Consider the following 71,515-nt stretch of genomic DNA (forward strand, 5'->3'; position numbering starts at 1 on the left):
AAGGACTACTGTATTAAATACTTTTACTAACCTCAGGCAGATGGACAGGCGCTCTGCAGGTGGGATTGAGCGCCTGTAATTGGTGTCTAGGCGGGCGATTCTGGGACCAACGCGGGCAAGCAGGTCATCAAACTGGCCGAGTGAAAGACGGTGATATCGCTGGAATTGGCCGTCATCCAGGCGCAGCTCCTGGAGCAAATGGTGAAACTCACCAAACTGCTCACGCCTCTGGAGGACCTGATGGACCCAGGTATGGCGAGGACGTCTTTTACGTCACTGCTCTGCTCTCCACAGTACATAGAGAAGGGAGACTCTCTCTTCAAGCGCTAGCTCGACAGCTGCCATCTTGCAAAGATACCGTCTGGCAAAACTTCCTCCCACATTCCCCGTTCACGCACGTCAAAATGGATTTTTCTTGGACACGCGTTGAGGCGCGAATGTGCACATGTCAAATTAGGGGCGTTTGGGGCGTTTTTGTTCGCGTCTATCGCGTTCTAGTGATGGGATTTCTGGCTCTTTTTAGAGATCCGGCTCTTTCGGTTCGGCTCACTAAAAAGAGCCGGCTCTTTCGGCTCCGAACCGGCTCTTCAGGTTGTTTTCTTTCTCTAGTTAATTTATTATTAACAATAATATAAAATTATGCACGAAAGGAATTACTAACGTAAAAAAAAAAAGTTTTTATTTATATATGTTAATATATAAATATATGCGGTGGCCCCTAGAGACAAAATGTACAAACGCCAAAACACATTTCTAGCATGAACTGAACTTCCAAAGCAGAGCTACTAGATCACTTAAATTACACAATTGAAAGCATGTGTGTATTGTTTGTGTATTTATACACAGGCACTCATATATATTCAAATAATTTAAAAAAGGTTCATTTACCTGTTACTACCACACACCAAATCGGTCGTTGGTACTTGCTGGCTTGTGTAGCCACTAGGTAACAGCTCAACACTGCGCCCAGCATCCTGGAGCACTTCTGATGTCTTTTGTACGTGTTTTGAGTTTTTATGTGCTTCTGAGTTTTCACGTGCTTCGTTTGTACATGTTTTGGAGTTTGTACGTGTTTTTACTTGTTTTGGAGTTTGTACGTGCTTTAGGGTTTGTACGTGATTCAGAGTTCGTACGTGTTTTGGAGTTTTTACATGCTTTGTCTCTAGGGGCCACCATAAATATACTTTTATTTATTCACTCCACATAAAATGTAATAAATAAATCATATAATACAAAGATCAACTATTCACATTTCAACTTTTAACTATTTAAATTTTCAGCTTTTTCCTTTTACAAATTTAAAGTGAAACAACACAAAACACTGCAAACCACAACACAATTAAATATAAATTATAATATGAAAACAAAAAGAACAAGCATATTCTCTGTCATATGGACCTGCATGAATAAACTTTCAGAATCCTTTATCATCTGCAACTGAATATAGTTGTGGATGATTACTATACCTTTCTAATGTGACGTTGTTGCCCCTGGCTCTCTTTATCTCTCTCTCCCTCTGGCTCTTAACACCCACTCACATCCTGGGCTATCTGACCAGTGTTGCCAACTCCTCAGTAAGGAAAATCGCCATTGGTTGTCCTAAAAGTCGCTAGAAGTCGCTAAATGACGTCATTGCCTAATTTGCATAATTGGTCATGCTAATCTAATTGTAACCTATGTTGTTGGAGAGAGAAATAACATCGTGGAAGAGACATAAAGTGAGTAAAAAATGTCCTAAATGCATTTAGAGTTTATTTAGAACTACAAATTAAATTTATTTTAGCAATTATTGTTTTTTTTTAATGTCACAATTCCAACCTTGCTCCTTTACCCGGGCTTGGACCGGCAAAAGTGACCCGAAATAGGCACTGTGGTGGAGCTACTTTGTGTGTGTTTGTTTATAAGTAGTTTTAAACCTCGTGATCCACAAAACAGCACAAGAGTAAAAGAGTAAAAGAAGAACTGACTGCGTTATAGCACCCGCTGCTTGTTGAGAGTAAAAGCGATACGCGCTTTCACGTCTTTTTGTAGCGCCTTTTTTTTTAGAAAAAAAGTCGCTAAGGGGTCTGAAAACTCGCTAAATATAGCGACAAAGTCGCTAAGTTGGCAACACTGCATCTGGCCTCAGGAAATTACATGATAGGGTGGGGCCAGGTTTCACAATGAGCTCACCCGAAACCCTGGCTGATTGTGACCCACACCTGTTTTCACACCTTGGCACATGTGATTAGGTAGAGGATCATCAGGGGGTCCTTTGTCCCTCTTTGGGGGGGTACTCTCACTGGGTTTAAATCTGGGACTCTCCACCATTTGACTCTTAGAACTGAAGAAGCCTCTCGGATGAGAGGTGAAACGCCTTCAAGCAACTAAAAGAAGTCCAGACGCTTTTCTTTCCAAGCTCCTTAATTTTAAGCATTATATTTTTGATCTAACTATTACAGAAACATAAAATCATATTTTGAAATCACCAGTACTGTTAATCTAGGGCAACTGTTGCATAAAGCTTAACAACAGTGGTTCTGTTCTGTTTTTAAAAAGTCACACCTGACTTGACTAATTCAGTGAACGGACATACACGCAAATTCAATCCAAGCTCAGATTGAGATATAGTTTTTGAGATTGTTTTTGTCAATCTCTGCAGTCCTCAGTGAGGATGTTGAATATTTAGGTTAAGTACAAGGAACAAATGTGGAATTCACATATATATATATATATATAGAAATATTTATAGAAATAAATAAATAAACACAGTTTGTTAAATTATTACGTTATGTCTTAACAGTAGCTTAACCAATATTGCATGAATTACATCATTTTTAAATCCGGTAAATTGCCTCTGCTTCTGCACATCTCCGATAAATTGCAGCAGTAATTTTATGGCCAACCTTTGCAGACAGGTAAGAGAGCGCAGACTGTCATTAGCATCACAGCGCATTCTTTTGTCACACATTAGGTGATCAGTCAAACCGCTCACAGTTCACACTGAGCATAGACGGATATTAAGAAATATCAAACTTTCTTGAACGGACATTAACAAATAAATTCAATCGTAACTATAGCATCAAATCACATCCGTCGCTTTACATCGTAAGGTAGAGATTCCACCATATTAGAGAAAGAATCCCACCAATCAGACAGCCCACTATGAGCAAACAATCAGCAACAGTGGGAAGGAAAAACTGCTGCAACCTCTGCTAGAATCTGTCAAGACTGGTTGGGGGTTAGGGCAACAGATGCAAGTCTTCAGAGCAGTGGCAGCGTGACTTTTTTGTATATACCTGAACCTGATTTACCTTTTAATTTGCTTACTTTTCAAAACACATCGTAGGTAAAATACAATCCTTGAAATAGTAATAACACAGTATCCTCAGCAAAGATGAATTAAACAAGTTTTATTTTAATGGAAGTTTACTTCAAGTCTTCAGATTTTTACTGTCTTTTATTTGATTACTTTAAAGTATATGATTACATTAGAGTAATTAAATAAAGACAGTTTTGATGGAGCTCCTGACCCAGCCCAAGCTCTCTATGAAGACGAGGAAAAACTCCCCTGGGGGGGCCAGATTGACGGGAAGAAACCTCGGGAAAGCCCATTCAAAGAGAGATCCCCTTTCCTGGGATGGCTGGGGGGGTTACAGGAATTCCAAAACACTGAAATTTAAAGTGGGCCAATTAAAAAAATTATTTCCTGAAAAAAAGCAAGGTAATTCATACATCACACATAAATGATAACGTCTGAATTGTGTGTGTTTGTGTGTGTGTGTGATATGCTTATCTCAGCCACGTGTGATGCTGTAGCTCCTCCAGCGTCGGCCGCGTCTCCGGGACTTTGGTTAAACACGCGTCCAAGAAATCCCGGCAGTCTGGAAAGAAAGGAAAGAGAAAAAACATGAAGATGATAGTTCCAGTGGTCCAAGCCATCAGTCAGTCTTGAAGTGTGACGTTTTCTTACTTTTGGACAGATGTCTTTTGAATTTCAGGCGCTTTTTGAGGAAGCTCGTGGTGTTAAAGTCCCCCGCATGAAGCGCTTCGTACAGAACCACTCCCATTTGCCATACCGTGGTGGGTCCACACCTGTAGCAACTGCGCCCGTACCACTCGGGAGGGGAGTAAATTTCTGTACCTAATAAACAGAGACAATTGCAATTTCTTCTAAAACAAAAGGCGAAAATTGTGACATCTGTGAAGAGCAAGAGCAGAATATGTTACCATAGAAGACGCGGTACTGCGACTGCTCCTTAACAAAGCAGCTCAGTCCAAAGTCGATGATACGAACACGCGGTACATCTGAGCCGGTCTCAATTAGAATGTTCTCACTCTTGATGTCCCGGTGAAAGATGTGTTTATCCTCCAGGTGCTTCGCAGCATCAACCAGCTGCTTCAGAATGACCTGGAAATAGAGCAGGGCGATATGACCAAAAATATTTATCAAGATATACATTTGAAAAGTTGCGATAACGATATAACTGACGATATAATTGACACTAGACAAAATACTTTACAACTCCACAACTATTAGTGCAAAAAACCCCATCAATGTATTTTCACTTAAACAAGCAGCTGTTTTTTTATGTCCATTAAAGTTATATAAAAATGTAACAGTGCAAATTCCTTGCTGACAGTTTAACCAAAAGGCATTTCCAGTGGAAATTGGCCGACATATCCTCAGCATAACCATGTATAATATCCACAAAACTTAAAAAGAGGTTATACACACACAATACGGTAATATAATGTTGAGGTGCAGTACGTATCACTCCGCGAGGCGCCTGCCTACGATAGCCGTAATGCTCCGACAATCCATCGAGCGGTGCTGCTTTGTAGCTTAGCAAAGTCGCCGTGTACATAAAATCGTTTTGAGGTCAGTAAACACAACCAGAATTCATACATAAGTCACACGGGATTATAAGGGGCACTGTCGAGTTTCAGAAAAATCAAAGGATTGATTTTAAGTGTGCCGTATTTTCCAAACAACACGGTAATAACGACGCCCCGCTAGCATTCGCTCCCAAAAATTGTGCTTTGTTGTGTATCTGACGGACGAAAGCTAAACCAGTTCCACACCACTAAAGTTGCAGCATTTTTACAAACCAGTTCTGGTTCATCCGTTTCATTCAACGATCCACTTTCGCTCTTCTCATTGTGCGTCATCGTTTTGAGGTCAGTAAACACAACCAGAATTCATGCGGCGTCACCGCCATGTGCGTATGTAAACAAAGGCACTGCGCATGCGCGTTTTACCCATATTCTATCGCGATATTTCATTTTCCTATCGTTGCCCAAAATTACCCCGGTATTACCGTGAATGGTATGATATAGCCCAGCCCTACCTGGAAACGATGAAAAAGACAATAATCAATCAATGGGTTAATGTTTCTCTAACACTCTGTGCTTTGATTGAATGATGTACAGTCTAAGACTCTTCTAAAGCAAGTCAACTTGCCTTGGCCTTGTCCTCTGGCAAAAATCCTCCATTTTCTTCTATATATTTATCCAGGTCCACAGCGGGGACAGGTCTCTCCATCACCAGGATCAGCTCTCTGCCAAAGTCAAACCACTCCAACAGAGACACTGGGGCTGATGTTTCCACTGATCCATCTGCTTCAGCTGCAAGCTTCAGCATGATGGCAACTTCCACTGACACATTCTTCCCGTTATCATCCTGAAATATTTCAACAAAGTGGATGATGAGGCACAGACGTTCCACAGGTGAACGCTGCATGCAATCCACTAATGTAAAAGCAATTCAAGTCTTGCATATTTACCTTCACTTTGCAGTACACTTTCCCCTTTGGGATGTGTTTGATGGCCACCTAAAAGACACAGGGCATTGATGAGCATTTCCTCAGTATGACATAATTAAAGGTGTAAAACAGCTTACGATATTATCCCTTATCTGCGTTACTGCCTGTCTTACTACCACCATCTGAACACTTACTGGTAAATGATCCTTTATGCGGTAGCCAGCAAACACTGCTCCACACCCTCCTTCTCCAAGCCGGTGCTCCTCCACGTATCTCGCTTGGAAGTCACCTAAACAGACAAACACAAATTGGGTTTTACTACAGCTGTCACACAAATTACTCTCTGCTGTACCCTAAATGTTCATTTTGCTCTTCACCTGAATATAAAAGCCAAGCTGCTTGCTACTTACGTTTCTGTTCAGCCACTGACTTTTTGGCAACAGTTTTGGTTTTGTCCTGGTCCACTTTCTTTTTCTTAGGTGGGTCCCTGGTGTCTCCCGCAGCTTTCCTTTTGCCAGCCTTTTTGTTTTTACTGCAGCTCTCTGAAATCTCTATGCTGCAGTCTGCAGATGTGGAAAACACCAAAAGCACGTCAGCTTATTAGATAATAGACACAAATATCTCCCAAACACTAATATCTTCAAACTAGCAACCAGATGTACACTTAATCTACCCCTCACTCAACTAATTAGCCTACCTTTACCAGTGTCCAACCAGGAAGATGCCTGCCCCTTGTCACCGCTCACATGGTCAAGAAGTTTACGCTTCTTTGCTGTGTTGGCTGTCCCCGCTTCATCTTGTTGGACCTTTCGCTTGACTCCCCTGACCACATGAGCATCTGAGCTGGTGGAAGGACCAGCCTGCTCAGTGACCCTCCTTCTTTTTATGGGGGTCGTTTTTTCAGGACTGGCCTTTCTTTTAGCCATCCTGCTCTTACAATCTATAAACAACAACAACACATTAGTGAAAAAGAGCGCTCGACATCAGGACTAGAAGGATTTTGATGTCACTGAATTTTTAATTAGTATTGCTTACAATATAATAACAAGTTTATCCTTTTGATAAAAAACACACCAACACGAGTCCATCTACTAAGTCTAGATACTGATGACACTTGTTGCTCTGTTTTCACTGCTCAGTCCAAGAATAAACTTGTCACATTATTTTACCAAAAGACAAAGTGCCCCAGTAACCTTTCTTTGATTAGACATGTTGCACTTAGGTTAGTTTCAATCAAAACCAGGATTTAAATCCTCTAAAAATGAATCGTTTTATACACAGAGCCTCAACATTGTTAGAAATGTCGATTCTGTTATTTGGGGGATTTTTTTTTTTTTACTTACTTTGATCTCCTGGATCTTTCTTATCTGCCTCAGTCGTAACTTTTCTTGTTTCCTTTTTCATCTGAATTTTTTGAGAACTTTTAAAATAGAAAATGTCACCTTAATGAGTGAATAGTCCTTCAAATGTCTGGATGCTTGACTTTTCTAACTAAGCTGTATAAGTCAGTTCTGTAAGTGAGCTTTAAAAGTAAACTCCGGAGACTATGGCAACACAACATTAGAACCTTGCCTTTTAGTGACATCACTAAAAGGCAGTGTCCCAAGTAGTTTAAAGAAAAACACTCTGGCAGACAAAGCCATAATATTTCATATAATTCAGTAATTTCACATTAAACTTTCTTTCATTATCCTTTCATTATTTGTTTAACCCTTTAAGACCTACCATAGAACCAAGTTCGCCAGAGCTTACTTTATATTTTTACATGCTGTAGTGCCATTTTTGGGAGCATTTCAAGTTGCTATACATCAATACAACTGTTATAGCCCATATTTTAATAATATGTATGCATTAAGTCCATAGTAACTACATTAATTGCAAAAAAGTGCAACAAACTACAAAAAAAATTGAAAATCGTTTTTGGTTTTTTTTAAATATATTTCTACTTGGAGAAATTTAAGAGGCTTATCCCTCAAAACTTTAAATACAAAAAAGTTGCAAAAAATAGTTTACAACAACAGGAAATTTATTTTGAGTGTCTTCATAGTTTTATTTTTGAGATACACCAATTTTTACATACTGCAGGAATAACGAAAAACAATCCTATGATGCAAATTTGCAAAGAAAACAGCATGTGCATCAAAATAAACTATTTTAAGCAGTGCAATTCGAGTTCTAAGCATCCCAGAAACTATTCAGAAAAGCATAAAGTCAAACATGACTTATAAAAACACCAGTATAGGCTCTTAAGGCCTACAAGTAAAAAACTACATTTTCCGCGAAAATGACGTCACTTCCGGTTTCGGGCAGGAAATGGTGGACATGCGATCGTTCGCGCTGACGTCTGTTTCAATGTGGGAAGTGTTACGAACAGCTGATCGGATCGGCAAAGCGTGTTTCTGGAATATTATGTTTTTGTTCCCGCAAGCGCTTTTATGCAATTTTTGCAAAGCTATATGTGTAAGGAAACCATGACCTAGGACAAGCCGATGGCATAAGATTTAAGTACAACTCTGGTTTCATATGCAAAAAAAATTATTGCGCTAGCTTACGCGGTTCCCGGTTCTACAGGGATTTAAAAATAGTTACGCAAAACAGAGCGTGCCTGCTCCGACCGGCTTTAAAGGGTTAAACATGTAACAATCGAATTGCATCTTTCCATTGCCAGCCATCTCATTTTGTACAAATCCAGCCAACTCTTCCAAGTTTGTGTATTTTTTAAACCCTTACAAGAATTGAAATGTGTCCCAAATATCTGTATCCCATCAGAGGCAAGTTTCTTAAAGGAGAGGTAGTAGCTGCTCCACCATAGGACCAGTAGGACCTCCAGCACACAATGAACACTTAATTAACATTAACACATTTATTAAAACACAATTTTAAGCAATAACCCTTTTCTTTTAGTGTGTTTCAATTTGTTCCTACCGCGCCATTGGAACGGTGTACTATCCAGTAACAGCATCCAGCTGGCAGAAGCATACACCTGCAGCAAGGAGAATCTACCAGGCAGGATAGCGCAGCGGAGTCATCAGATGAAGTGGTTCATCCAGCAGGAACAGGATACCAAAAGGGGAGAGAAAAAACACAGAAAGCATAGTCATGACTAACTCAGTGTCACTAACAGCTCATCTAGCAGTCTTAACATCATAAGGATACAGGCTGGTCCATATAAAAAATATTAACAGAAAAAAGATGTACTTACCTGGATGATTGAGCATGTATCAAGACAATGAGTCATTTACTTTAGTAAAACTGTAATGCAACAAGCACAAAAAATGGGCTGTAAAAAAAAGAAAAAATATCTGAACAATAGCACCGACTTTTAAATAGCAATCAAGCCCAATAAACAGTTTCTTTTGTTAAAAGAGGGGCCTAATGTCCTCCACAGTTATGTGAGATGATAAAGCCATACAGAAAATGATTACTTCAAGATATAGCTGCTAAAAGTCGTTCTACTACCGAATTATGTGTATGTATCCTCTCTTGATTTATTTCCAAAGTTTACTCACTTGATTTGGATTACTGAATGGAACCTAATCATTTTATTAATCTATACACACAGAAATAGCCACACAAACTAAATTAGTTGGTCAAATTTTATTCAGACACTTGTTGAAATAATCACACAATGTAGTCCTTCTAATGACAGCAACATACTGTTGTTAGGAGGTGGTGGGATTGTCACATGCAGTGAGCTAGCATGATTTACTTAAAGCTGATGTGATTCCCAGATTGGATGAACTATTTGCATTTTCCTCATCATTATTTTTATTTTTGTTTTCTGATTGCTGATTGGTAGTGGTTGCCAGAATTATGCTTTCGCTTAAAATACAGTGTTAGCTACTAGTGCCTCAATTTCTTGGTTGTCTAAGAAATTCATCCTATCAGAGCCTTCAAAAACAAAAAATAAAAACAAAAAATATACTTTACAAAACATAATTCCAATTAAAATAGTTAGCTGGGTAAAATGCCACATGTTTTATGTCATGGTACAGTTAGTGCGATTCTTGATTCTTATGATAAAATGTAATTATATTTTAATCCCACAAATCTCTTTTTTCTTTTTATGAGAGCTCACACACTTAAAGGATATGCCAAAGTCACACATTTTACAACAGCAACCTCATTTTATAAATGCAATACACTAAAAAACAAGGGGAATAAAAGCAAAACATTAACGGTGTGTTCACACTGAACGCGATAGACGCGAACGAAAACGCCCCAAACGCCCCTAATTTGACGCGTGCACATTCGCACCTCAACGCGTGACCAAGAAAAATCCATCGCGCCTCAAAATTGCATATTTTGACGTGCGTGAACCGGAAATGTGGGAGGAAGTTGTGCCAGACCGGTATCTTTGTCAGCTGTCGAGCTAGCGTTTGAAGAGAGAGTCTCCCTTCTCTATTTACTGTGCAGAGCAGAGCAGCGGCGTTAAGGACGTCCTCGCCGTACCTGGGTCCATCAGGTCCTCCAGACGCGTGAGCAGTTTGGTGAGTTTCAACACTTGCTCCAGGAGCTGCGCCTGGATGACGGCCGATTTCAGCGATATCGCCGTCTTCCCCTCGCCCAGTTTGAGGACCTGCTGTCCCGCGTTGGTCCAAGAATCGCCCGCCTAGACACCGACTACAGGCGCTCAATCCCACCTGCAGAGCGCCTGTCCGTCTGCCTGAGGTTAGTAAAAGTGTTTAATACGGTAGTCCTTTATTGATACCTGTGCTAATATGCTAAACTATCGTTTATAGACTGCTAACATGGATGTGCTATGCCATCAATGAATGCCGTTGGTGTTTACTGATAGCAAACTGTGGTACGGAGACGACTGTTTATAATATTTCTAGTGATACTCGAAATGTCTCATCAAGTCCTGATTTAATTCAATTTATGCTGTTATCAGTGTTTGCAACGATAGCATGGCTGTGGTGCCATATGTATGCTCTCGGTGTTTGCTGATATCAAACTGGTATTAGGACCAATGTAGGTTAATCTTTGTAGTGATACTCACTCCTTTTTATTTAGACCTGGTTTAATTCTGGTATAGTTGAGTATTTGTATATAATCCCTGCAGCTGTCAGACTCTATAACAGGGGTCACCAGCCTTTATAAAAACAGAGTTAGATAAAACTGTGAACAGTTTGGTTCATCTTTAGTTAGATGGTTCTATCTTGATAAGCTATGTCTTCTCACAGATTCATTTTTCAAAAATATTAATGATTTAAGCAAGGAAAGGGCTACATGTCAGCATACAACTCTTTATTTCTATTAATGTCTTACTTCATTCCTACCTGATTGACATGTTTAGGAATTATGAGTGATTGGCTCACTGTAGTTGTAAAAGTTGCTACCAATCAAATTATGATATGTTAAAGTTAAAACAAAACACAACTGTTTAGTGTCATTTTTGTTGTAATTGATGTCTGGTTTGTTCTGTTCCCTAGTGATGGGTAGGGATGGGTACCAGTATCGCACCGGTTCTGACCCTTGAAATAGTAATAACACAGTATCCTCAGCAAAGATGAATTAAACAAGTTTTATTTTAATGGAAGTTTACTTCAAGTCTTCAGATTTTTACTGTCTTTTATTTGATTACTTTAAAGTATATGATTACATTAGAGTAATTAAATAAAGACAGTTTTGATGGAGCTCCTGACCCAGCCCAAGCTCTCTATGAAGACGAGGAAAAACTCCCCTGGGGGGGCCAGATTGACGGGAAGAAACCTCGGGAAAGCCCATTCAAAGAGAGATCCCCTTTCCTGGGATGGCTGGGGGGGTTACAGGAATTCCAAAACACTGAAATTTAAAGTGGGCCAATTAAAAAAATTATTTCCTGAAAAAAAGCAAGGTAATTCATACATCACACATAAATGATAACGTCTGAATTGTGTGTGTTTGTGTGTGTGTGTGATATGCTTATCTCAGCCACGTGTGATGCTGTAGCTCCTCCAGCGTCGGCCGCGTCTCCGGGACTTTGGTTAAACACGCGTCCAAGAAATCCCGGCAGTCTGGAAAGAAAGGAAAGAGAAAAAACATGAAGATGATAGTTCCAGTGGTCCAAGCCATCAGTCAGTCTTGAAGTGTGACGTTTTCTTACTTTTGGACAGATGTCTTTTGAATTTCAGGCGCTTTTTGAGGAAGCTCGTGGTGTTAAAGTCTCCCGCATGAAGCGCTTCGTACAGAACCACTCCCATTTGCCATACCGTGGTGGGTCCACACCTGTAGCAACTGCGCCCGTACCACTCGGGAGGGGAGTAAATTTCTGTACCTAATAAACAGACACAATTGCAATTTCTTCTAAAACAAAAGGCGAAAATTGTGACATCTGTGAAGAGCAAGAGCAGAATATGTTACCATAGAAGACGCGGTACTGCGACTGCTCCTTAACAAAGCAGCTCAGTCCAAAGTCGATGATACGAACACGCGGTACATCTGAGCCGGTCTCAATTAGAATGTTCTCACTCTTGATGTCCCGGTGAAAGATGTGTTTATCCTCCAGGTGCTTCGCAGCATCAACCAGCTGCTTCAGAATGACCTGGAAATAGAGCAGGGCGATATGACCAAAAATATTTATCAAGATATACATTTGAAAAGTTGCGATAACGATATAACTGACGATATAATTGACACTAGACAAAATACTTTACAACTCCACAACTATTAGTGCAAAAAACCCCATCAATGTATTTTCACTTAAACAAGCAGCTGTTTTTTTATGTCCATTAAAGTTATATAAAAATGTAACAGTGCAAATTCCTTGCTGACAGTTTAACCAAAAGGCATTTCCAGTGGAAATTGGCCGACATATCCTCAGCATAACCATGTATAATATCCACAAAACTTAAAAAGAGGTTATACACACACAATACGGTAATATAATGTTGAGGTGCAGTACGTATCACTCCGCGAGGCGCCTGCCTACGATAGCCGTAATGCTCCGACAATCCATCGAGCGGTGCTGCTTTGTAGCTTAGCAAAGTCGCCGTGTACATAAAATCGTTTTGAGGTCAGTAAACACAACCAGAATTCATACATAAGTCACACGGGATTATAAGGGGCACTGTCGAGTTTCAGAAAAATCAAAGGATTGATTTTAAGTGTGCCGTATTTTCCAAACAACACGGTAATAACGACGCCCCGCTAGCATTCGCTCCCAAAAATTGTGCTTTGTTGTGTATCTGACGGACGAAAGCTAAACCAGTTCCACACCACTAAAGTTGCAGCATTTTTACAAACCAGTTCTGGTTCATCCGTTTCATTCAACGATCCACTTTCGCTCTTCTCATTGTGCGTCATCGTTTTGAGGTCAGTAAACACAACCAGAATTCATGCGGCGTCACCGCCATGTGCGTATGTAAACAAAGGCACTGCGCATGCGCGTTTTACCCATATTCTATCGCGATATTTCATTTTCCTATCGTTGCCCAAAATTACCCCGGTATTACCGTGAATGGTATGATATAGCCCAGCCCTACCTGGAAACGATGAAAAAGACAATAATCAATCAATGGGTTAATGTTTCTCTAACACTCTGTGCTTTGATTGAATGATGTACAGTCTAAGACTCTTCTAAAGCAAGTCAACTTGCCTTGGCCTTGTCCTCTGGCAAAAATCCTCCATTTTCTTCTATATATTTATCCAGGTCCACAGCGGGGACAGGTCTCTCCATCACCAGGATCAGCTCTCTGCCAAAGTCAAACCACTCCAACAGAGACACTGGGGCTGATGTTTCCACTGATCCATCTGCTTCAGCTGCAAGCTTCAGCATGATGGCAACTTCCACTGACACATTCTTCCCGTTATCATCCTGAAATATTTCAACAAAGTGGATGATGAGGCACAGACGTTCCACAGGTGAACGCTGCATGCAATCCACTAATGTAAAAGCAATTCAAGTCTTGCATATTTACCTTCACTTTGCAGTACACTTTCCCCTTTGGGATGTGTTTGATGGCCACCTAAAAGACACAGGGCATTGATGAGCATTTCCTCAGTATGACATAATTAAAGGTGTAAAACAGCTTACGATATTATCCCTTATCTGCGTTACTGCCTGTCTTACTACCACCATCTGAACACTTACTGGTAAATGATCCTTTATGCGGTAGCCAGCAAACACTGCTCCACACCCTCCTTCTCCAAGCCGGTGCTCCTCCACGTATCTCGCTTGGAAGTCACCTAAACAGACAAACACAAATTGGGTTTTACTACAGCTGTCACACAAATTACTCTCTGCTGTACCCTAAATGTTCATTTTGCTCTTCACCTGAATATAAAAGCCAAGCTGCTTGCTACTTACGTTTCTGTTCAGCCACTGACTTTTTGGCAACAGTTTTGGTTTTGTCCTGGTCCACTTTCTTTTTCTTAGGTGGGTCCCTGGTGTCTCCCGCAGCTTTCCTTTTGCCAGCCTTTTTGTTTTTACTGCAGCTCTCTGAAATCTCTATGCTGCAGTCTGCAGATGTGGAAAACACCAAAAGCACGTCAGCTTATTAGATAATAGACACAAATATCTCCCAAACACTAATATCTTCAAACTAGCAACCAGATGTACACTTAATCTACCCCTCACTCAACTAATTAGCCTACCTTTACCAGTGTCCAACCAGGAAGATGCCTGCCCCTTGTCACCGCTCACATGGTCAAGAAGTTTACGCTTCTTTGCTGTGTTGGCTGTCCCCGCTTCATCTTGTTGGACCTTTCGCTTGACTCCCCTGACCACATGAGCATCTGAGCTGGTGGAAGGACCAGCCTGCTCAGTGACCCTCCTTCTTTTTATGGGGGTCGTTTTTTCAGGACTGGCCTTTCTTTTAGCCATCCTGCTCTTACAATCTATAAACAACAACAACACATTAGTGAAAAAGAGCGCTCGACATCAGGACTAGAAGGATTTTGATGTCACTGAATTTTTAATTAGTATTGCTTACAATATAATAACAAGTTTATCCTTTTGATAAAAAACACACCAACACGAGTCCATCTACTAAGTCTAGATACTGATGACACTTGTTGCTCTGTTTTCACTGCTCAGTCCAAGAATAAACTTGTCACATTATTTTACCAAAAGACAAAGTGCCCCAGTAACCTTTCTTTGATTAGACATGTTGCACTTAGGTTAGTTTCAATCAAAACCAGGATTTAAATCCTCTAAAAATGAATCGTTTTATACACAGAGCCTCAACATTGTTAGAAATGTCGATTCTGTTATTTGGGGGATTTTTTTTTTTTTACTTACTTTGATCTCCTGGATCTTTCTTATCTGCCTCAGTCGTAACTTTTCTTGTTTCCTTTTTCATCTGAATTTTTTGAGAACTTTTAAAATAGAAAATGTCACCTTAATGAGTGAATAGTCCTTCAAATGTCTGGATGCTTGACTTTTCTAACTAAGCTGTATAAGTCAGTTCTGTAAGTGAGCTTTAAAAGTAAACTCCGGAGACTATGGCAACACAACATTAGAACCTTGCCTTTTAGTGACATCACTAAAAGGCAGTGTCCCAAGTAGTTTAAAGAAAAACACTCTGGCAGACAAAGCCATAATATTTCATATAATTCAGTAATTTCACATTAAACTTTCTTTCATTATCCTTTCATTATTTGTTTAACCCTTTAAGACCTACCATAGAACCAAGTTCGCCAGAGCTTACTTTATATTTTTACATGCTGTAGTGCCATTTTTGGGAGCATTTCAAGTTGCTATACATCAATACAACTGTTATAGCCCATATTTTAATAATATGTATGCATTAAGTCCATAGTAACTACATTAATTGCAAAAAAGTGCAACAAACTACAAAAAAAATTGAAAATCGTTTTTGGTTTTTTTTAAATATATTTCTACTTGGAGAAATTTAAGAGGCTTATCCCTCAAAACTTTAAATACAAAAAAGTTGCAAAAAATAGTTTACAACAACAGGAAATTTATTTTGAGTGTCTTCATAGTTTTATTTTTGAGATACACCAATTTTTACATACTGCAGGAATAACGAAAAACAATCCTATGATGCAAATTTGCAAAGAAAACAGCATGTGCATCAAAATAAACTATTTTAAGCAGTGCAATTCGAGTTCTAAGCATCCCAGAAACTATTCAGAAAAGCATAAAGTCAAACATGACTTATAAAAACACCAGTATAGGCTCTTAAGGCCTACAAGTAAAAAACTACATTTTCCGCGAAAATGACGTCACTTCCGGTTTCGGGCAGGAAATGGTGGACATGCGATCGTTCGCGCTGACGTCTGTTTCAATGTGGGAAGTGTTACGAACAGCTGATCGGATCGGCAAAGCGTGTTTCTGGAATATTATGTTTTTGTTCCCGCAAGCGCTTTTATGCAATTTTTGCAAAGCTATATGTGTAAGGAAACCATGACCTAGGACAAGCCGATGGCATAAGATTTAAGTACAACTCTGGTTTCATATGCAAAAAAAATTATTGCGCTAGCTTACGCGGTTCCCGGTTCTACAGGGATTTAAAAATAGTTACGCAAAACAGAGCGTGCCTGCTCCGACCGGCTTTAAAGGGTTAAACATGTAACAATCGAATTGCATCTTTCCATTGCCAGCCATCTCATTTTGTACAAATCCAGCCAACTCTTCCAAGTTTGTGTATTTTTTAAACCCTTACAAGAATTGAAATGTGTCCCAAATATCTGTATCCCATCAGAGGCAAGTTTCTTAAAGGAGAGGTAGTAGCTGCTCCACCATAGGACCAGTAGGACCTCCAGCACACAATGAACACTTAATTAACATTAACACATTTATTAAAACACAATTTTAAGCAATAACCCTTTTCTTTTAGTGTGTTTCAATTTGTTCCTACCGCGCCATTGGAACGGTGTACTATCCAGTAACAGCATCCAGCTGGCAGAAGCATACACCTGCAGCAAGGAGAATCTACCAGGCAGGATAGCGCAGCGGAGTCATCAGATGAAGTGGTTCATCCAGCAGGAACAGGATACCAAAAGGGGAGAGAAAAAACACAGAAAGCATAGTCATGACTAACTCAGTGTCACTAACAGCTCATCTAGCAGTCTTAACATCATAAGGATACAGGCTGGTCCATATAAAAAATATTAACAGAAAAAAGATGTACTTACCTGGATGATTGAGCATGTATCAAGACAATGAGTCATTTACTTTAGTAAAACTGTAATGCAACAAGCACAAAAAATGGGCTGTAAAAAAAAGAAAAAATATCTGAACAATAGCACCGACTTTTAAATAGCAATCAAGCCCAATAAACAGTTTCTTTTGTTAAAAGAGGGGCCTAATGTCCTCCACAGTTATGTGAGATGATAAAGCCATACAGAAAATGATTACTTCAAGATATAGCTGCTAAAAGTCGTTCTACTACCGAATTATGTGTATGTATCCTCTCTTGATTTATTTCCAAAGTTTACTCACTTGATTTGGATTACTGAATGGAACCTAATCATTTTATTAATCTATACACACAGAAATAGCCACACAAACTAAATTAGTTGGTCAAATTTTATTCAGACACTTGTTGAAATAATCACACAATGTAGTCCTTCTAATGACAGCAACATACTGTTGTTAGGAGGTGGTGGGATTGTCACATGCAGTGAGCTAGCATGATTTACTTAAAGCTGATGTGATTCCCAGATTGGATGAACTATTTGCATTTTCCTCATCATTATTTTTATTTTTGTTTTCTGATTGCTGATTGGTAGTGGTTGCCAGAATTATGCTTTCGCTTAAAATACAGTGTTAGCTACTAGTGCCTCAATTTCTTGGTTGTCTAAGAAATTCATCCTATCAGAGCCTTCAAAAACAAAAAATAAAAACAAAAAATATACTTTACAAAACATAATTCCAATTAAAATAGTTAGCTGGGTAAAATGCCACATGTTTTATGTCATGGTACAGTTAGTGCGATTCTTGATTCTTATGATAAAATGTAATTATATTTTAATCCCACAAATCTCTTTTTTCTTTTTATGAGAGCTCACACACTTAAAGGATATGCCAAAGTCACACATTTTACAACAGCAACCTCATTTTATAAATGCAATACACTAAAAAACAAGGGGAATAAAAGCAAAACATTAACGGTGTGTTCACACTGAACGCGATAGACGCGAACGAAAACGCCCCAAACGCCCCTAATTTGACGCGTGCACATTCGCACCTCAACGCGTGACCAAGAAAAATCCATCGCGCCTCAAAATTGCATATTTTGACGTGCGTGAACCGGAAATGTGGGAGGAAGTTGTGCCAGACCGGTATCTTTGTCAGCTGTCGAGCTAGCGTTTGAAGAGAGAGTCTCCCTTCTCTATTTACTGTGCAGAGCAGAGCAGCGGCGTTAAGGACGTCCTCGCCGTACCTGGGTCCATCAGGTCCTCCAGACGCGTGAGCAGTTTGGTGAGTTTCAACACTTGCTCCAGGAGCTGCGCCTGGATGACGGCCGATTTCAGCGATATCGCCGTCTTCCCCTCGCCCAGTTTGAGGACCTGCTGTCCCGCGTTGGTCCAAGAATCGCCCGCCTAGACACCGACTACAGGCGCTCAATCCCACCTGCAGAGCGCCTGTCCGTCTGCCTGAGGTTAGTAAAAGTGTTTAATACGGTAGTCCTTTATTGATACCTGTGCTAATATGCTAAACTATCGTTTATAGACTGCTAACATGGATGTGCTATGCCATCAATGAATGCCGTTGGTGTTTACTGATAGCAAACTGTGGTACGGAGACGACTGTTTATAATATTTCTAGTGATACTCGAAATGTCTCATCAAGTCCTGATTTAATTCAATTTATGCTGTTATCAGTGTTTGCAACGATAGCATGGCTGTGGTGCCATATGTATGCTCTCGGTGTTTGCTGATATCAAACTGGTATTAGGACCAATGTAGGTTAATCTTTGTAGTGATACTCACTCCTTTTTATTTAGACCTGGTTTAATTCTGGTATAGTTGAGTATTTGTATATAATCCCTGCAGCTGTCAGACTCTATAACAGGGGTCACCAGCCTTTATAAAAACAGAGTTAGATAAAACTGTGAACAGTTTGGTTCATCTTTAGTTAGATGGTTCTATCTTGATAAGCTATGTCTTCTCACAGATTCATTTTTCAAAAATATTAATGATTTAAGCAAGGAAAGGGCTACATGTCAGCATACAACTCTTTATTTCTATTAATGTCTTACTTCATTCCTACCTGATTGACATGTTTAGGAATTATGAGTGATTGGCTCACTGTAGTTGTAAAAGTTGCTACCAATCAAATTATGATATGTTAAAGTTAAAACAAAACACAACTGTTTAGTGTCATTTTTGTTGTAATTGATGTCTGGTTTGTTCTGTTCCCTAGTGATGGGTAGGGATGGGTACCAGTATCGCACCGGTTCTGACCCTTGAAATAGTAATAACACAGTATCCTCAGCAAAGATGAATTAAACAAGTTTTATTTTAATGGAAGTTTACTTCAAGTCTTCAGATTTTTACTGTCTTTTATTTGATTACTTTAAAGTATATGATTACATTAGAGTAATTAAATAAAGACAGTTTTGATGGAGCTCCTGACCCAGCCCAAGCTCTCTATGAAGACGAGGAAAAACTCCCCTGGGGGGGCCAGATTGACGGGAAGAAACCTCGGGAAAGCCCATTCAAAGAGAGATCCCCTTTCCTGGGATGGCTGGGGGGGTTACAGGAATTCCAAAACACTGAAATTTAAAGTGGGCCAATTAAAAAAATTATTTCCTGAAAAAAAGCAAGGTAATTCATACATCACACATAAATGATAACGTCTGAATTGTGTGTGTTTGTGTGTGTGTGTGATATGCTTATCTCAGCCACGTGTGATGCTGTAGCTCCTCCAGCGTCGGCCGCGTCTCCGGGACTTTGGTTAAACACGCGTCCAAGAAATCCCGGCAGTCTGGAAAGAAAGGAAAGAGAAAAAACATGAAGATGATAGTTCCAGTGGTCCAAGCCATCAGTCAGTCTTGAAGTGTGACGTTTTCTTACTTTTGGACAGATGTCTTTTGAATTTCAGGCGCTTTTTGAGGAAGCTCGTGGTGTTAAAGTCTCCCGCATGAAGCGCTTCGTACAGAACCACTCCCATTTGCCATACCGTGGTGGGTCCACACCTGTAGCAACTGCGCCCGTACCACTCGGGAGGGGAGTAAATTTCTGTACCTAATAAACAGACACAATTGCAATTTCTTCTAAAACAAAAGGCGAAAATTGTGACATCTGTGAAGAGCAAGAGCAGAATATGTTACCATAGAAGACGCGGTACTGCGACTGCTCCTTAACAAAGCAGCTCAGTCCAAAGTCGATGATACGAACACGCGGTACATCTGAGCCGGTCTCAATTAGAATGTTCTCACTCTTGATGTCCCGGTGAAAGATGTGTTTATCCTCCAGGTGCTTCGCAGCATCAACCAGCTGCTTCAGAATGACCTGGAAATAGAGCAGGGCGATATGACCAAAAATATTTATCAAGATATACATTTGAAAAGTTGCGATAACGATATAACTGACGATATAATTGACACTAGACAAAATACTTTACAACTCCACAACTATTAGTGCAAAAAACCCCATCAATGTATTTTCACTTAAACAAGCAGCTGTTTTTTTATGTCCATTAAAGTTATATAAAAATGTAACAGTGCAAATTCCTTGCTGACAGTTTAACCAAAAGGCATTTCCAGTGGAAATTGGCCGACATATCCTCAGCATAACCATGTATAATATCCACAAAACTTAAAAAGAGGTTATACACACACAATACGGTAATATAATGTTGAGGTGCAGTACGTATCACTCCGCGAGGCGCCTGCCTACGATAGCCGTAATGCTCCGACAATCCATCGAGCGGTGCTGCTTTGTAGCTTAGCAAAGTCGCCGTGTACATAAAATCGTTTTGAGGTCAGTAAACACAACCAGAATTCATACATAAGTCACACGGGATTATAAGGGGCACTGTCGAGTTTCAGAAAAATCAAAGGATTGATTTTAAGTGTGCCGTATTTTCCAAACAACACGGTAATAACGACGCCCCGCTAGCATTCGCTCCCAAAAATTGATGTGTGGATGCTACTATGAAGACTTCTAGTTGAGCAAACACTAATAAACACTGACTAGTTTATCTGAGATAAAATATAACACTTTTTTATTAAGTCAGTGTTAACTCTTTTTTTTCTGTTAGGATCATTCAATAGTACAAAGCGAGGGTAGGTCCACGCAGCAGGAAGTGATCATCAATTTCTATCACTTTGTCAAAGGCTGAGCGTAGGGTGTCACCAGTGGAAAATCTCCTGTGGGGCGAATCATCGGAATCAGCGTCGGACAACCCTGCATCACCGCAGAGCGCCACGCAGACACTACACACTACTTAATATCGTGATCAGAACCCCACATACTGCCCCAAAAGTTTATTAAATCCCTGCCAACGTGTTCCTAAAATTAGAGGACGCCACAGGTACAAACTGACTGCAGCCTTTATTCCATGTGTTTTGTCTGTGAATTCCCCCATGTACACATTTAACCTCCACCCACTCCAACACCAATAATGTCCCGGGGCAAAGCGGGGTTTGGTGAACCAGGAGCTGTGCGCAGCCCGTGTCCACCAAAGCCTGGTGTATACCCCCTTGACACCTTATTAGAATGCTGTACCTCCATGACTGCCTGGCATGCTCTGCTCCTTCTGCCCTGGCAACCAGATGATCCTCAGCCAGGGTGGCTTGCTGGTTGATGGCAGGGGACCCCTCGGGTGGGCCACTTTGTCCAGCAAACCAATGACTGTAGAAAACATGGATGATCTAACAGTTCTCCAAAAGTATATAAAGTACTTACCTAAAAAGCAGTTAATGTCATGTTGCATTTATTTATTGTTATTACATTGTTTTACAGCAGCTAATTAAAAACCATCATCTTAACTACATGTTTTGTTTTTTTATTCTTTGTTGTTATTGTTTTTTTTTTTTTTTGGAAGTTGTCCTGTAGGTGATGGTGTAGCACAGAGACTGAACTAGTGGCCAGCTAACATAAGAAGGATGTACTTGAAATGTACTGTATTTGAAACTTGCATCTCATCTTTGCAGCGTTCACTTTGAAGAGAATGTCTTTACCAAGGACTCACAGGTTAAGTAACTTTACAATTTTCCTATTACAATATATAATTTTAGAGCACGATTACAGCTCTGCCATCTTGATTGCAAATTAAATACATCTGGAATACGAACAGCTGATCGGATCGGCAAAGCGTGTTTCTGGAATATTATGTTTTTGTTACTGCAAGCGCTTTTAATGCAATTTTTGCAAAGCTATATGTGGAAGGAAACCGTGACCTAGGACAAGCTGATGGCATAAGATTTAAGTACAACTCTGGTTTCATATGCAAAAAAAATTATTGCGCTAGCTTACGCGGTTCCCGGTTCTACAGGGATTTCAAAATAGTTACGCAAAACAGAGCGTGCCTGCTCCGACCGGCTTTAAAGGGTTAAACATGTAACAATCAAATTGCATCTTTCCATTGCCAGCCTTCTCATTTTGTACAAATCCAGCCAACTCTTCCAAGTTTGTGTATTTTTTAAACCCTTACAAGAATTGAAATGTGTCCCAAATATCTGTATCCCATCAGAGGCTAGTTTCTTAAAGGAGAGGTAATAGCTGCTCCACCATAGGACCAGTAGGACCTCCAGCACACAATGAACACTTAATTAACATTAACACATTTATTAAAACACAATTTTAAACAATAACCCTTTTCTTTTAGTGTGTTTCAATTTGTTCCTACCGCTCCATTGGAACGGTGTACTATCCAATAACAGCATCCAGCTGGCAGAAGCATACACCTGCAGCAAGGAGAATCTACCAGGCAGGATAGCACAGCGGAGTCATCAGATCAGGATTATCATGAAGTGGTTCATCCAGCAGGAACAGGATACCAAAAGGGGAGAGAAAAAACACAGAAAGCATAGTCATGACTAACTCAGTGTCACTAACAGCTCATCTAGCAGTCTTAACAACTGCTAGACGGGCGACCGTGGCTCAGGGGGTTGGGAATCGCATCTGTAACCGGAAGGTCGCCGGTTCGATCCCAGGGCTCTCTGTCCTGGTCGTTGTGTCCCTGGGCAAGACACTTTACCCTACTTGCCTACTGGTCTTGGCCAGAGGGGCCGATGGCGTGATATGGCAGCCTCGCTTCTGTCAGCCTCGCTAACAAAAACATCGCAGTTGTGGATTTGAATCTCGCTGCAGCATAATAAGACCCAGAACATTCAATTTGAACATGTGCTGCAAGCTAACTCCCCAGAGGAGTTCATGCAATGGCCTGTCGGATTCGGCTCATGACTTCTACTACCGAATTATGTGTATGTATCCTCTCTTGATTTATTTCCAAAGTTTACTCACTTGATTTGGATTACTGAATGGAACCTAATCATTTTATTAATCTATACACACAGAAATAGCCACACAAACTAAATTAGTTGGTCAAATTTTATTCAGACACTTGGTGAAATAATCACACAATGTGGTCCTTCTAATGACAGCAACATACTGTTGTTAGGAGGTGGTGGGATTGTCACATGCAGTGAGCTAGCATGATTTACTTAAAGCTGATGTGATTCCCAGATTGGATGAACTATTTGCATTTTCCTCATCATTATTTTTATTTTGGTTTTCTGATTGTTGATTGGTAGTGGTTGCCAGAATTATGCTTTCGCTTAAAATACAGTGTTAGCCACTAGTGCCTCAATTTCTTGGTTGTCTAAGAAATTCATCCTATCAGAGCCTTCAAAAACAAAAAATAAAAACAAAAAATATACTTTACAAAACATAATTCCAATTAAAATAGTTAGCTGGGTAAAATGCCACATGTTTTATGTCATGGTACAGTTAGTGCGATTCTTGATTCTTATGATAAAATGTAATTATATTTTAATCCCACAAGTTTCTTTTTTCTTTTTATGAGAGCTCACACACTTAAAGGATAACCCAAAGTCACACACTTTACAACAGCAACCTCATTTTATAAATGCAATACACTAAAAAACAAGGGGAATAAAAGCACAACATTAAGAGCTTTTTACAGAATAAATTGCATGACTGTAGAGCTGGGCGATAGAACGATAACGATATGTATCGCGATATAACTTTTACTCGATAGAGAAATTAAGCTATCGCGATAGACCTCGCCGCTCTTGTCCTCTTAAAAAAAAAAAAAAAAAAAAGGTCAGCCGATCCAAATTCAGTAGCGCAGAGCTGAACCAATCACAGCCGCAGCGTCACGTCGCGTGACTTGTTACGTACAGCACAAGTGCCAAGCCTCACGTGTGTTTGTTTGGGAAGCAGCCAGCGGGTAATGGAGCCAGCGCGTAATGGAGGAAATGAGTGTGCCGACTAGAAAAATCAACCGAGCGTGACCGAAGAGAAAACAGATGATGGTTCCAATGCCGGAGAGATTGTCGAACGGAAGAGCCATAGAAGTTCCGTAGTTTGAAGGTATTTCGGTTATTTCAAGTCTGACAAAAAACAGAGTAGCGTGCACTGTAAATTGTGCCGAAAGCAAGTCTGGAAATACAATAAACTGGTGCATGCGTCACACTGTGCGCCACGTTATTGTTTCGGTGAAATGAATTTCTACAATACTGTTACTGTTAATTCTACTCTCTGCAGTGTTTAAATGCTTACATATACACACAGTTACTGTCCGTCCACACATACGACTCGGTTCTGCTTCTATGCCCCAGCTTTGTTTACTTTTTCCCACCGAGGCTTCTAGACTTCTGATTGGCCAACATTTCTGCACGGTTAGGAATCTAGCGCCACCTGCTGCTTTGGCATGTTCATAGCAGCGTTTTCCTTCATTTCTGCCTTTACGTGTGAACGGGATTATTTTTTAAAACGAAAACCGAAAATCTCCGTTTTCAAAAATACCCGTGTACGTGTGGACGTAGCCTCAGTCTCTGACTGGAAGCGCTAATTCGTCATTCGGCTTTTGTCAGACTAAAGTAACTGTTAAAACTGTTTGAAAAGCTAAGCTATACAACAAGGAGAGATTGAGAATTTCCTTTTAGTTCTCAGTTTATTTGATATTGACAAAAGTTAGTCAGTTTTGTCTGTTCTTCTGTAAAACAAACTAAGATTTATTTTTAGAATTAATATTTTGTTTCTAAGTGGAATTGACAATTTAGTCTGTTTCGTTTGTTCTATTTTGAAACTTAAACGCTTTAGCGGCTGCCTTTTGTGCAGTTTGCAATATTTGCCTTTATTTATCTGAAAAAGTCTCATGTTCCTTAAGTACATCTACCCTGTTGAACTTATTATGGGAAATAAATATTTAAATAAAAACAAGCTGCTGATTATTTCACATTTTACTTGTGAGCAACGGCACATTTGAATCTTACAAATATAGTTATTTGGCTGATATCGTGATAGATATCGTTATCGCCTGAAATGAAAAAAACATATCGTGATATGAAAAAATCTCATATCGCCCAGCTCTACATGACTGCAGTGAGAAAGCAGTAACATCACGACAATGTCAGTAGGGACTGGGGAGAGGGTTTAAGGAAGGATTCGAGTGCCGGTCTTACAACTGCAGCACAGAGCAAATTCTGCATCTTCAAGTTAGGATTTTAAGGGGGATAAGGGGCGGGGACACCAACTGATGTGCAACTTCTACTAAAGCTTTAGCATAGGAGTAATACTAATGATTCTTGACGCCAGCGAGGCTGACAAAGTGGTGTAATTGTTTTTTGTTAAAGATAGGAAATTCTATTACTAACATCATTTAGAAACTAGGGTTTGACTCGTGTGTGAGACCGTAATTTTCTTTACTTTTCTTTATTTATGTAACTTTTGTTTTCACTGGCAATTTAGTGTTAGTGGACAATCACAAGGATGATTCAAGCACCTGTTTTCACACCATAGGACTGATCGTGGATGCAAGCTGCAGCAGAAATCTGAGCAGTCTGCTGATCGAGGGCTTAAGGAATCACTGAGGTGTGTAAAATTCACATTGCATAGCATCTGCTCTCAATGTACAGGACAGAGCTCATAAAGTGGATCTTGTGTCTGCCTCCCCAATGAAAAGGGCGCTGCCATGTAAACGAGTAATGTAATTCAATCTGGACGACACAGCAGCTTTCATGTCTGGAAGCGGACAGCAACCACATCTGCAGGTTCCATCTCTGTGTAGCCTAGCCTAATTTGTTTATCATTACTGGGTTGGCTTTCATCTGTGGGTTCGGAACAAGTGTTTCTGGCAGCCTCAACCTCCACAGTAATGACCTACTCAGTCTTCCTCCAGACGCCGTGGGATCCAGTGACCTCCCTGTCCGGCATATGACTGTCCCCTCTGAAATCACTCTGAGACAACACACACAATGACGTTCTATGGTTTAAAACAAATAAGAGACGCCTTTTTGTTCAAGTCAGGGTTTTGTCAGAAAAGTAAGGTAGACTTTAGAAACACTGTAAACCCGAATAAGTTACCAGAACTCAAAAAAATTGAGGCAATCGATTGCCTCAATTTTTTTGAGTTGATCAACTCAAAAGTCAAATTTTTCCAGAACATAAAAGTTTGGATTACATGGTACTTGTATCTTTTGAGAACGGTCAACTCAAATATTTGCAGTTAATATGACTTAAAGTTTCAAGTTTACAAATTCAAAGAAATAAGTTCACAGAACTTATAAAAAATAAGTACACAACCACAACATTTTTATGTTAACAAAACTCAAATGTTTATTAGTTTGTGTTGTCATTATTTTAAGTACACGTTAGTCAAATATGTTGACTACTTGATACTTAAAAACATGTGACCCAAAACTTAAAATTTTTGAGGCAATTGATTGCCTCAATTACACTGAGTATCGGTAACTTAATATGCAAAAGTCATAAACATCTGCCATTGAACAGTATCTTGCCTGCTCCCTTTTAGCACTATGTTGAAATTAAATACATTAAAAAAAAAAAATTAAATTAATTAAAAATAATTAACAAAAACATTTATAAATTAAAATAAGTAGACCAAAAATTGTTTAGTCAGGAAAACTGTCAGAGTAATGAAAAATAATGCCAAATAATAATTAATAATATCAAAATGTGCTTTTGGCTCTCTGGCTAATATCTGAATAAGACAACAAGGCAGCAATTTGAGTGAATTACAATGCTATTTGTTTTACATTAACTAGTATCAAACAGTGAAATTTAGGTCATCTTGCGCAGCCCACAATGTTTTGGAAATAGTATTACGAAAAACATTAAAACATACAAAACATTAGTGTTGCTTTGCATTATGTTAATGAGAACAAAGGCACATTGTATAGTTTGGACCTATTGGCTGAACACCTGTAGAGTAATGCAATAATGTTTTGAGGCATTATTTAGATGAAAGGAGAGAACTTTGAACTAGCCTTTTATAATGCTTCACCCTGCATCCTTCTTTCAGATGAGTTCCTACAATAACCAAGTCATTCTTGAGGGTCTGTAACCTGGGTGACAGTTTACCACTTTCTAGACCAAATAAAATCTTTTGAGTAAATTCTAAAGTGTTGGTCAGGCCTTTGGGGTAGCTGAGGTGAAGTGCATAGATCAGTCCAAACATTACCAGGAAGGCTTCACCAAATCTGGGGAGACTGAACACGGCATCACTTACAATGACGACAGAGATTTTCACAGGTTGGTAGTGAACTGGACTTGTTGTGTCATGGTCACTGATGACAGTGAAGAGGGCCACTTCAACACCATCAAGCTCCAACTCATCAGATTCGTCCTGAATTAATGAAAAAGAGATACTAATCACAATCTAACCCAAGAAATACAACAGACGACATATAATTTCTCATTTTACCAACTCCCACTGAGATCAAATACCTCTTTTACAAGGGAGACCTGAGTCTCACTGTAAGAGGTGAAAAACAGAAGATCCATGTTCTGCACACATAAATCAGCTAATTCACCAGAGAATCAAGTGGTGTGAGATAGACTGAAACTAAGCGAAAGGAAATACACAGGAAAATGTTTTACTAAACATCTTATCACTTTCAACAAAACACCAATTCAGTTCATTCGTAGTGAGGAGACAGAAAAGACCATACATGGAAACCTTATGGGTAGACTAAACAAAGATAAGTCCAAACAGTGCATCAAAATACATGTTTGTACTTTGATGCACTGTTTATATACACAGTAGTATCTGTTAGATACTTAAGGACACTCACAGTGCAGGTTCTGAAAAATCCAGAGACATCCTCACGCAGATAGACAGGAAGGGCGTGGAGAACGGTAGTGCGCTTGGTGTGGATATCATGGATTTCCTATTTCCAGATAAAAACAGAATTGTATATACTGGTGAGTTTACTGAACAACAACAAAAACAACAGTCAAATCAGAACATATGTCCACAAATAACCTGTTCACATCTTTAATACAGTCAGACAAATAGCAAACACAAAGTGGAGTAATAGCAAAATTCAAAAAGCTCATTTAAATCATTGAACCTGTCCAATGTTCCACTGGTTCAACCTATGAAATGTGTAACAATCTATTATTACCTGTTCATTGTGAATTCTTAGAATTTCAGCCAGGGCATCTGCTGTCTTCCCAGTTTTTGATGCCCTGGCTGAATAAGGTCATCAGTCGAGGAAGATGGCGGTCAAGTTCAGCGTAGAATGTATTGGGCAGGTTCTGATTTGTAATCCGCTGAAACTCTGCATACAACTACTAGTGATGGGTCGTTCGCGAACGAAATGGCTCTTAGAGCCGGCTCTTTGACGTGAACGACGCGAGCCGGCTCCTTATCGCGAGCCGTCACGTGGGTTTTTTTTTTTTTTTTTTTCTCTCAGCCTCTCTCTCGCACTTTTTTCCGCTTCACTCTGCACGCGAGCCTTGTGCTTTACGCTGGGCAGAGGGGGGAGGGGCGGTAGTTACACTCAGTAGCACAGGAACAGAGCCAGAGAGAGAGAAAGAGAGGCAGGGACAACAACATTAGAAAGGTATAGTAATCATCCACAACTATTTTCGGTTGCAGATGATAAAGGATTGAGAAAGTTTATTCATGCAGGTCCATATGACAGAGAATATGCATGTTCTTTTAGTTTTCATATTATAATTTATATTTAATTGTGTTGTGGTTTGCAGTGTTTTGTGTTCTTTTCACTTTAAATTTGTGAAAGGAAAAAGCTGAAAATTTAAATAGTTAAAACTTGAAATGTGAATAGTTGATTTTTGTATTATATGATTTATTTATTACATTTTATGTGGAGTGAATAAATAAAAGTATATTTACGGTGGCCCCTAGAGACAAAGCACATACAAACTTCAAATCACGTACGAACTCTGAAGCATGTACAAACTCCAAAACACGTAAAAACACGTACAAACTCCAAAACACGTAAAAACTCCAAAAACACGTAAAAACACGTACAAACTCCGAAGCACGTAAAAACTCAGAAGCATATAAAAACTCAGAAGCACATAAAAACTCAAAACACGTACAAAAGACAACAGAAGTGCTCCAGGATGCTGGGCGCAGTGTTGAGCCTTTGTTATCTTGTGGCTACACAAGCCAGCAAGTACCAACGACCGGATTTGGTGTGTGGTAATAACAGGTAAATGAACTTTTTTTTAAATTATTTGAATATATATATTTGTGCCTGTGTATAAATATACAAACAATACACACATGCTTTCAATTGTGTAATTTAAGTGATCTAGTAGCTCTGCTTTGGAAGTTCAGTTCATGCTAGAAATGTGTTTTGGAGTTTGTACGTGTTTTGTCTCTAGGGGCCACCGCATATATTTATATATAAACATATATAAATAAAACCACTTGTTTTTACGTTAGTAATTCCTTTTGTGCATAATTTTATATTATTGTTAATAATAAATTAATTAAAGCAACAAAACAACCTGAAGAGCCGGTTCGGAGCCGAAAGAGCCGGCTCTTTTTAGTGAGCCGAACCGAAAGAGCCGGATCTCTAAAAAGAGCCGGAAATCCCATCACTAACAACTACAGCAGAAGAACAATACAGTTCAATTTGAAGAATCTCGCACATCTTTATAAAGCAGCAAAAAGCTGCCACATGAGTAAGAATTACAATTTTCATTTTAAAGAGAGCTGATCCATATTACCTCAGACTCCATTTTTAGAGCAGGCCAGAGGTCCAAGAGCTCCTTCACAACCCTAACCCTGAACATATAGTTTAAAATATAGCGTTTCTAACAAGAAAACTGCTTGAAAGCACTCTCACTGCAGACAGGCATCTCCGTTGTGTAACTGCAGGGACAACGGGCTTGTTTGGACCCAACTATTCTGAGTCATGAGAGGGGGTTTAAAAATTTAGAGAGATTAAAATACTTTGTTTTATACTAGGCGACCAGGCGCCACCTCTAGAACAAGTAGTATCTAATTTTTTAAACAGCCTGCGACCCTCATTACAACAACTTAATGCTAGCTCTGCAAGCGCAAAGTTTCCTTCGGGGAGAGCAGCAAAGCACATAAAAAACACGGACCGACATTTCTGCTATTCTTTTCGACACGCACCCAAAATACAACTAAATATTCGTATTTTAACAATAAACTAATATCAACATTGAAAACTTACTGTAAGTCCAGTGATGCTAGTTGCTGCCGTTAGGTCCAACTTTCTCCAGTCGTCCGTGTTGCCTCTTTGGTGCTGTTCCCGCCCATATACCTTCACTTCTTCTGTGTTTCCTATTAATGCTCATTAGCGCCGCCTTCCGCTTCGGAGGGTGAATCAGAGATTAACTCGGAATAAAAATTGATTCCTGCAGCTGCTCAACACTTACGGAAAAAATTAAAAATATATATGTAGGACACATTGATAAAACAATGAATATTAAAATAAATACATTTTGTCTTCCACTAATGCATTTAAGACAATTTGATTTTACTTATTTGGTGAAACACTTTGAGATTTTATTGTATTTTAGCATGTGCTACATAAATTAAGTTTATTATTAAATCCTACTTGAAACAACAAAAATAACAGGACTTTACCATTCTTATATGTCCTAACTTAACTGTGTTACGTTGTGCTTAAGTTATGATTTTAAGTGATGCTTACTTAATATAGAAATAGTTCAATTCAATCAAATATTATTAGTTTCATTTACTCAAAAAGAAGAACATGTTATACGAACTTGACATATTTAAGTTAACAGAACTTTTTAAAGACTTTGAGTATACACTACTTAATCTGTTTAATTACTTTGAACATTCGGGTTTACAGTGAATGCATGATTTGAGATTATTTGCGTTGAAGACATTTTTATTTCTGATCACTATGTTATTGTTTTTAACTTTGTTAAGAGAGGATACATACAGATACATCCAGCTCTAGATAAACATGGCATTTACGATAAGTTTCAGTCCGGTTTTTGTTGATTTCACTGCACAGAGACAGCTCTTCTTAGGGTCTCAAGTGATATCTTGATGAATAATGATGCAGGAAAATGCTCTGTTCTACTCATGTTGGACCTCACATCAGCTTTCAACACAGTTGACCATCACATCCTCATTGAAAGGCTGAAAAATTGGGTTGGTGTATCTGGAACTGCATTAGAGTGGTTCTCCTCTTATCTCCATCACCAATCCTTTTTCTGTGGCAGTCTCCAATTTTAGGTCATCCTCTACTTCCCTTACTTATGGTGTCCCTCAAGGGTCAGTTTTGGGGCCTTTATTGTTTTTAATATATCTTCTCCCCCTCCAGCATACAATGGGCTCTTCTTCATTTCTTATCACTGTTATGCTGATGATATTCAGTTGTACATTTCTTTTATCCCCAAGGATTTATCTAAGCTTCAGCGTCTGAATGATTGCTTAGATTTGATCAAACGTTGGATGGCTGCAAATTTCCTCCAACTCAACGAGGGGGAAACCGAAGTCCTTGTATGCGCCCCTGATAGATTTTTATTGCAGATAGTGATATCTGCAATATACACTCAACAAAAATATAAACGCAACACCTTTGTTACTGCTCCCATTCCCCATGGGATGGACGTAGAGACCTAAAATTCAGTCCAGATACACAATATAACCATCCCTCCCAAACAGTGGTCACAAATCAGTCCAAATGTGTGGTAGTGGGCACATCTGCCATATTGAGATAATCCATCCCACCTCACAGGTGTGCCACATCAGGATGCTGATCTGACATCATGAGTAGTGCACAGGTGTACCTCAGACTGCCCACAACAAAAGGCCACTCTGGAATGTGCAGTTTTTTGCGCTATTGGGGGTCTGGGGACCCAGAACCGGTCAATATCTGGTGTGACCACCATTTGCCTCATGCAGTGCAACACATCGTCGCATGGAGTCTATCAGATTGTCAATTGTGGCCTGTGGAATGTTGGTCCACTCCACTTCAATGGCTGTGCGAGGTTGTTGGATATTCGTGAGAACTGGTACACGCTGTCGTATACGACGGTCAAGCACATCCCGAACATGCTCAATGGGTGACATGTCCGGTGAGTATGCTGGCCATGCAAGAACTGGGACATTCTCAGCTGCCATCTGCCCTGAACAATGTGAACCATGATTCATCCATGAAGCGCACACCTCTCCAACGTGCCAGACGCCATCGAATGTGAGCATTTGCCCACACAAGTCTGTTACGGCGACGAGCTGGAGTCAGGTCAAGACGCCGATGAGGACGACGGGCATGCAGTTGAGCGTCCCTGAGACGGTTTCTGACAGTTTGTGCAGAAATTGTTTGGTTGTGCAAACCAATTGTTCCAGCAGCTGTCTGGGTGGCTGGTCTCAGACGATCTTGGAGGTGAACCTGCTGGATGTGGAGGTCCTGGGCTGGTGTGGTTACACGAGGTCTGCGGTTGTGAGGCCGGTTGGATGTGCTGCCATATTCTCTGAAACGCCTGTGGAGACGGCTTATGGTTGAGAAATGAACATTCAATGCACGGGCGACAGATCTGGTTGACATTCCTGCTGTCAGCATGCCAATTGCACGCTCCCTCATTGCTTGTGGCATCTGTGGCATTTTGCTGTGAGACAAAACTGCACATTCCAGGGTGGCCTTTTGTTGTGGGCAGTCTGAGGTACACCTGTGCATTACTCATGATGTCAGATCAGCATCCTGATGTGGCACACCTGTGAGGTGGGATGGATTATCTCAATATGGCAGATGTGCCCACTACCACACATTTGGACTGATTTGTGACCACTGTTTGGGAGGGATGGTTATATTGTGTATCTGGAATGAATTTTAGGTCTCTACGTCCATCCCATGGGGAATGGGAGCAGTAACAAAGGTGTTGCGTTTATATTTTTGTTGAGTGTATATATATATATAAATATAAATAATATAAATATAAATATATATATATAATATAAATATATATAAATATAAAAATATATTTATAGATATTACGAACACACTGCACCCATCTTCTGATGGCTGGTTTAGCAGGATAATGTGCCATGTGACAGATATTTTAAAAGTGGTTTCTTGGTTTGGCCTCCATAGCCACCAGATCTGAGTCCAGTAGATCACCTTTAAGATGTGGAGTCTCATCATGAATGTGCAGACAACAAATCTGCAGCAACTGTTTGATACTATCATGCCAATATGGACCAAAATCTTTGAGGAATGTTTCCAGCACCTTGTTGAATCTATGCCATGAAGAATTAAAGCAGCTCTAAAGGCAAAATGGCGTTCAACCCAGCACTAGCAAGGTGTAGCTAATGAATTGGCTGGTGAGTGTAGTTCTGTCTTGCAATTCTGAATCATTTTATATGTATTTTGACTTGCAAAATGTTGATTATACTCCTGAGCTATGGTTATTATTTCTGACCCCAGGAGATTTTTAAATTTGAAAAACCTGTACACTCTGCTACCTTAGATTGTAATTCCATTCCATAAAAACAAGGAAAGTGATATTAGTCTGCACATCTTCCCTGTTGGCAAGTAAAAAAAAAGAGGCAAAATGCTCATGGACAATGTCAACTAAATGCATCGAGAAAGGAGCAGAGAATACAGCAGACGCTCATTTGGAAGTTCTCTAAGAGTCACAAATGCTGTAAGAATGAAAAAAGAATGACTAAAACCAAATGCCATACAGACCATTTTCTCCCAGGAGGAGTCCAAAGGCCCCCTGAGACTGAATCAAAAACGGTTTTAGAAATGTGAAAGACTGGAAATATTAGATGTTCTCAAGCTGGCAGGAAACAATCCATTCTGAAAGTCAACCAACGGTCACGAGCCTGGTCATGGAGAAAGTGACAACCTGCCAGTAAGCCCAGGAGTCTGTATATTGACAGATGCAGCTACAGCAACCAGTGTTTAAGAACAGTGTTTACGTAATATAGATAAAAAAGGCAAGGGGAATTATATGATGGTGGCAGATGCTAATCTGTGAAATTACTGTTCATCCCCATGCTAAGGTGATTGATCTTGATCCTGAATAAGTATAAAGTGCGTGTATCATTTAATAAGGTCCACAATAACTGAAGGGCATCTCAGTGGTTTCACAAGGATAGTCAAATGCTTGTGTGTGGGAAATATGATGTGTGTGTGTGTGTCTATGGTTGTGTGTGGGTTTTATTCTCAGATATTCAGCTGATATCGGTTGACTCATGTCTACTAACTACTCTAGGCCGAGGCATTCCTCATTGTTCTGTCAGTGGTATGGTTTACATTACCTCCCTTTCACACAATAAGCAGATTCTACTTCCAACTTGCGTTCTGCATGTCTTAGATTTTTAGAAATATTATCTTCATTCCTTCCCCTCTTTCGTGTCTAGCCAGCCCTCATTAGTTTCGGCTGATGTGGATCGCTTCACCTGTATCACATCACTAATCACCCTTGTGTGTATAGTCCACTCTTTCTATGTTTCTTTGCCAGTTTGTCTGTTTGTGGTCTTTGAGTTTTCCTGGGGTTTGCGATTTCCTGCTTTTGGATTCCTATGCTACTTTTTTAAATTTGGTGTTGGTTGGTCTTTGCATTAATCCTTTTTTTCATTTAGACTACTTCCACATCCTGTGTTTGAAAAATCTGGAAAAGCAGACGTCTTCCATGCAGAAAGCATGGGAGCTGACATTTCTTTATTGTATTTATATATTTTTTTTGTTTTTAGTTCCTTTTGTTACTATGTACAAATGTCTTTCCATCTGGGTATCTGATGCAATTTTCCATTTTAGTTTGTACACACATAAGCTGGTCATGAATTGGCAGGCACAGCATACTGGGTGTAAATGAACCTTGGGGCTCTGCTGGGTCTCACCTCCCACTTCTTAATGATAGTTTGCTGAATTGTTCAGTATACATTACACAGAAGAATAAAAATTTATAGGCATATCAGTAACAGCCAAGAAACACACTTAGTGCAAAAATAGTGCAAACATATATATGTTAACTTAAATTTGTAATTGTGTTTTTGAAATGTGGAGTAGGAATTAAGTGTTTTAAAGTCTCTGAGCTGCATAATGGGAAATGAGTGTTCACATCTGCACAAATAAACTACACCAAGGGGGAAAGAGTTTGATTTAAACTGAGTAATCAGTGCAGGTGTGATAACACCCTTAGTTTCTATTTCTTCAATTTTGAGCTTTTTTCAATTTACCTGGTACCCAAAAGCTTTTTTACATAAGCAGTCCTGTAATATGATGTTGCTCAATTCAGTGTTTTGTATGTCAGCCGCTGAGTGAACAGTGTATTTACAGCACACTAGAGTATCAGTGTAATGCCTATTTAAGCTGACATGGACATGAGGAACCTACCAACAGCAGATGCTTGCTGTTTCGCTACGTTAATGTTAAGTTAACAAAAACCAAATGATCCCTCCATAATTTAGAAGTCCCGCATATATTGATAACAGGTTTCTGCTGATGGTAAAATTGCTGTTTAAACACGCAGACTTCATTAGATAAACCTGGCTTTGTTTTGGCTAATGTTGGCTAACATTAGCCTACATGGTTAAAAAAAAAAAGTAGTAAAATCCAAGCTAGCTGGCTAACTGTAGCTTGCAGCTTGATGTTATTCTCCTTTAAATCGTCTGTGAAGCCACATTTGTGTAATGGTTTTTAATGTGGATTTCATTTCTAAGAAAGTGTTACCTTAAACCAAGCATAAGTGTTGAGTTTATAAAAATCTCATATTTTAAGATAAATCTAGACAGTAGCAACAGAAAATGTCCTATAATCAATAAAAGATGCCCTTAGTTTAAAATCAAGTTACAAACCAGAATTTGTAGAAGGATAGCAGCGCATCTAAACACTCTGAGGCCCATGTAATAATAGTTGGCAACCCTAATCCTACATAACTATTTTTGAAAAAAGGAAAAATGAATACAACAAATTAATAAAACAAAAATCACATATTCTGAATGTTTAGGGCAGGGGTCGGCCGCATGCGGCTCTTTAGTCCTTATAGTGCGGCTCCGCGTGGTTTGGGAAAATAAATTAGAAGTATTTAGCTGAAGTGTATTTTATTTATGTTAGTTCTTTTTTAACTTGTAGTTCTAAATTGGAAGATTATTGTGATATTGAAATATAAAAATATAATTATATTCTATTATTTTTTCATCGCTCAAAATAAGCGTCACACTCGTGGAAGCCGGTATACCCGCCGACTTTCAACCCCAGGTAGGCCAATTATGGATCTTCAGATCCACATTATGTCAGCAGCTGTTCTCCACCGTGAACTATGTTAAAAACAAACACCGCTCACGCCTCACAGATGACAGCTTACAGTTCTGCGTAAATCTGAAAGTGACTTCGTACAGCTCCGATTTGCAGACGCTGTGCGCAGAGGTTCAGGAGCAGAAGTCCCATTGTAAACATATCACAGCAGACCCGACGATGTTTGCATGAACATGCTTTACAGCTTCTCTTTATTGACCACTTTTCACACATGGCTGCTGTACACACACAGCCAGCTGTAGCTTTGCAGCTCGCAGCCCGACACATACCAACACAACAGCATAGATAGCACAGACGTTAAGGCGGCGAGGCGTGATAGTGGGTGCCGCTCACGTGCGTCCGCCTCCCCTGCAGCGGCACTGCAGACCACGCCCCGCCACACACATTAACCAGGTAAAATACATATCTAGGCAGAATTTTGCAAATATCTATTTTTCATTTTTCCGCAGCATAGTGCTTTTTTTTCCAATTATTTTTTAAAAGTCAGGTCAAGGCTCCAAAAGCACAAAGGCGATATAAGGGTGGCAGCTCACAACAGTTTTTGTTTGCTACATGGATCATTTTAGTTCAGCTGGGTGTCTTTCCTTTTGTTATATTTCTTTAAGAGTTCAAAATGTGTTAATTACATAAATAAAATTTAATTTTCTCTGTAGCACTTCATGGATTTCATAAGCAGCACACCTTAGTTGTTCACACAAAGCATAAAGGTAAAAAAACAACATATACAATGTTATCTTCATTTTAGATGTCAAAAAGTATTTGCAGCTCCAAGTGTTTTCTTTTGCGTGGAAACTGGGTCCAAATGGCTCTTTGGGTGTTAAAGGTTGCTGACCCCTAGTTTAGGGTAAGAGTTTCTCAGCTCAACGTTACTTAATTTTAATGTTAATGTAATTTAATTGAATACAGAGACACAGAGAGTTTCATGATGACTGTTCTACAGACAGAAATTGCCACAGTGGAAAACAGGAAGGATAAATAGAAGCTTCATATTTCCTGGAGCTGTTGCACAGAAACATAGCGAGGCCTGACAGAGTTACTATAGTAACAGATGAAGGCCCGTGATTACATTGTCTAAAGAGAAGATTATTTGGTGATAGGGATAAATTTAGTAGCTTTTAAATTAGAAGGCAGACATTCAGGCAGATCAGGTTCATTAAAAAAAGTCTGGCCTGATATACATGCACTTCTTCTTGAATTATATTAAACATTGTTACAATCATTTTATTTCTTTGTCCAGTCTTAAAATGATGTTCCCACATCTGCTCACATCAAGGTGCATGTTTCCACTCCATCCCTGAGACCCCTTCAAACAATTTATTGCAACATCCTGTGTTTCATTACTAGTGACAGATTTATGACCCTGGGCTCTAACTTCTACCAAATTTCAAGATACTTTCTGCATAATAGAGAGTTACTCTATCAGCTCAGTTTCTTGTTTAAGTTCTCTCTTCAAAAGCCTCCCCTGCTGTCCAGCACAACTTCTAAACCTTTGCTGCACTGTGAAGTACAAAAGCAGCTCATTTTAGACGTCCATCACTCTCCCGCAGCTCTTGGAAGTGCAGCTCGGAGGCATTTGTGGCCTGTTTTCAACCGAGCAGATTACAATTAGAGGTCCTGGCACCGTGACGGCAGTTATTTCCATATCACTTTTACTGTTTTGATTGAAGTCTAATTTATTTCTTATGAGTCTAAGTTTAGCACTTCATAAGGGGGTCTCCTACAAAAATGGATTCTTTGAACTCCGCGGGACTGACTATCCAAACTAAATTGCAAATGAAGAGTGTATATTTCATGTTCTGCTGACATAAAATGGAACTTGTTGATATTATGTTATTAGCTCATGTTGAAAAGTAAAGACCTAATAAATGTTTGTTTTCCAAATAAGCCTCCTAAGAATGATGAAAGTGGCCTCTTTTTGTATTTTTTTTATGCAACGTAATGTTTACTTGATTGATAGTTAATATGTATAATTAGGCCACATGAGAAAAATGCACAAGTAAATCATATCATGAACCACAGAAGTCTTATAAGCCATGAAAAATATAACCATTCACTGTTTGAGGCAATGGGAAAGTGTCCAAGCAATGAAGTGAAAGAACTTTAAAAAACAAAGTTGGAGACTGTAGCGTTAACAAAATCTTAAGTAATAGGAAATAATGCATTTATTCAGAACTGTTACTCAGTGTGTGTGTGTGTGTGTGTGAGTGTAAGAAAAAAGTTCCTTCAAAATGTTTTTATTTGTTGTTCAATTTCTTTTTTTAATCAAAAAATGAAAGAAGTAAAGATAACATCTTAAACTTTAATGTTTCCTGGTTGTAGTCCCATCCTTTTAACTTTAATCCACTTTAATTAAAGCTCAAAAGCCAGTTTTAGTTTTGTTTATTTTTTATTTAAAGGCTTTTCAAAGTTAAACAAAAAGGGAGATGTAATGTGAACAGATAAATTTGTTTAGGTAAACCTTTAAAAGTTAAACTCCTGAAGTTTAAAGTCTCTTTTTGTTCAGATAGGTGGTATTAACCTAGCATGTTATTATGCCCACTTTGGCCATGTCCACTCTAATACGTTTTGGCCTTTCGTCCACACTGAGACGTTGTTTTTGGTCAAGGAAAACTGAGCTTTTTGAAAACGCTCTCCAAAGTGGATACATTTGAAAAAAAAAACTGTTTTCGCGCAGCAGTGTGGACTGCGAAAACGGAGGCTTTCGAAAACGATGACGCATTTTAGTCATATAATGCAGTCATGTAGGGCTGCTCGATTATGGCAAAAATGATAATCACGATTATTTTCACTGAAATTGAGATCACGATTATTTGACGATATTTATTTAACCCTTTAAGACCTACTATAGAACCAAGTCCACCAGAGCTTATATTATTTTTTTACATGCTGTAGTGCCATTTGTGGGAGCATTTCAAGTTGCTATACATCAATACAACTGCTATAGCCCATATTTTAATAATATGTATGCATTAAGTCCATAGTAATTACATAAATTGCAAAAAAGTGCAATAAACTACAAAAAAAATTGAAAATCGCTTTTGTTTTGTTTACATATATTTCTACTTGGAGAAATTTAAGAGGTTTATCCCTCAAAACTTTAAATACAATAAAGTTGCAAAAAATAGTTTCCCACCACAGGAAATTTATTTTGAGTGTCTTCATAGTTTTATTTTGGAGATACAGCAATTTTTATATACTGCAGGAAAAACAAAAAACAATCCTATGATGCAAATTTGCAAAGAAAACAGCATGTGCATCATTTCACTGTGGGAAGTGATAGGAACGGCAAAGCGTGTTTCTGGAATATTATGTTTTTGTTCCTGCAAGCGCTTTTTATGCAATTTTTGCAAAGCTATATGTGGAACGAAGCCGTGACCGAGGACAAGCTGATGGCATAAGATGTAAGTACAACTCCTCCGGTTTCATATGCAAAACAAATTATTGCGCTAGCTTACACGGTTCAGGTTCTACAGGGATTTAACAATAGTTACGCAAAACGGAGCGTGCTGCTCTGACCGGCTTTAAAGGGTTAACAATGACTTTAAAAAAATAATATAGTGTGCAACACCACTGAAGTTTTTTTTTTTTTAAACTCTCTTTTCAACCAACGGCAGTCACTCTCCAAATAACTTCTGCTTAGCTTTCCGAGCTTCCCTCGGGTCCTCTTAATCAGCGGTCTCCACCCTTTTTTGCGCCACGGACCGGTTTATGCCCGACAATATTTTCACGGACCGGCCTTTAAGGTGTCGCGGATAAATGAGGGAGGGGCTAATAATCGGCTCAGTCATTTTTAATGATCGTTGAAAGCCCAGATCGTAATCGTGATTAAAATTTGATTAATTGAGCAGCCCTACAGTCATGTGACCATATCAACTAAGATGGCGGACGGCATTGTACAGCAGTTGTTTTGTTTGCTCTCAATTAAACAGGAAGTACACAGAGACGCAGACCAGAGGGGAAGAGAATACAGACAGGCTGGGCAAAGCATGGAATAAAACACAAGGAGGAGAAACGAGGCATGGGGACACACAGATACGTGGAAGGGGACACGATGGGTAAAGACATGAGGGGAAATCTAATAAACAAAACTGAACAACCTAGGAATCATAGAATAAATAAAGAACAAAATATAAAAACACAAGAAAACTAAGAACGCTGGGTCAAAATGACCCAGGACCATGACACTACAGAGTTCTTGTTTTATCTTGTAGTCGTTTGGGTTAGTGTAGAGGTTCATCTGTCAACTGTCACATCTCTGTTGGAGAAATAATACTCACCTTCTAACAGCTTCACTCAGTCACTGGAACTGCCACAGTCGTTACTGTAACTGATATTCTGCTTGTAATGTGTTAGTTTTCATCATATTCCATAAATATCATAGCTTGTGGCTTTGTTGTAACTTGTAAAATTCCACCTTGGGCCTATCGCAGACAATAAAAGAAGCCGCTATATAAATAAAACTGAAGTGAAAAGGGAATAATTTAGAGTAACGGAACAAATCAAAACATGGGAAATTCACTCAGTATGTGGGGCAGGAGGACAAGGAGTAAAAATGCTACATAGCCCTACATAAAGAGACCAAACTTACACCAAGAAAATATCTGAATTGATCCACTGACAAGAAGATAATTCATTACATGTTGCTTTGCGGTTTGGATTAATCACTATGAAATGTCCAAAGTGAAATCCCTTGATCATGAGGTCAAATTTTTAAAAACTCAATCTAAAAACATGCCACACATGAATAGTGCTAATAAAAAGCTGGAGAAGCCAAAAATAGAGACACTCCGACATGAAACACTATCATTTCATTTATTTTGGGTATATCATTTTCGAGCAGGAGCCTGAGATAAAAGCCTAGAATAAGCATTTTGTCATGGTCCTGGGCCATGTGGGCCCAGTATTCTTAGTTCCTTGTATTTTTGTATTTCGTTCCTTATTTAGGCCATGTTTCCTGAGTTGCCCTGTTGTGTTGTTCCCTAAGTGTTTTCCCTTCATGGCTTTTACCCCCTGTGTGCCCCTCTGTGTATCTGTGAGCCCTCGTCTCTCCTTATGTTTTATTCCATGTTTCCCCTGCCCATTATGTCCAAGTTCTCCCCGTGCTCTCTCTCCCCCCCTGTGTGCCCTATGTGTATTTATGAGCCCTCGTCTCCCTTTGTGGTTGTTTCATGTTTCCCCAGCCCGTTATGTCTGTGTTTTCCCCGTGCTCTCTCTCCTCCTGTCTGAACCTCTGTGCACTTCCTGTTTACTTTGTGACTCTCACGCCTGTACATGTCATGTTCAGTTCACCCCGCCCTGTCTCGTTATGATTATCAGTGTCACCTGTGTTCCCCGTGTGTTCCCACTTTCCTCGTTAACCCTCTGTGTATTTCTGTCTGCGTCTCCCTCTGTTCGGTGTCGCGTTCTCCCTCATTGCTGTGTGGATTTCCCCGTGTCTCCCTACGAGTGTTAGTTTATTGATTCCCAGTTTAGTTGAGTTCTGTATTTCCTATGTTCTGCCTGTCAGCAATAAAGCTGCTTTTGAGTTCATCCCCGTGTTTGTGAATCTTGCGATTGGGTCCTCCTCCCGCCTGCCACGCAGCCGAACCATGACAGAAGAACGCGACCACGACATGGACCCAGCGATTCACAACCCCTCCGCTGACCTCCGGGAGGATCTGATTTATACAGTGGAGTATCACTGTCAGGAGTGGGTGGCGCTGCCCGAGGGTGAGTACCGGGAGACCGTAGCCGTCCGTCTACAGCGGATGGTGTCCGGACTCCCGTGGCTATTCGGCGCGCTCCGCCCCCACATCCAGGACTTCCTCGTCTCCACTGTAGGCATCCGCCCGGAGCAGTTGCTCCAGTATGAAGAGCCGGAGGACGTTCAGCCCGGTCCGCTGGAGGATTCGCGGCCCGGCTCGTCTCCTCCCCCTTCCTGGAGAAAACGGCGTTCACGTCGCCGGCGTTCCCGAGCAGCGGAGCAGCTTTCATCCGTTGGCGAGAGCGACTGTCTTTTTTCCGTTTCGCTCGAGCATTCAGATCCCAGACGTCATGATAACATACCCATCGGGAGTAAAGCCGTGTTTTCCTCTGTGGATTACAGTCTGCCCTCAGCTCAGCCATTAGCCCCACCAACCCCTGCTCAGCCGTTAGCTTCGCCAGCCCTGTCAGTTAACTCGCCTACTGTTCAGTTTGCAGCCCAGTCTCCTCTCTCACCACCACCACCACTAGCTCAGTTTCCTGTGTCCCAGCTCCCTGTAGTACAGCCGTTTGCTCCATCTTCAGCAGCTACGTTTGCAACAGAACCATTAGCTCGGTTTCCTGTGCAGCCACCTACTCCACTCTCACCACAACTATTGCTACAGCCATCAGTGCAGCCCCCTGTGCCAGTGCAGACTTCAGTGCAGTCCCCAGTCTGGCAAAGGCTCCGTTCATCCCGGCACCCGTACCGGCTCCTCGGGTGGGGTTGATGGACACCCAGCCATTGCCTGCTCCTGTTCCGGTTCCCCGGGTGAGGTCTACTGTGACCCTGCCGACTCCTACACCCGTCTCAGTTCCTCGGGTGGGAGCAGCAGAGGTCCGGTTAGCTCCTGCACCTACACCGGCCCCCAGGGTAAAGGCAGCCAGAGCCCAGCTCGTCCCTACACCCGTATCTGTTTCTCGGGTGGGGATGACTGGTGTTCGGCCAGGCCCAGCACCCATTCCTGTTCCCCGGAGGAGAGCAGCCCAGAGTCAGACACCTGCTCAACCACAAGCGCAACAACCACTACAACTGGCATTGCTGTCCATAACTCAGTCAGTAGCTCAGTTATTAGCACAGTTTCCTGTTTTGTCACCAGTTCTGTCTTTAGCACAGTTAGCGTCCCCTCAGCCAGAAGTCTCTGCACCTGCTGGCTCTGCATCTGTCTCCGCTGGGGGTTCAGGAGAACCTCTCCAGCAGTTCCTCGTCTCCGCTGGCGGCTCTGCCCAGCCCGGCCAGCACCTCCTCGTCTCCGCTGGGGGTTCAGGAGAACCCCTCCAGCCGCTCCTCGTCTCCGCTGGCGGCTCAGGTCAGCCCGGCCAGCACCTCCTCGTCTCTGCTGGAGGGTCCGAGGGGCCCGTTGAGTCTTCGTCCTCGCCTGGCCCAGCCTCAGAGTCTTCGTCCTCGACTGGCCCAGCTTCGACTTTGGCTTCTGCTCCTCCTGGTCCAGCTTCAGCCTGTGCGTCGCCTGGTCCGGCCCCGTCGTCGCCTGGCCCGGCCCCGTCGTCGCCTGGACCGGCCTCTGCATCGCCTTCGCCGTCGCCTGGTCCAGCCTCAGCCTCTGCAGCGACGCCTGGTCCAGCCCCCGCATCGCCACCATCTGGTCCTGCCTCGTCTGGTCCTGCCTCGTCTGGTCCATGGCCAGCACGCCTAACACTGGAGAGCCGCCGCTGCCTTCCGCGCGGCCGGCCCCCTGAACTGCTCCGTCGTCTCCTTCGCCGCCGCCGCTGCCTTCCGCGCGGTCGGCCCCCTGAACTGCTCCGTCGTCTCCTTCGCCGCCGCCGCTGCCTTCCGCACGGCCGGCCTCCGGACCAGCTCTGTCACCTGTGCCGCCCGCCTGGTCGGCCCCCCGACCGTGTGACCTGTGAACTCTTTTACCTGTGGGCTCTGGGTCGGCCCCCTGAACTGTATTTGGACTATGGTCATGTGCTCCTGTGTTTTCTGTTGTTTGTTTTGTTTCCCGTTCTGGTCCCTCCGTCCTGGTCCCCCGCCTCCCGCCCTGGGTGGGTTGTTTTCTGTTTTTGTTTTTGTTTCTCGGGTTTGGGCTGTCGGGAGCCAGCCCTTTAGGGGGGGGTGATCTCATGGTCCTGGGCCATGTGGGCCCAGTATTCTTAGTTTCCATGTATTTTTGTATTTCGTTCCTTATTTAGGCCATGTTTCCTGAGTTGCCCTGTTGTGTTGTTCCCTAAGTGTTTTCCCTTCATGGCTTTTACCCCCTGTGTGCCCCTCTTGTATCTGTGAGCCCTCGTCTCTCCTTATGTTTTATTCCATGTTTCCCCTGCCCGTTATGTCCAAGTTCTCCCCGTGCTCTCTCTCCCCCCCTGTGTGCCCTATGTGTATTTATGAGCCCTCGTCTCCCTTTGTGGTTGTTTCATGTTTCCCCAGCCCGTTATGTCTGTGTTTTCCCCGTGCTCTCTCTCCTCCTGTCTGAACCTCTGTGCACTTCCTGTTTACTTTGTGACTCTCACGCCTGTACATGTCATGTTCAGTTCACCCCGCCCTGTCTCGTTATGATTATCAGTGTCACCTGTGTTCCCCGTGTGTTCCCACTTTCCTCGTTAACCCTCTGTGTATTTCTGTCTGCGTCTCCCTCTGTTCGGTGTCGCGTTCTCCCTCATTGCTGTGTGGATTTCCCCGTGTCTCCCTACGAGTGTTAGTTTATTGATTCCCAGTTTAGTTGAGTTCTGTATTTCCTATGTTCTGCCTGTCAGCAATAAAGCTGCTTTTGAGTTCATCCCCGTGTTTGTGAATCTTGCGATTGGGTCCTCCTCCCGCCTGCCACGCAGCCGAACCATGACACATTTAAAGTGGCTTTAGGACATAAACACAAAGACTGAAAATTATAAAAGTTAAAGATACATACAGCTGAATCCTCAAGAAACCTCTTCCTTAATGTAGCCCTGCCCACTTCACACACAAAACTTGATGTTCAAACAAAAATAGTATTCACAAAATAACACACTTACCTTTTGTTTTCTCCCCCACACTACTTTTCAAAATAATAGCATTCTACCAACCACCCCCAGCTGTTCCCAGCAGGTAAAAGATTCTCAACCAGTCTGATCGTCTCCAGCCCAGCGACAACCCAGTGATTACACTTTGTGGTAAATTGTCATGATGCTGCCCACAGTAACTCTACAGTTTTGCTTCTTAAAAGAATCAACTGCAGCCAACTTCAAATCTGTCTGAAAAGCACAAAAAGATCAAAACTCTTTCTGTATTATTTCCATCACCTCATCAAGTTTTGCTTGGAAGAGATGCCTGGCATGTAGGAAAACTCATAAACTACATTAGAAAATTAATGATGGATAAACAACATCTTCTCCCTCGCTCTCTGAAGCTCTCTGCTGGCCAAGACCACAGTAAAGCAACCCTTTCATCCACTAAACGAGGCCATAATTAGATCTATTAAGCACCGGCAGAAATAACTCAGAGGTAGAGAAAAATCCCATCAGAGCTATCGACCACCCATCCTGGCTCACAGGCCCCACTCAGAAACGGGATAAAGTATAGCTCGTCTACACACTAGAGCATAAACCTCAGTCTCATTCTGTGACTCATCAGGTAATCTTGAAATCAAATAAATGCACAGTTTTTGCGGATATAAGTCATTCTTTCATTCTTCACCTCCATAAAGATTTTCTAAAATAGAGCCATACAGTTTTTACCTCAGCTGTGTCAACTAAAGCCAGATATTGTTATTGCTGAAAAACACAGTGACCTCTACCTTTTTAAGACATGCTGATTTTTGCCTTGAGTCTAATAGTGTATCTCAGATCATATATTTGTCCACTTACACTTCCGATTTTTAGTTTACACTGACAAATATGAATACTAGAAGCTCTACTGGTCAGAAAGCCGACTGTGGAAGGCTGGACACTTCGCACCATCGATGGTCTCCATCTTGACAGGGGACCACAAGGCAACTGTCCAAACTTGGAGCATTCAGTTAACCACAGATTTAGCATATTTTCCAGCAAATTCATTCACTTGGATTTTAATCTGTAGAAATAGCTTTTTGGTCATTTTCTAGTTTCTTCACTTGAATTTCACACTCATACAATCCTTTAAAACTGGGTATCTTTAAATTTTTATGTATAGTAAAGTAAGATTTTGTTTGTTTTTGTTTCCCCCACTACATCCAAGAGAAATGTCACCCCACGGGACAATGTAGTAACTTTACTCCATTTAAGTTTGCAATTCATTAAACTACCAGGAAACGTGATACTGTGCTAAGGTTTAGCTGAAAACAAACGAGTTAAATTCATGTACATTAGAACTGCTGCTTGAATCAGGCACAGAAAGTATCTGTAACGGTGTTTGTGTGGGAAACGGTGAGTGTTCAAGAGCAGCCGAGGCCAAATGTTTGCGACTGAGACCAAATCGAAGAAGTGACACGAGTCGCCTCAGGGCTGGACTCCATACACGCTTTTAAAATATTTTTTCCTTCTGCAGCATGTTGACAGGCCACAGTGACGGAGAAAAAAATAAATAAATAAGTAACATAAAATATACTGTAGATGTTTGCACTGGCTGGCCAACAATAAATAGATTTAATTTCACTGGAAACTAAAAGGCACGACACAGGGATGTTGTGATATTTTCTCTTATTGTTGGGCTGTTTGTTGGCTCGGCCTCACTTGGCTGGATCGGGAAACAGGGAGAAGCATTGAACTGCCCTCATGGAAGCCTTAAAGAAATTGCTCATTTCTCAGCTGAAACTTATACCAATTTTAAACATTTGCAGTACACCTGGATAGATAAGCTTCCTGTTTCCTCTGGACATTAACATCATTAAGTAGTTAAATTTTCTTCTACAAAATCTGAAAATTCTCCCTATCAGACAGCAAAAAAGACTAATTAGCAGCCTAACATAACAAGCCTGATTTAAATCTCATTACTGTACCTGCTGGACCACATATGCACCACTGGGTAATTCTGAGGACTCAACTCATGTGAGACACTTGTGGTTTGGTCATATTCCCAAGATGTAGTTTAATATAGCTGGTGGATGCGGTTAGCAGTCCTGAAAAATAAGCTAAAACTGCACTTAAGCTAATGCTCACTTGAGGCAGTTAATCAGTATAAACTCCCATGTTAAAATGTCCACATTTACAGCAGAAATAAACATGCTAACAGACACTCCCAGCTGGTGCCAAATTCTGGCTTCAGTATTGTTGCTGATATTTAAACGGCCTGTAGGTCATCATTACCATAATTCAGATATGATGTTAATAAGAAATGTATGCCACGTAACTGGCTGTATGTGGCTAGTGGTAGCTAAAGCAAACTTTACCATATGATAAAGTTATGCTTTTGCCTTCCAACACCGCCTGTTTTTCATTCATGTCTCAGAAACATATCTGTTAACTCTACTGAATCGCTGGTATCCTGAAGAATTACAGAGGCTCAGATAAGGGTTTTTAGAGGTTTCTTTTCTTCTTCTAAAGGGTCGAGATCGATATCTGATGTCTTTAAGCTGCGTTTAGGCAGCCGGACATCAGTCAGGGTGGAAATCAGTTGTTTGTTTTCAATCTGTGTTGACTCAGTGAGCCCTGCCAGCAGGAACTGTTCTATCTGTTGGCTAAATCTCCATCAAACAGCAGCATTGCTGTAATCAGACTTTTTACTTTGCTATTACCATGAATCAGAACAGTCTGACTTCCACTAGTGAAAATGTTTCTTTCCAGAGGTCAAAAAAACAACTTTGCCATCTGTCCTGCCCTGTGATATCTCACCGCTGTCCCACAGTTCAGGTATAAATTGGAAACAATTGCAGGAGTGCAACAGATGAAGTGTTCTTCACTGTGTCTCTGACAGCAGTGGTTTCACACGCTTCAAGTTCTGACACCCAAGTGTCAATACAACAATTCCATGGCACGGAATCCGCTGCTGTGTGACACTGCAGTCCTGGTTTTCTTTTACTGTTAGAAATACATTCATTCATTCATTCAAGCAGAAGTAACTGGGGCATAACAAGATACAGCCACAGCTGCTGAGGGGCTGTTTGGCAGGTAGGCTGCAGGAGGTGTGAATGAAAACTTCCAACAGAATTCGTACCTGATTTTAATTTGACTGATCTCCCCTTTGTGATCATCCTCTTGGACATCTCCAGACAGCTTCCAGCTCCTATTTTTAGATCTCTCTTTGGAAGTTCTGTTCACACCATGTTCTCTTCTCACTCAAAAAAACCCAAAACTTGTTATATTTGTTCAATGTAAATTTTCCTTTTTTCCAATAACTTTATGAAGATCTGTTTCATTCTGTGTTCTGGTCCAGCCTCATTGAGCAGCTAGAATGGCTACCTTCTCTATTCAAACTGTGTTGAGTGGACCGTAACGTTTAAGCTTTAATGCCATCTTATTTCAGCAGTAACACTGAACCACAACACCACCGAGGCAGCAGAAGGCAGACTGACAGTCCCAGCACACCCAAAGCAGCCCACTGGCACACACTGGTAATAAAATCAAACACTTTTTGTATTTTGTAGACGTGTTGTGGGCTGTGTTCTGTTGTATTATTAACTAAATAACAGTCTGTTACTGCTGAAGGAACCGGCTGAGCATGCTGTGTTCAGTGCATTGATTATTCAAACACTGAGGGTGAGTTCATGCGGTGCAGGATTTCTGGCTTTCTCGCTGCCTGTTCTTAAAAAAGGAAACCACAGAGGCTGTAAGTGAGCCAGGGGCATTTCATGCATACACACAGGACAACAACAAACTGTTATTATGCATGGCTCTTTATTTTACAACAACAGCTCCACAGAGTTCAATACAGGAAATGCTTTGTCTGCAAACTTTATTCTAATTTAAAACAAAAATTCTGCTGGGGCGCCTTCGCATTATAGAACTGAAACGATGAAAATCACTGATAATGGTGTGCTGTTTATTTGCTGAACACGCCAAGGTGGAATATTTTCATATTAAGCAAAAAAGTGAATTTCTTACATCACAATTAGAAGCATTAATAATCAACTCTGAAGCAACTGTGAGCATAAGTAAAACATAAAATATGTGAAACTGTGAGTTTTACATTTGATTTTGACCTGCAGACCTTCCGTGTATTAAGCATATGAAGTTACGTGTTTCATTTTATGATAGAAGGTATATCTGTCTGCACAGAGCTGTCCCAGATGAGTATTTGTACTTCTTTTTGGGTCTCACGCCAACTTATTTTATACACAGATGAGCTCCTGCAAATGTAAGTGGAATTAAACTGTTTACAGAATGCCTCCAGTGCTGTCATCTGTTCTCCAACCAGTTCATTTGCAGATGGCTTTTTTTTATGGCACTCTTTAGTTAAAGCCTTCAGGCCTCTGAGATAGCAGTTGTACTTATTGAATGCTTTAAAATATACCGAACGCTCCTCGGCAGCCAATCTGCTGGTGATTGTGACGCTCTTTGCTTTGAATTTGTGATGTACTGATTATTATTATGGCTGCAGTGTGACATAAAGCATGTTTAAGTTCTTGAATTATTTCTTGTCTTTTTGAAGGTTTTCCACTGAAGGCCAAGGTGCAACTTGATGCTTTCCTGTAACCCATGCAGCATTTTTTTAATCTGTGCTCTGCAGCATTCACTCTCCCCTCAGGATGCCTGTCAAATATCGTTCACACACGTTTCAGACTGCAGAGTGAGCGCTCCAGACCCTCAGCTGTCAAAGAGAGACCTGTGTTTGCCTCATTTGAAATAACTGCAATCTAAACAATTAGACTATTTTTTTCATTTCATGTTTAATCATCTTAATAAAACAGAGAGCCACAGAGGGGTGGTAGGTCACGTCTAATAACCGTGTTTTGTTTGTACAATCTCCCCCTCACTTAATCGCCTTACATATTTCAGTGCAGCTTGTACAGAGAAAAACACCAGTAAATGAAACACATTTAAAATAATGAAAAGTTTGGTGTAATGACACCGAGCGTCACAGAGGCGCCTGGAATATCACCGCTTCTGCGTGGCGGGGAATTTCAGGCTGAACTGTGAAACTGTCCATAAACCATAAACAGAGTGCCTCTCTAAACACGGGGCCGTTTTCCTGCCCCTCGCTCGCCAGCACTGCCTGGAAATTGTGATGTTTGTGGCTGGAAATTCAGAGGCCGCCATGTATCGCTTCCAGCACCGCGACCTGAGGCGTGATTAGTGTGTGTTTGGGACTTCTGGGTGACCCCAATCCTCAACTCTGATACCCCCATCTATTCAGACTGGTAACCGCTGGACAAGTGGAACTGAACTGCTCCGACACATCCAAGGCTCTATCATGTTTCCTCATTCACAGAAAATAATTTTGCTCATAAGAACAAAAAAAGACGAGTCATGGGGGATTACTAGATATCAAGATCTGCTAGTGTAAAACCAGCCATTATTTTCAGGTTCAAGCATCATGTCTTCTTAACGTGCTTCAGTTTTTTCCCAGCAAACACTGTGGCCTTGAATAACAATCAGTCTTTTCTCCACGTTAGTTGTGGTGGAAATTCAGTTTCATTAACATAGTGGCAAATCACAACAACCACACTTCCAATTATTGGCACTTTAGATATTGTATAGATAGAAAACCCCAGCAGTTAGATGACCACTTGGCGACAGTGGGAAGAAAAAGCTCCCTTTTAACAGGAGGAAACTTCCAGCACAACCAGGCTCAGGGAGGGGCCAATGGACCATCTGCTCCATTGAAGTTTGTGTCTAAGAATTGCTTTATGCTGTTCTTTTTATCAATCTGCATGAAATTAAATAAAAAGCATTATCTTTTGAAAAGTTAGAGATTCTCTTGGGTAAGGTTTAGTCCACTAAACCCTCAACAGGAACTTTTTAGGAACAGTTTAACTCTCATCCTCCTTCTTCCCTCTGCCAATGTGTTTATTTGAACTTCACCATAGCTCTGTGGCTATCCACTGGGAAGCATGTCATATGTTAGCTGGCCTGACTTCACTAACCCTCCAAATGTTATTTATTTTTACATTTTTGTTTATGTTCAAAGTTCAAGCAGAGCGGTACATTATATATTTTTAGTAATACTTGAGTCAGACCATCTTTAAATGGAAACCAGCCAGCTAACTCCCTGCTAACTTGTAACTTGGCTAACCTCCACAAATCCTTTTTCAATTATGACAGACATTAAACTGCATTTTAACACCTGGGAGAACAGCAACACATCCTTTGATTGGAGTTGGACGAATTTGGACCATTTTCAACTTGAGGAACTTGAGTATTTGGACCTAATGAAGTCAGGCTTATTCAAATTAGCTTATTCAAAGCCAGTTCAATTTTTTTGAGTCTGTGCTTTTTAAATGTATTTATTTCCTTTTTGTGAACTATTAAATAATACCTACTAAAACCTACAATCCTAAATATCCATACATACCTAAATACTAAAACCTGTAAGTTATAACAGGAATTAAAGAACCAGACAGATGTTTTAAATTTCATTTCCACCTATTTATATCATAATCGTCCATAAACAAGCAGAGCAGGATAAAACAGTTTTTTAATTTTTTTAATTTAATTTTGCTCTTTTATGTTTAATATATATTTACCATTGGGGCTTTTCCAAAATTTGGGGAAAAGTTGGAATTTTATCTCAACACAGTGCACAACAAAATCACTAGTAGCTCTATCCTTATTCCAATTTAATATTATTAAATTTGTTTCTATATTTTAGGAGCTCCAGTTTATTACACGATCAGATTTCTCAGGTGAAGAAATCAGTTTAAATCTCACTTTTTAATAAACATAAAAGTCCTTAAAATGGTTTGGGAAAAACAGGGAAATATGAACATCTATAATTCAATGAGGCTGATGAAGCTCATGTAACATAACTGAAAGCTAAATGGACCCCGGGGTGAGATTGCTTTGCCAGCTCTGTTATGATTATCACGCAGAAGTGGCAACACAGACGTTTTGTGCTCCCATTGAATTCATTCAATTACTACCACAATTACTCTGCAAATTACATTACTGTTGCTGATAAAATCAATATGCTGCTTAATGGGCTGGATTGAGTACAGGCTGCTTATTCCGTGTGTTTGTTTATTAGATGTGTGATTATTAAATCTGACTGGATAATGCTCATAAATGTGAGTGCTGATGTGCTAAAGAAGGTAAAGTATAGCAGCCCTCGCTAAATGTGCGAGGGTACAGTATGAAAATCTCTCATGCATGTTCAATAGGATAAAATGCGCTCATATCAGATGACTTTGGGTCCACCACAAAATATGCACCTTGGCTCAGAAAATGTAATTTATTGATTCAGCGGCTCCATTTGTTACACGCTGCAGCCCACAGCCAGAGGATGACAGGAAGCGGCGATAAATAACCGATGTGCTCAAACACAAAAACGAGTCCGAGGTTTGGTTTCATTCATTTCGAGTGTTTTGTGCTTGAAACTCAGTTGTCTTTCTGACAGTTTAACACATTATTTATAAAAGAGATTTGGCAAGAAGTTTGTATTTTAGAAAATTTAGACGTGTTTCATTACTCACCGATGACTTCCAAGGATAACTTTAAATCGTAATCTTCTAATAATCTATATTTACATGGATTATACATATGGATTTTGAAATATACACTGTATTTAGTGTTGAGGCTATTTCCAGTTCATATTGAATAAAACATTAAGTTGATTTTGTCAGTCAGAAAGGAAGGTTTCTGCAAGACCTTTGTTGGAGTTTTAAAATCAGATGTCTCGAGCAAAGAGAAAAAAAAAAAACAGTTTGACAACCAGTTAGTGATGGGGGGAAACCCAAAAAAGCCTAAATGGACTTTCTGTAAATACAAATAAAGAGATTTAGCTGATTTAATAGTGAGAAGTACCCTTCATGGTCAATCAGGTAAACAGTTATGTTGTAACTCTAGCAAGTTGCATGTAACCTGTATTATCTTCACATGTCTGCACAACTAACCTCCTGCTAACTTCTCAGTAAACTAAATCTCATAAATCGTCCTCTCATGGATGCCTGGATATTTATTAGAAGACCTGGGAAAACAGCCACACTAATCATTTTCTTGGAGATGCAACAATTTGGACTTATCTGGCTTGATGTCCTAGCACGGCCTTGCGCGGGAGTCTTTTCGTTCATCTTATTTTGAGGGTGTTTAGCTGATGTTCCGCAACTCCGTGTGTCTACTTTCAATTTATTTTTCATCTATTATTTAATGTGACTCACTTTAGAGTGCGTACTTCAGTAGAAAAAGCTCCAGTTTCCTCATTAACAGCACTAAAAGCAACCAGCAGTAAAAGTAATAAGCCGGCTGACATAGACATAGCAAAAACTTTCCACTGAAACCAGAATAATCACGCATGCTAAAACGTGCTGTGTAAGCAAATGAAACCCGAGAGCGGGGCTGGAATATTATTATAACAGAGCAGCTTGGACTGAGGTAGACTTGAGCTCGCGCTGCCTCGAGCCCTGAAGCAGCCAGCCAGAAGGTGCAGGGCAATAACAAAAGCTGCCACTTTGAAATGAAAAGTGGAAAAATGTTGCTCCATTATTGAATTCTTCTCACAGCTTTCACTCAGGCTTTATATCCTTTAGGTTCTGTGCCAGAGAAAGCTTCCATCAGGCCTCACTTGGGATTCATTTGGTACTGCATCCAAACCATCAACACAACCATTTTCTACCTCAGAGCATGCACAGTAGAGAATCTGTTCTGTTAGAGTTATATCTTTTCATCTGTCGCCTTTGGTTCCTGTAACATTTGAGTCACGTTCGATATCAACACAGCATCTGAGACCACAGATCAGAATGTTCTTTTAAAACATATGGAGTGTAAAGTTGGTTTTCATGCCGGTCACACTGGTTGTCCCCTTAACTGATTAATGAGGGGGGGAAAAAGAAACATTGTTCTACCTGACTATCTCCACCAATGACAAATATCATGTAACTGAACAAAAAAGAACAAAAATATTGTAAGAGGTCTTATATTTGTATCCATAAGTCACTGTCAAGTGTGAAGTGTTAAAGTAACAATAATAACAGCAACAACTGTAACAGGTAAAATGAAAAAATAAAATGTTTCAAAATCAAACTACCCAAAATTAAACTGAATTTTAAAAGACAATAATAGTTAAATATGAGCTGACTGCCAAACAGACGTGTTGTAAAGAATTTGGCATCTGTCAGCATCACCTAAACTAAAGGTGATGTGGCTTTCTCTGATATAGCCCTCTGCAAACTTGTGCCTTTCTAAATAAAATCCTGTCTTTAATTATATTTAGATCACTTCTAAAGACTTGTTTGCACTTCCTTTCAGAGAAGTCTGCAGTGCTTCATGATTTTTATCAAATCCTGTGTGAACATTTCTTTTAATTCAATTAAATTTTATTTATGTAGCGCCAAATCACAACAATCGCTTCCTCAAGGTGCTTTATATTGTAAGGTACACACCCTACTATACTAAAGAGAAAACCCCAACAGATCAGTCAGGTGACTGACTGTTAAGCAAGCACTTTGGGCAACAGTGGGAAGGAAAAATTCCCTTTAACAGGAAGGAACCTCCAGAAGAACCAGGGGTCGGGGAGAGGCAGCCATCTACTCAGTGGTGGGTGGGTTCTTTTATATTTTGAGAAAAGCCAGCTGAGCCTAATAATACATTAAAGGCCATGTTGAGGCTGTTATTTTCAGTGTCTACATGGATGTTTAAATGACCCGCAATAACTATTTTATCTGGGCTGGGCACTAAATTCATTTAAAGTCTGAAAAATCACATGGAAACTGAGTAAAAGCCAGGTGGAGAATAGATATCAACCAGTGTTGGGCAAGTTACTTTAAAAAAGTAATTAATTATAGTTAGAAGTTACTTCTTCAAAAAAGTAACTGAGTTAGTAACTGAGTTACAATATTCTAAAAGTAATTAATTACTTGAAAAGTAACTATTGCCTTACTTTAAAAAAAATGTTTAACCCTCTGGGGTCCAGGGTATAATTGGCCATTTTTAACTACTTTTGATTTTCCCTCCACATTTTACCTTTAAAAACTATTTACTTTGCCTTGTTTGGTATCGTACTTTTCAGCACAACCTCAGGTGTCTGAATTTACAGTTATGTTTTCATTTTGACATACTGTATTAACACAATTGATCTAAAACCAGACAAAAAACATTAAATCTGAGTAGAAAAGGTTATTATATTTTTTTTACTGTAACAACCACAAACATGTTTAATGAATCATATTTCATAACTTTAAATGCAAATATAAATTGTCAATTTTAAAATTATATGCACAAGTTTTGCAAACAACAAAGTTATTTGCATCCATTTACCGTTTACCTTGATTTTTTTAAATAACCATTTCAAACTATTTACAGAACAATCTGTTCTGCATTCAATCAGTTGCCACACAAATTATTTGTGCCACTCCAAATATTTCTGTCCACTATAAAGGAGAACATCACAGCCTGATACCTGCAGGTCTGACAGCAGCAGGTGTATCACTCCTTTTTCTACCTGGAGACAGCAGTCGCCTCATTGTTCTGACACACAACACAAAACTATCCACAACACTACACACTAACTACACAAGACAACACATTAACTACACACTCCAAACACGCTAAGCGTCACAAATCTCTCACATCTCAAAACTCGCTCTCACTTTTTTTCTGCTCTCTCTCTCTCTCGCCGTCACTCCTAAAACTTCCCGTGGTTTTTTGGGGGTTTTTTTTGCTCATAAGCAGAGAGTGCTTGCTGCGTTGTCCTTAGACAGTAAACGTGACAAAACTATTCAGGAAAAAACGCCTCGTATATATTGTTTATCGTGACTCTGGTTTTACGTGGCCTATCAACACAATTTAAAAACTGGTATATATCACCTTGTTGCTTTGTCATCTTGAAGTGGTCATGTGATTGTCTTACCACGACTACTTTATTCTTCCTCAGTCAAACAGCAGAACTCATGCGACTGTTTTGCCCCCTTAGCTCCAGGTGTTGTGCTAGAAAGTGATCGTGATTGGCGTCCGCGGGAGCGTGCGCAGCTGCTCGAAGCTGTAGCGTCCAGATTACTTAGGTAGTCAGCTACTTCCGTGCAACTGATATAAAATGCAGTAAGCTGAACACAGCTTCAACCGTCTGTTTGTTGAAAAATAGTAACGGACCGCACTGCATTTTCTTGTTAGTAACTGTAATGGCGTTGTAACGATAGGAATAGTAATTAGTTAGATTACGCGTTACTGAAAAAAGTAACGCCGTTATTAATGCAGTTACTTGTAACGCCGTTATTCCCATTACTGATATCAACAAATAAAACTGTTTTGAGTTTTCCAGTTAGGGTGGACCAGGCTAAGCATCAGGTTTAAAATGAAATTAAACTCTGCCTGGGTTTTAGTTAACTGATAAGCTGGTGTGGAAGACTGCTTCCATACCATATCCATGCTCTTTGGTGCAGTTGGGAATACTACTTTGTTCTTTCTTTGTGACTTTTAGAGAGGTTTTTTTTTCTTTTTTCTTTTACTGATTTTTGGCTTGTTTTGTTGGGTCTGGGAGCAGACACAGTCTCTTGGGGCATGGAAGTGTACAAGACTTAATTCTGCTCTTTTAATTTGTTGTTTCTATTTTTAGATTTAATTAATTCTTAATTAAGACACTGTTTTAAAACTTAATTTCAAGGTTTTTCCATTATTTTTTTTATTTATTATAATGTAATGTGACATATTGTGCTCGCAGGTCACCACAAAGTCACATCTCTTCCACTCCGGCACCTGTAGATCAGTGAGGACATTGTGTAGTGGTATCACATGACTGCCGTCCCGTCATCTTTGGCCCGCCTTCTTCCTTGGGCTTCTCCTTTATTTCTTTTTAAAGCACCAGCCCCTCCCATCACTGTTACTGGGTGGAGTGGGAATGAGCTGATGGATGAGGAGCGAGAGCATGTGACCCAAAACTCTCCTCTTTGATGTGAAGCTATTCCACCAGTGGGCCTTCTTCCCATCAGTCCCTGCAGTAGTAGCAATGAGTCACAACTTCCATCTGCACACTGGCCCGGTCATGTGACTCAGCAACTTTATACTGCTGTAAGCAGAATGCTTTTAATATTAAGATTAATATTAATATGGCATCCAACCACAACCAATAATGCTCCTGAATTAACTAAAAGGAAAATGAATTCAACCTGCTTTCTATTATTTGACTTTATATTTATTAACAGAAACATTATAAAGTCTGATTTTAAGCATCACCATGCTAACAAACATGTTTTCACACAATTCCATTGTTTCATTTTTTCTTAATTAATTTTTTCTTTCTTGAATAAAGCACCAAATCCACACTTTTAAGCTTAAATTTCAAAACTTACATTTTAACTACTGATTTTATCTATTGTTCTGATTTTATCTGTTTTGATTTTATATCCTGTTTTGTTTGTTTGTTTGTTAATTAGTTTGTTTGTTTGTTTGCTTGTTTTAATCAATTTTAAATCATGCTTTTATTTGTTTTTGTTTCTAATGTCTCTGTAAAGCACTTTGAATCACCTTGTTGTTGAATTGTGCTATACAAATAAACTTGCCTTGCCTTGCCTTAACCCAAAATTATGAGACTGAATGCAAGTTGTAGCCTTACCCAACTTGCATTTTTAGCAATGATCTCACCTGTTGTAGCTGCAAGCTTCTAAATTGACCTGACATTGCTGCTAGTCTCTTACTGTGCGAAGGCCTCTTTAGCCCACTTGGAACAAGGTCCAATTTTCCTGCAGTGTAGCTTCTGGTGACTCAGACATATACTTCCTGTTTTGTGCATCTGTTGTCTATAAATTCAGATAAATCTCTAAAACAGACAAATGCTTGTTTAAAACAGACTGCCAAAGACTGTCCAGGCATGATTATTAGAGCTTAGACTAACAGACCTCAAACATGAATGAGAAAGCTTCCTATGTCCCCTGCCTCACAGGCTCTTCATATACAGACAAATACCTTTGCAGAGATAAATAAACATATCAACAATAAATTCAAGCTCTGTAATTTCAGAAATCTTTAAAAAACATATTTTACTTTATATAGCAGACATTACAAACTGAGAAATTACCCCAAAAATTCACCTTGGCCTTCAGAAAATTAGAGTGAAATTTAAAGCTTGCTAATGCTCTGGCAAAGTGCTCATCATGCCACAGATAGTTTCTGCTGTGTTGCCTTTTACCATCACAAATATGTTAAAGCAGACTAAATATCATTAAAGCAGAAATATTCTCCTCATCAACTATATGTATAAAGTATGTATGAACCTTAGTAAAGTAACTGTCCCTAAGGTTATAAATGTGTACATTTACAGCTCCTTTTAATCACTTAGGAATTTTTTTGTATTTCAATGTAAGAAAAGCTGTATTCATATCTCCCCTTACATTTGTAAATAAGTTCAAAATCTTAGGAATATAAAAGAAAGAGTCAAATATGAGCCTGGACTCCTAAACTGCTCCGTCACTTTTCAGTCCAAGCGTCTCACGTGTTAGATAAAGCTCTTGTCTTTTTAACATGCTTCAGTTTTTTGTTTTTTTATAAGTAACACGTCTTTAATTTTTAGAAACTTATGGTGTGACTACCGCCCATGGGCTCATGGGCTGACTTACATTTCAGTGTGGAGATTACCCTGAGGATCGATGTATTCATAGCGAGCAACCCAAACCACGCAGCAACATATTAATGACTCACCTGGTGTTGTGGATGGATCATCTCAGACGTTCTCTTAGCTGAAGTTTGGTTTGTGTTGTTTGTTGTATGATGGGATTTGTCTCTGCCCGTTGGGAAACACCAACACCTACTTTCACTGATACAAATTTTACTCTCATTCTCTATTTTCCTTTTGCTCATGTTTGTATATTAGCTTGACTACAGCTCTGAAGCTAGCCATCAGATAGTACTTAGCATGTGTGTATTAGCCCAACTTTACTAAACCTCCAAATCTTGCTGCTATTTTTATTTTTATGTTTTTATTTAACCTTTATTTAACCAGGAATGTCCCGTTGAGATCAAAGACCTCTTTTTCAAGGGAGTCCTGGCCAAGAGGCAGCACATTTCAAGACAAATACATACGAACAAACAAAGTTAAAATTACACAAAACAATTACACATTATTGAGGCAGCCTGTAGGCCTTTGAGTTTAGTTTTAAAAACATTTAAAGACAACAGTTCAGTCAGTTTCCAGTCTTTCTGTAACAGGTTCCATGAAAAAGGCGCAGAGTGGACAAAGGCTTTCTTACCCAGCTCTGTGCGGACAAGGGGAACAGACAACAGCAGCTGATCATTTGAGCGCAAGGAGTAAGAACCACTATTTGTCCTTGTGACCAAAGTACAAATATAAGGAGGCAGCAATCCAAGCATAGCTTTGTAAATAAAAGTGTACCAATGCCCCTGTCTTCTAATGGCCAAAGAAGGCCATTTTACTCTTAAGTACAAATCACAGTGATGGGTCAGGTATTTACAATTGGTAATAAACCTCAAGGAAGCATGATACATCGTGTCCAACATTAGAAGACATGAAGAAGAAGCGTTCATATACAGAATGTCACCATAATCTAACACAGATAAAAAGGTTGCAGTGACAAGACGTTTTTTTACTGCAAAAGAAAAGCACTGTTTATTACGGAAGAAAAAACGAAGTTTAAGTCTCAGTTTCTTTACTAGTCTCTCTATATGTGGTTTAAAGGTGAAGGAGTCATCAATCCAGACACCAAGGTATTTATATTCATGAACTATCTCTATGACATTTCCTTCAAGGGTGGACACCACTGGAATAGGCTCCGGGACCTTCTTTGACTTGGAAAACAACATTAGCTTAGTCTTGTCAGCATTGAGAACTAATTTTAGCTGAATAAGTGAATGCTGGAAAGCAACAAAGGCTTTCTGTAAAGTTTCAATGGCCTGAGCAAGAGATGATCCATAACAGTAAATAACTGTGTCGTCAGCATAAAAATGCAAATTTGTGTCTGAGACATTTTGACCCAAGTCATTGATATATAAAAGGAACAGAAGGGGACCCAAAACTGAGCCCTGTGGCACCCCCTTGTGGACAGCAACAAATTTAGAACAAAGACCTTCAAGTTTAATGCACTGGGCCTTCTTCCCATCAGTCCCTGCAGATTATTTAATAATCTTTGTTTACAAGAACCTTTTCAGTATTTAGGAATACTTCAGTCAGACTATGGTATATCAGCTTTACATGGAAACTAACTTGCTAACCTTCTTAAATCTTCTTTTTAATGGACAACTGGATATGAAACTTTATTGGAACACCTGGTAAAGCCTAAATATTTTGCGGCCTTCACAGCTTCAATCAGAGCCTACCACTTGTTCAGGTAAGGAAGGATTGCTATACAACATAAATAACCAAAATATAAACTAATATAAGAATAAAACAAATCCTGCTGACATAAACTTTAGATATGGGCACATGTAATGTATTATGTTGTTATTTTGTCCACTTGCATGTAAATGCAGTTTATTTTACTAATGTACTTATTTACATCTAAATGTATATACAACCTCACTACAATGATTTTGTCTTGTGCACTGACTACAGGAAACCACTCACTTGTGCCCCCCTTACTGCTTCTAATCGCTCACCAGTCAGAAGCTAATCAATGATTAACAGAGGATTCCCAGCAAACCCAGAAGTCCGTACTACACAGCAGGGTTTCAGGCATACCGAGGTATCTTCTTCTAACTCATAATCCTGAAAACTCAGAGCAGGTTCCATAACTGTCATAACTTCTGCTACATACCTAACCTGTACATTGGTTTTAATACTTTACTTTCACTCTCTCTCTCTCACACACACACTCATGACGCCACATGCTGCTGTGTTGCTGGTAATCTCTTCATATTGCACTAATACCATAGTTTTATCTTCCTTTGTAAAATCATATGAAAATACTTCTAGGTGTACCAATAATTCACTGGGTTAACTTATAAGCATTAATGTGACTCCTTATCCTGGTTCCTGATATAGATATCCTTGATATGTTATAGTACAGGCTCTAGGTGAGTAGTGAAAAGCAGGCCTGTGGTAATTCTGTCTTAAACTGCTGACTTTTAAAAGTTTGAAAATTAAAATTACAAATTAGAATCTGAATTTAATGTCAGAACAGAAATGCTGAACAGACTTCATTTATAAGGAGCCCTTGCTTTAATTTTTATTGCCCACTCAAAGTGCTTCACAAGTACAGAACACAAGACCTTAAAAGTCCTTTTGGTGTTTAAAGGTAAGCATGGCTGGCATTAGGATGAGCAGATCTCATCTCCTCTCCTGTTTAACATCTCTAACACAGAGTTTTATGTTTCCTCCCTCCTCTCTCCTACTTTAATAAATCATCAACAGTCACTTCGGCAAAGTCAAATCAATATGACGTCCCACCAAAGTCAAGAATATTGTGTTTTCTCTTCTCTTCTGCTCCTAAATATATCAAATGCATGTTTACTGCGTGCAGTATAAATAAAATTCAGCCTAAGTGGTTGTGCCAGGTCATGGATGCTGGCACACTCGTTTGGCCTCGGATGGCCTTAATTCCTTCTGTCAGGCAGTAATCAGGTCTGTTTCACATAACGGGCCATTAGTTTAAAGAGCAAATCTGCTTTCGGCGCTGCTCACAATGGACCAAGTATATGTGTATGTGTCTCTGTGTGTGTGCATGGGCTATGGGAGGAGGAGGGAGGTGGCCTCTGTGTGCCAACCCCGGCCTGGCAGGGTTAGAGGAAAGGATGGAGATGTGGAAACAGAGGAAAAAGAAAGAGTGATGGCATCGCGGCACGCCATCGGATCCGCTCGAGAAAAATAAGGCTGACAGGCAGCGAGTGCCCCGAAGATGTTTCCATTTTAGCTCCATTCATATCTCTAATCGCTGCCCTCTGCGTGAACCTGTTCCTTTAAAAAAATCCAAACCTTAAAAAGGAAGTGGCTTGTATCCGCCTTGCCCCATGTGACTAGACTTTAACCCGCCCCCTGCATCCCCTTGGCTTCAAGAGACCTGTTCTCTTATTTGTTTCAAAATAAAAGCACGCTAAAAGAAACAAGTGCTGATAGGAAGATGACAACCTTGTGCCGTCATCCAGTGGAGCCCTGGAGATATGTCGCTGTCTCGTTAGATCATCGCTCGCTGCCACAGTGCAGTGTGCGGATAATTGGAAAAATGGCGGGGCAAAAAGTCATACAAATACCTAGCGTTGCACTTTCACAGAGCCAGAGTGAAAGTTAATTCTCTCAAGTGGGAGAAGGGCAGATCTGTGGCAGTGGGGCAGTATTTTCTACCCGTCCATGTCTGGCATGGCGGCAGGACGAGGGGGAGGCAAGCCAAACGCCGCTTCTTACCCTAATAGCTTAAGACACAGCCAGCATTTGCTTTCATCTCTCAGGGGGAGCACTGACACAAATGATTTTCATTCCTTTCTGCCTCCCCTCCTCCGTTTGTCATATCCAGACATGTGCACTTCAACTTTTGATTATTGTTCTCCAGCAGAAGGTGAAAAGTGAAAGAAAAAACTCAATCCTAATGAGGGAGCTCAGTGCTGTTAAAACAACACTAAACAGTATTTGATCAGGAAACACCATAATTTTAACTCAAAGTTCCTACACTTTATAAAAACGATGGACGTAGACACTCTGACAACATGGTTCATTGGCTGGTGAAGTCCTGTTATGAAGCCACAAGCTCAGGAAAGGACACGACACAATGATTGAGATCATAAACACATCAGAGAAGAGTTTCCTTAGGTCACAGATCAAGTGAGCCGTGGGCTCATTTTCTCATAGACTTACATTGAGCTTTCATATGAGACGTCATGAGCCATTGCTCAGAGCTGTCCACCATACTGGACGTGATACACCCACTGGTTGCTAGGGAAACGTGCATTCCCTGCCTGGCTGGAAGTGGCTGCTGCAAGTTGGTGGCTCTCATTGGATAAAATCGGCTCCTAGTGTTTGCTTTGGTTCATCGCAGATTGCTTCTTGTTTTTCATCTTTTTTTTTGTCTGCAAACACTTGCTAACTACTAGCCCAGTTGAAGTGACACTCTAAAAAATGCAACACAAACCGGAAATGGAAGATTCACCTTCAAAGTAAAAACTTCAGTGCTACAGCCGACGTATTTCAAAAGACATAACCTTAACTTTGAAGGGAGACCTTCTTCCTTTCCAGTTTCTGCTGCACGGAGAGTAGCTGTCTGTAGACAAGTACATGACATTCACTCAGACTGTGACTATAGCAATATGCTAGCAACCAGAGAAATCACATGGACATTTTTACCAGTGTTAGAAATACACATTTTGTCCTCAGCGAAAGGTGGTTGTTATGGGTTCATTCAATGATTGGTGCCTTATTATTTTGATCCTACATTGTCACCACAATTGTGAAACATCCAAAATGGCAGACAAGTTATATGGTCAGTGGACACATTTCTCAAAGACCTCAATGCACAAGAGTAACCCCTTGTTGGCTAGATCCATGTTTTTGTGCTTCTTTTTTCATATTTTCCTGATCAGTGTTTCTGCAGAAAATCGTTCGCATATCTAAAGATGTTTTCAGCTAAAGATCAGCTAAAAATTTAAGGCATTAAGGCGCAATTTAATAAAGTTAATTATATTGGATTTTGCAGACTGTCTGAACGATCTTTTAATAAAACCGGTGTGTTTCATTTTAATGAGGTATCGTTTCATTATTTCAGGTGAATTGGTGAATTTTCCCTGTGCAGTTTCAAGAGTGCAGTTTCCTGCTGATGACATCAGCACCTGCGAGTTGATCGAACTTCTTCATACCTTCAGGGCCTGAAATGACCTGTATCCGGTATGTTTCTGCTCTCAGTGATCCACATTTTAACATTCACAGACACACAAACACCTCGAGGTGAACTGCACTTTTCGGAAGCTCTTTTTATTTCCTCCTTGTCCCGCCCTCCCGTCCTCCTTCACCCCATCGGGCGCTATCAGGCCCCCACTCCTCCTCCTCCCCCTCGACCAGCGACATGGCATTTGCACTGCTGAGGAGAATGTGAGCTAATGAAAGTGTAAAGCCTGTGTTCACTAGAGTATAAAATTCACATTTGGCTACGACCGGCTGTGCAATCTGATATTATGAGCCCCACCACAGAGAGAGCGAGGGCTCCAAGTAGCACTCCAAAAAGACAGGCAAAAAACAGGGGATGGACACACAGCCAAAGTGCTTTTAGGGCAAAACGATTTTTAGACAGCGACAGCAGGACGAGGTGTTCGCTCGTTTTATTGTAGTCTGTGTAGCATGCTGTAACGCCGTGGAGTTCATGTAAAACGCGTTGGCACAAGTTGGCCAAAAAAACCTCATCAAGGGGGCTCAATCTAAAAGAAAGAAGAGGTGCCAGAGATGAGCGACATGCTAAGGTACTGTACGCCGCCATCTTGTTATTTGTGCACACAGAGCAGCCCTGTTAAATCGAGGTTTGCTGTGGACAGAAATGAGGTCAGAGGCGGCGTGACGCAAACAGCTCTGCACAAAAACCCACCTCAGAGCCTCTTTCTGCTGCAGATGGAGAGATTTCTGAACAATTAAAACAATAAAAGACGTTTAATTAAACCGCACCTAAGCCACAGTAAAGAACTAATTATCTGCTCCTCGTTCATTCATCTTTTATCACCGCCACGCTTAGCGGAGGCTCGCTACACCACTGCTGCCGCCACCGCCGCCTGCTTTTTAAACCTCAGGAGTCGCAAAATTAAAGCAAAGCAGTAACAGTCTCCTCAATCTCTGAGGTGAAAAAACAGTAGTTTAGCAAATTTGATGAGGAACAGCAAAGCTTTTGTTGAAACAGTAGCTCCACTTATTCCAGGTCAAAAGTTCAGGCACATTAAAGACGGCTGACCTATTTTCTCCACTGAAACTTGGGAATCCATCTTTCTTCAGCGTGTCCTCTAGCCTCTGTCCGCTCGCATTAGTCACCAACATTTTCTTCCCATTCACTGAAACACTGCAGCCTTTCATCGACATCAGACGCTCACTGACTCACTTACAGCTGATTATCACTGATATAATGATGACTTGTAATAACATTTTCATAAACAACTGAATGCTAATTGTTCCTCATATTTTAGGTTCAGCACAAACCTTTTGTTACTAATACAATCTCTATTTATACAACCATTGATGCTGCTGTTTCGGAACTCTTTTATTAACATTTAGCACTTCGGTACTTCTAGAAACGTCTTTTCTCCTGTGCTCTTACTCTATTTGCAACTGGATATTTTTTTCATTTTAGAAGACTACCTATCTTTAAATAATTACTGAATCTGTCTTGCTAATTTTTAATTGCTCCCGTGCCTTTTCTCACTGCTAACTTCTTACCTCACCCTTTTATTGAATATACAAACTGTTCCAGTACCTATCATCTTTCATTTTTACCACCAAGTTCGGTCCATTTAATAAATATAAATGGATCCTTTATTGAAAAGGTTTTAATGTCTTTAATTTATTAATAATCATTTTTATGTCAAAACACAAACTGTACGAGCAAAATTACATTTATCTTGGCAATCCTCGTTTGTCCGTTTTTATAAAGCGATCTCGTCTACCTATTATAGTGTGCTATTATTATTTCCGCAGTCAAGTACAGATAAATTTGTTGCTCCGTAAATCTTTGATCAACAACAACTTGCAGGGAAGTCATCATAGCGAGTTTCACCTTCACTTTTAAACTAAACATGGTTTGGTAATAAAATAATTTGCGCAGAAACACTTAAAATAAAGACTTCTGTAGCAGGGACTTTATTAGACATGGCTCACGGCAAAATATCATAATTTAGGAACAGTGCCTTTAAAATCGATGAAAAGTAGACTGAAAGATTCACAGTATGAAACATTTTTACTAAAAACATAAAGGAGAAATATGTGGCTACCGCATGATTTAAAGGTTAACAGGCAGGGTAACATCTGTCAAGACAACAGATGTTAAACATTTGCTGTAAAAACAAGGTTTCTGGCAAACCCAAGGTCCTCTGGGACTATATTTGTTCCTGCTGAACATCCTGCTAGGTGCCAAAAAAGCTACTCGTGTGCAGCTACTGTTGCTAACATATAAATGTAAAGCACATACACAAGTATAAATAACGTATCCAAAGACATGTTTACAGGATACATTCTTCAAATGTGCCATTAGAAAAAAATGCTTATCTAGTGGATACAATTTTAAAAATGCTCATGAATATAATTAAGGTAACAGAAATAAATTACAGGACTGTATAAATAAATGTAAATGGTAATCATCGCTTTTCACTTTAAAAAAGTAGCCTGGCCTGTCACGATTTTGCTGGCATTTAAAACTACAACAACATTCCCATAAACAGCGTTTCAAACACTTAACTGGTCGATATGCTAGTCACATCAGAATCCTTTTTTTTTTTTTTTGACTGACATAACTATAGAAGGTATAGCAGAAAATCTGAAAGGTCACTATATTACAGGAATGTTAGAGCTGACCGGTTTAGAAAGCATGAGTCCATAAAATATGTATGTTTTTACATTTGTATATATATATTGAGGTTATGGTAAAGTTTATGCAGTATACATACATGATATATAGACTTTTATAACCACACATTTCGCCAGGTTAAATCTGACACCTCTGCCCTGCTATATTCATTTAACACAGGTATTTTAATTTAAACTGCAAAGTTAGTTAATCTGACACTAATACATGCACATGTAGCCAACATACATATACATATATATATATATATATATATATATATATATATATATATATATATGCACATGTAGCCAACATACATATATAATGTAATGTAGCCTGTATATAACAATATACTGACAGACACTGACATTACATGACATAATTATATACATATATTTTTTGCTATATTTATTTGTATTAAATAGCTTATTTTAAATTATGTTTACCTGTATGAAAAATGCACAATTGTTTATCTTATTTCATAGACAAATAATTAACCAAGCTTAGCACACACAAACACATTTATATATTAACTTTTAGCTTCCGTTTGCAGTCGCTTAGAAGTTAAACAGAATTTGAAGTAAGCAATAATACATACTAAACATACTAGTAAAATAAACATACAGAGACAGCCTAAAAAGCCGACTGCACTATACAAAGGCAAGTGTACACTCGATCCTCAATCGAAAACCAAACTACCCTAAATCACACTACACGATTCCAGACTACAAGTGGTACCACAGCTAGTGTGTTTTTATTTTCATTAAAGTTTATAGATATCAAATGTGAAATGCATGAGCTAATGTTATTTTCAACTTCCGTCTTTACTCGGTTAGAAGAGCTCCCTGCATCTGCCTCTGCTACAGTTAGCGTTATCACTCTCAGGTCATTTTAAATGTATTTGACTTTATTATGACTATTATTAAAGCAAACATTCACCTGTGGTATGGGTCTAACTTCCACATGAATGTCATTACTCATGATTCATCATTAGTCACATCATCAGTGTATGTTAGAGGACAGTCGCTGTTAAAAGATCGGGTCAGAAGGCGCTTTCCCTTTTTCTTTCTCTGCAGCAGAACAGGATGTGAGCTCAGGGTGACCCAGCAGAGCATCCTGAAGAGCCAAGCAGGCAATTATCATCAGGCAGGGCCAGAAATTACAGCCATACCTATATGATTGCACGCTATCGCGTTTCAGCAGCGCCGTGCTCAGATACAAACTCCAGCGGGCCTCAGTCTGGAGGCAGCCGCACAGCTCACGGTGTATTATGTTCTACTTAAACTCACTCAGCCGAACGCAGCGCACACAGAGGACAGGAGGGTCTGAAAAGCAGCACTTTTTCCTTTTTTTTATAGAGTTCACTCAGGGTATATTTAGGCCAGCATGTGCCACAGAGCGCAGTGGCCCTTCAGCTATAGGCCAGCATTATTATGTGGATCTGTCTCTCTCTCATTTCTCTGTCTATGCTACGCTCTCCCAGCCTTTATATAATCAGGTAAAGCTGTGCTTGTGAGTGCTGTTCACATCTCAGGTGGACACACACTCCGGGCATTCGCCTTGTTTATGTAGGGCTCGGCTCACATTAGCATGAGGTGCGCTCGGCTAAAAAGAGGAGAGAACATGATATAAGATATGCATTGTAATCAGATATGAGGATCATTTTTTGGCGATCTGCATCTACTTCTTCATTATAAAGTTTTAAGTTCTGGTAAAACATCAACATTTCTTTTCAGGCTCATTACATATTTATCACCTGTGTTGCGTTTCTGAAATGAAAGTGGGTTAAAAACAGATTTTATCGCCCATCAGATGTGATTTAATGGATGTGTAATTTTGCTATATTTTTATATTTGTTCTGCCCTGATTTGATTAAAATTAATTTAGATCTAATCAAATGAAAGGGGTAATACTTTCAGAGAAAGTTTTTGAAGAAACTGTAAAACTGAGGTGCTATTTTTTTTTTAGAAATTTCCAGTTTTTATGTTCAACATTTTATTTATAGTTTGTTTATTTTGAGGAGACAAAACAAAACAAAATGCGATGGTAGCTGAGCGCAGACACGATAAAGACGACTATTTCAAATCTTGACTGTTGCTTCAATGAAGTCAGTGCCTTAAATAATTTCATGAGGATCGGCTTATTTAACGGCACCATTTATTACCAATAATTTCACCCATACAACCTTATTTTGTATATAAAATGATGTTGCATATAAATGTTAAAAAGAGTTAATCCTATTTTTATTTTATTTTGCCTCATTCTATTCACACGCAATGACCTTTTGACCTCAATGCTTCACTGTCACTTTATTAAAGAAAAAATCCTGCAATTTTGTTTTTAAAATCAACATTGAAACAGTACTGGCGAATAAGGTTTATTTGAAATTGTTGGGAACATTAAGTTTAATTATATGTTCCTATTTTAATTTCCTCCTGTGTGTGCTGATTACAGTCTGCCGTATTTTTTCAGCTACAATCGTATAAAAGTAATTTCAATTAGTATAAAAGTAGCCATCTTACTGTCAAATATTACTTTGATCTCATATTGAACTTTCCTTGTACATTCATTATTATGATTAGCTAACCAGACTATAGCAGGTAACTATATGAAGTCTTTTGTAAAGTTGTTATGCAAAAACCTCATATCGAATTGCGACTGTTGACTCTGTTATTATAATCAGCTTTTTTCCCAGTATTTGTTACACATTTCTAAATGTTGAAATTTTTTAGTTTGAATACAAAACTTATATTTCAGTTACAGTTTCACAGTTACAGCATGGCTTTAATATAGTTAATCCAGTTTTTATTCTCATTTTTGTTAATGCTGCGTGCAGTATCAAACTCCAGTGGTCAGTTTTATTTTAATAATATTTATTTAAATGTTAATTAAAGTACTGATTTCTAGCATTTTGTAAAGTTTCAATATTTGACAATTTCACTCAGCCAAAGGTTTTATTGCAGTTGTTTGTACAAATAACTAAATTAGCTAATAGCTAAAGTAACAGAACTGACATGTAAATTTTAGCATTCATATGTAAATATAAATATAATGAATCTTGACTCTTGCTTCCAGTTTTATTATTATAAACGTATTAGATTAATCAGCAACTATGTAAAGAGTATGCATATATTTCTATGTAAACCCATATAGAAAAGATATATATAAATCTTATAAAGTTTGTATCTGTCTTGTGTGAAACTTGGATGAAAAGCATACAAGAGTGAAAACAGATATAAGATCCCTAGAAAAATTATATAAATGAACCTTGTATGTTTTGGATACTTCCTAAAACAATATATGAAAGTGGCCACTTTCATGAGTAAATCATATAAGCCTTATATGATTCACTATATGAAGTAGGCCACATCTGATGCAAGTCTTTTCTATTTATTTTCCATATGGGAAAAGTTACAGCATATTATGATATATGATATGATATTTATATTAATAATCCTATGCTTATCAAAGCTTATTTGATTATCATTATTAATATTAATGCCGTCTAGATCTGTAGTTTTTTCTTACGTTTTCCCGTCGTTATGCTCTTTAACACACATAAAGTTTTAAAGAGCATGCAGCACATGACTTATATTTTTTTATAGCTTCAAGAATATGTTTTCATTTATGACCTATATTGACATAAAAGCCTAGAATAAATGGAATTTGTTGTGTTTCTGTATTCAAAAAGTCCACAAATAATTCCAAATAGTTCAAAAGTGTTTTATTTATAAATGTCATTATTGACCTTTGACCTCATATCCACCCCATTTTGAAACATGACTCGCTTCTCACTTAATATTAGCTTATTGGACTATTGATTTAAGGATATATCATATTCTTAAATTAATACATTTTTGCTACAATTAATAAAATAATATTTAAATGTTTAGAAACATTTGTTTTTTATATCATTCGTCTTTATTTAATTTTTTGCCTGTTGTCGCTGCTGTGACACTGAAAAGCGATTACTGTGTTTTTGCAAACCAAAAGACTAAATAACTACAAAAAGGTTAAAAAGTCTCTCGCTGCTGATGTTGCTGACCTCTTGTCAGTCAGTAATTTGTTTACGTGCTTTGCACTTGAACGTCACCTCGCATGGAACATTCATCTCCAAGGTGAAAGTGAAAAACATTTTGAAATAAAAAAAAAGCCAAAGCCGACATATTTTTGCTTTCTGCTCCCTGAGTGGAGGTGCTGTCGGAGCGTCGTGTCCTTCGGCGTTTGAGTGGGCGAGAGTGGCTGGTCACTGCGAGGTCACTGCTCAACCAGAGAGAGAAGACAAAAAGAGCGAAGTTGTGTTCAACCGAAACTGCAGGGAGGAAGTGGAAATCACACTCAGATGCAGACAAGTCAGACTCACCTCTGATGTATTTTGGTAACAGTGCAGCCTTTGGAAAGGCTTGAAAGGGATGTGTGGAAAAAGGTAACGCACTTTCAGAGCAGTATTTCAACTGGCAATGGCCAGAGAACCGCTCTGCCGTTTTCCATCACAGCCCCAGTCCATGCTTCAGTTATATCATATTTTCTCCAAAAGTATGAAGGCAAGTTCACACTTTATATGAATGACAGCCTCTGGTTTTTAACCCTGTTCACAGGAGACAAGAATTCAACAGGTGAACACCTTTAATTCTCCTCTGGGATTCATTTCGCAGCCGTCACACCTGTGCAGCGAGCAAAGTGTGACAGTATTGATCCTAAATCGTGTGGAACGTGTTGTGAAAGAGGCGCCAGCAGCTACACTCACTGTTCAATATTCAGTGATTTGTTACAGGCCGTCACTACAGAACTACACTGACCCCTTTAAAATACGGATTTAGTGCACATGTTCTATACGGTGACAACAAACCATTTCTATGACACAAAAGAAGATTTCCATCAATATGAGCAAACCTGTATAAAGTTCAAGATGAAGACATCAGAAACAGAATTTAATTTGAAAGCTTTGTTGAAAAACGTATGAGTTAACTCTTCTGTAATTACAGTCAAAATAACGTTTTATTATATTAACCAA

General features: G+C 39.7%; 4 protein-coding genes across 7 annotated transcripts; all 4 read right to left on the reverse strand.

Annotated features, from left to right (window-relative positions):
- Nucleotides 1-3,377: 3,377 nt before the first annotated feature.
- LOC146691140 (serine/threonine-protein kinase pim-1-like) lies at nucleotides 3,378-11,185 on the reverse strand. 2 transcript variants are annotated; one of them, XM_085434434.1, is made up of 12 exons: nucleotides 10,197-11,185; nucleotides 8,947-9,024; nucleotides 8,670-8,743; nucleotides 7,088-7,164; nucleotides 6,442-6,684; nucleotides 6,155-6,307; nucleotides 5,939-6,033; nucleotides 5,766-5,813; nucleotides 5,444-5,662; nucleotides 4,210-4,390; nucleotides 3,953-4,123; nucleotides 3,378-3,863 (listed from the first exon to the last, which is right to left on the reverse strand). In XM_085434434.1, exons 3-12 carry the CDS (start codon nucleotides 8,675-8,677, stop codon nucleotides 3,772-3,774), a joined length of 1,287 nt encoding a protein of 428 aa, XP_085290560.1. In that variant the 5' UTR covers nucleotides 8,678-8,743; nucleotides 8,947-9,024; nucleotides 10,197-11,185; the 3' UTR covers nucleotides 3,378-3,771. The 2 variants fall into 2 exon arrangements, with proteins under 2 accessions (XP_085290560.1, XP_085290561.1); XM_085434435.1 differs by lacking the exon at nucleotides 7,088-7,164.
- A 72-nt stretch (nucleotides 11,186-11,257) lies between these two features.
- On the reverse strand, nucleotides 11,258-22,565 carry LOC146691141 (serine/threonine-protein kinase pim-1-like). Of its 3 annotated transcripts, XM_085434432.1 has the most exons (12): nucleotides 18,077-19,065; nucleotides 16,827-16,904; nucleotides 16,550-16,623; nucleotides 14,968-15,044; nucleotides 14,322-14,564; nucleotides 14,035-14,187; nucleotides 13,819-13,913; nucleotides 13,646-13,693; nucleotides 13,324-13,542; nucleotides 12,090-12,270; nucleotides 11,833-12,003; nucleotides 11,258-11,743 (listed from the first exon to the last, which is right to left on the reverse strand). In XM_085434432.1, the coding sequence occupies exons 3-12, from the start codon at nucleotides 16,555-16,557 to the stop codon at nucleotides 11,652-11,654; spliced, it is 1,287 nt and encodes a 428-aa protein (XP_085290558.1). In that variant the 5' UTR covers nucleotides 16,558-16,623; nucleotides 16,827-16,904; nucleotides 18,077-19,065; the 3' UTR covers nucleotides 11,258-11,651. The 3 variants fall into 3 exon arrangements, with proteins under 3 accessions (XP_085290558.1, XP_085290559.1, XP_085290557.1); XM_085434433.1 differs by lacking the exon at nucleotides 14,968-15,044; XM_085434431.1 differs by lacking the exons at nucleotides 14,968-15,044; nucleotides 16,550-16,623; nucleotides 16,827-16,904; nucleotides 18,077-19,065 and adding exons at nucleotides 21,369-21,494; nucleotides 22,492-22,565.
- LOC146691142 (serine/threonine-protein kinase pim-2-like) lies at nucleotides 19,138-20,732 on the reverse strand. The gene is made up of 3 exons (XM_085434438.1): nucleotides 19,970-20,732; nucleotides 19,713-19,883; nucleotides 19,138-19,623 (listed from the first exon to the last, which is right to left on the reverse strand). The coding sequence occupies exons 1-3, from the start codon at nucleotides 20,199-20,201 to the stop codon at nucleotides 19,532-19,534; spliced, it is 495 nt and encodes a 164-aa protein (XP_085290564.1). The 5' UTR covers nucleotides 20,202-20,732; the 3' UTR covers nucleotides 19,138-19,531.
- Nucleotides 22,566-26,178: 3,613 nt separating the features above from the next.
- LOC146691143 (uncharacterized) lies at nucleotides 26,179-30,767 on the reverse strand. Its single transcript, XM_085434436.1, has 4 exons — nucleotides 30,311-30,767; nucleotides 29,838-29,895; nucleotides 27,926-28,021; nucleotides 26,179-27,477 (listed from the first exon to the last, which is right to left on the reverse strand). The coding sequence occupies exons 2-4, from the start codon at nucleotides 29,847-29,849 to the stop codon at nucleotides 27,085-27,087; spliced, it is 501 nt and encodes a 166-aa protein (XP_085290562.1). The 5' UTR covers nucleotides 29,850-29,895; nucleotides 30,311-30,767; the 3' UTR covers nucleotides 26,179-27,084.
- Between the last annotated feature and the right edge of the window lie 40,748 nt (nucleotides 30,768-71,515).

Source organism: Copadichromis virginalis, linkage group LG16 (genome assembly GCF_057382275.1).
Source record: "Copadichromis virginalis isolate Kocher_CV1m ecotype Utaka linkage group LG16, C_Virginalis_male_GT1.1, whole genome shotgun sequence".
Lineage (NCBI taxonomy): Eukaryota > Metazoa > Chordata > Actinopteri > Cichliformes > Cichlidae > Copadichromis > Copadichromis virginalis.

Bases quoted from the DNA above. Each gene is read 5' to 3' on its own strand.
- LOC146691140 (XM_085434434.1), bottom strand. The intron at 6,308-6,441 runs GTAGGCTAATTA...CCACATCTGCAG, and splicing joins CTGGTTGGACACTGGTAAAG to ACTGCAGCATAGAGATTTCA. The intron at 5,814-5,938 runs GTAAGTGTTCAG...TGTGTCTTTTAG, and splicing joins GCATAAAGGATCATTTACCA to GTGGCCATCAAACACATCCC.
- LOC146691143 (XM_085434436.1), bottom strand. The intron at 27,478-27,925 runs GTGAGTGTCCTT...TCATTAATTCAG, and splicing joins GATTTTTCAGAACCTGCACT to GACGAATCTGATGAGTTGGA.
- LOC146691142 (XM_085434438.1), bottom strand. From the start codon at position 20,201: ATGTATATCTTGATAAATATTTTTGGTCATATCGCCCTGCTCTATTTC. The intron at 19,884-19,969 runs GTAACATATTCT...TCTGTTTATTAG, and splicing joins GCAGTACCGCGTCTTCTATG to GTACAGAAATTTACTCCCCT. The intron at 19,624-19,712 runs GTAAGAAAACGT...CTTTCTTTCCAG, and splicing joins CAAAAGACATCTGTCCAAAA to ACTGCCGGGATTTCTTGGAC.
- LOC146691141 (XM_085434431.1), bottom strand. From the start codon at position 22,528: ATGCTGTTATTGGATAGTACACCGTTCCAATGGAGCG. The intron at 14,188-14,321 runs GTAGGCTAATTA...CCACATCTGCAG, and splicing joins CTGGTTGGACACTGGTAAAG to ACTGCAGCATAGAGATTTCA. The intron at 13,914-14,034 runs GTAAGTAGCAAG...TTGTCTGTTTAG, and splicing joins GTCAGTGGCTGAACAGAAAC to GTGACTTCCAAGCGAGATAC.